Source organism: Saccopteryx leptura, chromosome 2, assembly GCF_036850995.1.
Source record: "Saccopteryx leptura isolate mSacLep1 chromosome 2, mSacLep1_pri_phased_curated, whole genome shotgun sequence".
Lineage (NCBI taxonomy): Eukaryota > Metazoa > Chordata > Mammalia > Chiroptera > Emballonuridae > Saccopteryx > Saccopteryx leptura.
The window spans coordinates 198,085,180-198,157,268 of NC_089504.1; positions in this window are offsets into that span (position 1 = coordinate 198,085,180).

Below are 72,089 nucleotides of genomic sequence, written 5' to 3' on the forward strand. Positions count from 1 at the left end.
GTGTGAGTGTAAGAGGGTGGTCCCTGCTGGAGTTGTTGGGTCTAGGCGAGTGTACCTAGACCCAACTTTTTGAAAAGCCTGGGATAGGTGTTCCAGAAATTCCCCAGGGTTCTCTTGGGGTCTTTGAATGATTTCCTTAATTTTGTTATAATTAACAGCCTTATTGGCAATTTTGCTGAAGGCCCGTTGTAGGTAATCAATCATTTGATCTCTGAGTTTTTGATCAATATGATTGAGCTGGTAATTCCATTTGGGATCGTCCGAGGAAATAGCTAGATGACCCATGGGGAGGTTGTTGTTTCTACTGTTTGCCTCATCTGCTATTTGTTGGGCAGTGGTCCATATTCTGTCCTTGTCACTGGCTGACAGAGAGGAGGTGAGAATAATACTTAAATCGTGCCAGGTTAAGTCATAGGAGTGGGTAAGGTATTTGAATTCTTTCATGTAAGTGTCTCGGTCTGAGGAGAATGACCCTAGGTGATGCTTAATTTGGGCAAGGTCAGAGAGAGAGAAAGGGATAGTGATCCTAACAATTCTCTCAGCTCCTGCAACTTTCCGGAGAGGGTACATGCTGGCTGGGGTGGCTTACATGGGCATATGTGAGGGGGAGAAATTGGAGGAGAGAAATTAGGAGAAGGAGGTAATGGAGTGTTTAAGGTGATTGTGATTGATAGGAAGGTGAAGCAGTAGAAGAAGGAGATGGAGGAGCAGGTGGGGAAGGGATAGCAGAGTGGTCTTGAGGGTCAAAAGTATCAGATGGAGGGTCAGAGAGAGGAGAGTGGGTAGAATATGAGATAGAAGTTCTGGCCAGCAGAACTTGATAGGTAGAGCATGAAGAGCAAAGAGAAGGTCTAGACCAGAGATAGAAGAAGGCCTGCACGTAAGGGATTTCTGTTGCCTTTCCCATCCAGTGGCAGAAGTTGTCAAGATCTCTTAGGATATTGTAATCGAATGTCCCGTTTTCTGGCCAATGGGAGTCATTGTCTCATCTGTACTGAGGCCACGCTGTGTTACAGAAGAAAATGAGTTTTTTTGGCTTAAGGACAGAGAAGCCTAACTTAGTGAGGTTTTTTATGAGACATCCCAGAGGGGTCTGGTCAATAGGCTTAGACTCTGAAGAGCCCATAGTGGAGACAGGTGAGCAAGAGGGGGCATCCCCACCTTTTATCACTGTCCCAAGAGGAGAGAATCTTCGTGTGGGGGAGTCGTCCGTGATAGAGGTCGTCACTACCTGTCAGGGAGCTCCGAAGACGAGAAGTCCAAGAGAGTGGAGAGGTTTGGCTAGGCACCTATTCTTCTGTGCAGTCCACTGAGACTGAGAGTCAAACCCCTCAAAATGTGAGGCATGTCATAGAAAACCATCCGACCAGAAAGGGGTGTTTTTAGAGAGAAATTTAGAGGCCAACCGGGGAAGAGGAAGGAAGAAAATCCTTACTTTCCTGGTCCAGCAGGGGTTCAGGACAGGGTTAGACTGCCGGCCAATCAACCTACAATTACACATCCAAACAGAATCAGGGAGTAAGCCTGGGACAAGCTGCTGCTGCCCATTGCTTCCCTGGTTGTAAGTTTGTATGGCAAAGAGGGATCGTCCAGGCAGTTAGTACCCTGTCCCGGGTTTCAACACCAGATGTTGGAATCCATGGGAGTCAGAAAGACCAGAGTAACAGGCTTTATTGAAAGGAAGAAAGGAACCCTGCCAGGCACTCCTCCAGGAGAAGTGCACCAAAACAGACTCTGAGGCAAACATTTATTAAGGTAGGGAGAGCTTTGAGCAAGTGTGCACTGAGTCAGCAATTCTGGTGTGCTCCCTTCTGCAGTCCTACGATTTTGGCTTCCTGGAATACTTCTCTTCAGGGCAGCTGACCAGCTTCCTAGAACTTTTCTGCTTCAGGGGTGATAGTAAGTAAGCAAGGGTGGGGTCAGATAGACAAGCGGAACAGCAAAAGGGCAGCTTGGAAGTTTTGGTAAATTTATGTATCCATCAGTGTTCTTAGGTGTTGGGGAAATAACAGTAAAGTTACTAAGGTCAGGGGCAACAAATTAAGGAAAACAGTAGGTGGGCTAGTTTAGATAGGGTATGTTTATAATAGATCTTCTCTAATCAGGGCTAAGTAGGAAAGAGCCTGTTGATGTAAATAGAAAGTCTGAAATGATTTTTACTTAATGACCTACTGTTTCTCTTAACTTAGGATAATATGGTAAACATCCTTTGCCTACTGGCTATTCTATGGGCCTGTTTTAAGAAATAGATATGGGGGCTTCCACCTTATATAGTAGTTGGATTAAATAGTTATTGAATGGATAAAATTACCTGATAACAAATTTTTTTTCCTGTTAAGTAAGTGGGTAATCTTTCTGAATTATATTGTTATATTACATTTTGTTATTTATTCGAACAGACATTATTATTTCAACCAATTTTTATTGAGCACATAATACATGCTAGCTAGTGGGGGAAAAAGATTGTTCTTGCACTGAAGGAGTTCACATTTATTTTTAAGGAATACCTTTCTTCCGAGATCATGGAAAGGAGGATTTAGCCTTTTATATAAATTTATCACAAGGTCTGTGATCTGCCCTCTTAAACTTGTTTCTGCACGAGGCATGATCCAATCACCATTTATCCACCTAATAAGTATCAACTCATTTTTCATGTTTATGATCAAAAGATTCTCTGGTCTATTTGGCTTCTAAAACTTAAAAGTCTCCTGTAATATTTTATGACAATACTTCCATACCATGGTTGCTTACCTGACTTGATCCTCATTAGACCTTTTAGTCTTTGTCTTTCAGGAGCCTAGAGCCTCCTTATACAATGTCTTACACATGGTTTCAACCACCATTTATATTCTGAGAATGCTCAAAGCTATGTGTACAGCTCAAAATGTCTGTTGACTTTTAGATTCATACAGTCTGCTACACACATAGAATTTCCAAATCTGATATCATTTATTATATACTCAACTGTTTTTTCCTGTGGAAATTCACAGTCTGGGTGAAAGGTATGACCTTGTACCTAGTTTTTCAAAACAGAAACCAGGAATCTCCTGTGACTCCTCTTTCTCTTCTTCCTTATGCATGAAGTCAGAGTTCCTTTGCCTTACTTTCTTTCCATTCTGCCTACTCTTCTATATTACCCTGACACTGCCCTAGCTCAGGCCAGCTGGATTTCTGTTAGGAGAATTCTAAATTAGAGTTGCCTATCTCTAGTCTAGCCCCTTCTTACCTATTTCCCAAAGAGATAACAGTAGTTTACTTTATAAAACTAAAGTTACTTCTCTTACCTCTTTTAAAAAACACTCCAATCCTGCTTGGTAGCTCTGTTGATTGTGGGTTCAATCCCTGGTAAAGGCACATACAAGAATCACCAATGATGGCATGAATAAGTGGAACAACAAATTGTTATTTCTCTCTCTCTCTCTCTCTCTCTCTCTCTCTAAAATTTAATTAAAAAATCAAAAATAAAAGTCTTAACTTTAAAAATTAAACAAATAAACAAATAAAATTCCAAATACTCTTATAATATTAAGGATAAAGTTCAAGTTCATTCTCATAACACAAAGATTTATTCATTATTCATCCCATTCTATCAGAGTCTAACTTCTAGATATGCCCAAAGTAGCAAGTACTATTAACACCTCTACCTCCCTTCCCATCCTAGGGCCTTACTATTGTAGTGAGACTGACTTCCAAACTGACTGAGGTCTTTCTCCTCTTGCTTCTCAACCAACAGCATCAAAAGTTGATGCATAAGTAAATACTTGAACTTTCGTATACCCTCCAGTTATTTAACTCTGATGCATTATCAATGCTCAGAGCATCCCAGGGTAGCTGATTTCCATTTGCCCACTGCGGTTACAGGCTTGATAAAGTAGATTTTGTGGCTGCCTTCTTTCCCAGATTATTTTCCCACTGTCCTCCCCGTGTTTTCTGGGAGCACCTTATGTATGCTCTGAATATTTGTTTCTTTAACTGACTTTGAGGTAGCCAAATAAGACACCCATCATGTATCCTTTATTTCAGCCAAAAAAAAATTGCATTTTTAAATGCTTTATAGGCAATAACATTTATCTTGACAGGACTACTCTATTTGTGTCAAAACAAAACTAAATAATATTATAATTTTATGTGTACATTATTTATTGTTGGTTTAAGATTATTTGTTTTTTGCCCTGGCCATGTGGCTAAGTAGCTAGAGTGTTGCTCTGAAGAACTGAGGCTGCAGGTTTGATTCCCCAGTCAGGGCACATAAAGGAAGCAACCAATGAGTGTACCACTAAGTGGAAAAACTAAGTGAAATGACCAGTTGATGCTTCTCACTCTCTTTCTCTCCCTGTCTCCCTCTCTTTCTCTCAAATCAATGAAAAATAAATAAATAACAAACAAACAAATAAATAAAACATATATAGCACATACACATACAAGATTTGTTTTTCTTTACTTTTTGGTTTCTGTCTATTAAAAAAGTAAGTTTTGTTTGAGGAAAGAAACTATGTCTTATCTATTTTTGTGTATTCAGGACGTGTCATAGCTCATGCACCTCATAAACACACTATGTTTCTGCAATTCATGAGAAAAAAATTTTCTATAAGACATTTAATATAGTAGTGTTTTTATTATTATTATTATTATAATTATTATTACTCAGTTAGAAGAGAGGAGGCAGAAAGACAGACTCCTTCATGCACTCAACCTGGCTCCACCCAGCAAGCACACTAGGGAGTGATGCTCTGCCCATCTGAGGCATTGTTCTATTTCTTAGCAACCAAGCTCTCCTTATTGCCTAAGGCAAGGCCATGGAGCCATCCTGAGCACCTAGGGCCAACTTGCTTAAATTGAGCCAGGGTTGCAGGAGGGGGAGAAAGAGAGAAAGGGAGGGAGAGAGAGAAAGAAGCAAGAGGAGGTGGAGAAGCAATGGGCTTCTGTGTGCCCTGGCCAGAAATCAAACCCAGGACATCCATACACCAGGCCAACACTCTACCACTTAGCCAACTGGCCATGAGGAGCCACTGAGCCACTTCACCTGCAGGTGTTGTAAAGCACCAAAAGCTAAAGAATTAATATTAATATTTTGGGAGGCTTGAAGAACATTTTATTAATTTGGGTTAAGGTGTGCAGAGAAATTGTGAGAATAGTCTCTGCACTGTGTGATTGGCATAACCAGGATGGCCCTTGGCATTGTATTGTAAATGCAAAGGGGAGGAAAACATGGATTCCCAGACATTCCACCATGCCTGTGGGGAAAAGGGTGAATGGCTAGCCAGGTACAGAGAGAGAAAAGCCAAAATAAACTGTTCTCATAGCAATGAGCCATTTGCGGGCATTTGTCCCCATCAAAACTACCTCTCCTATGTAAATGCGTGTAGTTAACACATGTGACTCTGGACAGAGAGATAGCAGATGAACACTAGATAATATGGGAATGCCTTTTAATATGTAAAAAGATATCTTTCTGCCATTGTGTTGACTTGTAAATTTTGTTTTCTTCAAAATAATGTATGACTTGCAAATTGAACATGATCCTATCATGTTAAAGGACATATGACTATAACCAATAGTGGTAAGGGGCTCCTAATTGCAATTTTTGCTTCTGTACTTCCCACTTACAAAACTATAAAAACTAAGTAGAACAAAGGGCCAGCGCTTTCTCTTCCTCAGACAACTGTTGGAGTTTGCCGCCGCTTGGCCAAGCTAGACAATATAGCTTTGATGTGTAAACGATGGACCTTGTTCCTGTCTTCAATGTTTCGGGTCCCTCCGAATTAGGCTTAACTGCCAGGGTCATATAGTAGTGCTTTTAAGCATGAAAACTAGAAATAATTTTGCAGAGTGGTTCTTTATAAATTTTTTCAATGAATGCATTTTAGTTTAAGCCCTATGAACAAATCTGTGCCTTCTTCCCACCCCATTGCAATATCTTTCCATCCAGACATAATATGAAGTCAGTAATAAATTTTAATTCATAACACTAATCTCTAATGTGACATCCTGTCTGCCTCATTCACTAGCTTTTCAACAATAATCTGAAATAGTAAGCATGTAGTAATCAGGAAAACTTTACTGGCCTACTTCCAAGCCCTAGTCATTCTTTATGAGCCTTAACACTGTTATGTCACATCAACTTAGGCTCAGCCACATAAATGAAAATTTTAAAATACCTTGTTGGTCAAATAACTTTGTAAATATGATATATATGTTTACTCACTTATAGTTTGCATTGGGTGTGGGGAACAGGCTATAAACAGGCAAGGTCATTATAGCCTAAGACTTAGTTTTAAGACTAAGCCTTTCCCACCCTTTTAATACTAAGATCTTTTCAAAACTAAGCTTTTCCCCACACTCTTTACTGTTGCATGATGTGGGGTGGTGCACTCTCATGAAAAATCCTATTATGCCTCAGATAAGTGACTTTGTATTAGAGACTTTCTTATTTGTATATTGGATTAAAGGTTTTGATTTCTGCAGAGGAGACCATGCTGGAGGACAGCAGAGAAAGGCCACGTGGAGGAGAAGAGAAGCAGCCAAGATGGTGGAGTGCTGAAAAAGAAGCCAGTTTGTGCAGAGTTTGTGTAGAAAGAAGGAGATGGGGAACACAGGTGAATAAGGCTGGTGAGGTACAAACCTTTGATTCTAGGAATACTCAAATAAGTCAGTGGCTTTGGGAGCCCTGAGTAGAAAGGGAAGTGTTTTCCCACTGTGTGTATTTCTTGCCCACCGGGTGCAAGCTAGGATAAAAGGTGATGGCCCACCAGTTCTTGGATTCATTGTTTCATTACTGTCTGTCCGAATCTAATGCAAACCTGCATGGGCCAGGTGGCTGTGATGGTGGCTGTGGCTATGGGCTTTACATCTGATGTAGTCTGTGGCAGGATTCAGAATTCAGTATGGAGCTACCACTACCTTTGAGTGGTGGAGTAGAAGACTGGCTGATATTATGGTTCTCCATGTCTGTCCTTTTGGGGACCATAGGCTGGCTGACTTTTACAGCCATGCATGAGAAAACTGAGAGTTCTGTGGAAGAGGCTGCCTGGGACCTGCAAATTGAGCAGTGGAAGGAGCTGGAGCAAACGTGGAAGAAAGAGATGCCGGTCCTAGAGCTGGAGCAAGCACTGGAAGAGGCCGACCAGGTTTGTGAGATTCACTTAAAAATGGAGCAGCTACTGGAGGAGGAATCACAGGTTCGTGAGTTGCAGATTGCCCTGGACATTGTGGAGAGCCAGCAGCAGCAGGAGGCTGGGGCTGAGCCTGGGGCCGGAGCTGCAAGGCCTGTGAAGCAGAAGGTGGCAGCAGCCCAGGGCTCAAGCCCAGCAGTGGGAGCTGATGTTTTCAGTTCATCTTTGGAGGATGAGGAGAATCAGGCTGGAGTTGAGATCTTCAGTCTCCAGAAGGTGAGAGCCCAGCAGCAAGAAGTACTTAATATGTCCCTGGTAGGCCTGCGATTTTGGGATACAAGAGTGGATGCCATCATGCTCTCTGGAGCAGAGATGGAAATGCTGACTTCCATTGCCATGTGCTCCTCTTTGGGACAGTGTAAGACCTGGCAGGACAGCAGGGATGAGGGGGGTGGCTGAGGCCCCATGTGCTTGGACTGATTCCTGGACTATGACCAGAGTGAGCACTGGCTCCTTTGTTGAATGGACTTACGGATTTTGGACAACGTAAAATACCCTGATAGGGGTAGGGGGTAGCTTTGCTGGAGGCCCTCCTCTGCCCTGAGAAGCTTTTCCCATGGCTAGAAAGAAGGTCAAGGACATTTTGCACTTTTGGCAAAGTGATCAGAGACTGGTGAAATGTACCTTTGTAACTGTTGAAACTGTATGATTTGTCATGTATTTGTAATTTGTGTAATGTGCCTAATTTTCTTGCACAGGGATGCCGGTGGTGTAGATTGTGGGTAGTAAAGTGAGCACAGGGGTAAATTGTTGGGCAGATAAAATATATTATGCTCACTTTGTTAAAGATGGCTCTGCCCACTTGTAAGCCTGTCACCCAGGTGATGGTATTGGTTGCCCTTCTTGCTTGGAATGGGCGTGATTATATTAATGTGTGTTGGGGGAAGGTTGTGGACAGGCAGAATCCTTGTAGCCTGGGGCTTGGTTTTGGGACTAAGCCTTTCGGACCTTTTTTGATGTGGGGTAGTGCAATCTCTTGAGGAATCCAATTATGCCTCAGATAAGTGACTTTTGTATCAAAGACTTCCTTGTTTGTATATTGGATTAAAGGTTTTTGTTTCCACACTATAAAGTGGGCAGACCAGGAGCTTGCTCTCTCTCAGTTCCTGAGATTAGCATTAGAGAAAAGAGCAGAGAAGGCCATGTGGAGGAGGCCAGGAGAAGCAGCCAAGATGGTGGAGTGCTGAGGGAGAAGCTAGTTAGTGCAGAGTTTGTGCAGAGAGAAGGAGATGGGGAATAGAGGTAAATAAGACTGGTGAGCTAGAAACCTTTGATTCTAGGAAAGTTGGATAAGTCAGTAGCTTTGTGAGCACTGAATGAGGGGGTTTTGGAGCCCAGTGTGTGTTTCTACTTGCCTGGTGGGTGCAAGTTAGGATTAAAGGTAATGGCTCACCAGTTCTTGGCTTCATTGTTTCATTACCATCTGTCCAAATCTAATGCAAACCTGCATGGGCCAGGTGGCTATGATGGTGGCTGTGGCTACTGGCTTTACACTATACAACCTTTCACTATAGGAAGATCCACCATTTACAAAGAGGCTGTATTCACAAGTCTGTTTTCACATCAGTGTCTGCAATTTGGAGAATATTTTCACAATTTCCTAAAATAGCCCACTGAATTCTTTTGTAAACTTCATTTAAAAGTAGCTGAATGATAATGCTAATAGTTCTATTCAAAGTCATGAATTCTGCATCATGGATGTCTGGTATAAAAACCTGGGAGGAGTGACAAGGTTGTCAGAAAGGAACGCACATCCTAAGTGCCTGAATAGAACAGTGTAGCAAAGCCTCTGGTCTTCACAAATGCTGTGCAGTTCACATAGGTCACAGAGATGACTTTGCGTTTAAGTCACATATGCCTTTGCAGACCTTGTGGCAGGATGAAGAAAGAGCGTTGCTTTACTTATTTCTAGACAATCCTGCCACCTTTTTCTGAAAAGGACCAGACTGTCAATATTTTAGGCTTTTCAGCCCATACAGTCTCTGTCACAAACAGTCAAATCTGCTGTTGTAGTGAAAGTAGCCATCAATGATATATAAACAAAGGAGCATGGCTGTGCTACAATAAAACTTTATTAACAAATACTTCCATTTGAATTTTATATAATTTTATATGTCCCAAGTATTATTCTTTGTTCATTCCCCCTCCCCCCCAACCATGTAGAAAATTTATAGCTACTCTGGAAAATAACAGACAGAAGGCTGTATTTGGTCCATTGGCCATAGATTGTCAACCCTGCTTTAAAACTACCTGTGTCTAACTGAACATTTGCTAAAATATTTTTCTGCCTCCCATCCCATCTTCCTCATGTGCCTCATATTCCCATTTGCCCCATAAATCCCCTTTATAGCCTCCTTTGTGTCCCTACGCCAGTGTCCCAGGCTCTGATGTGTCTATCTTTTCCTCCCTGTCTTTCCCAGTTCCTGGGGACAGTTTTGCAGCAGTTCTTAAGAAAAATTAGGAGTGATGTCAAAGAAATGGCGTCATGAGTAGCGCATCCGACAGATCTCCCCAAAATCTCAACAAATTTATCAACTAGAAACAGAAAAATTTATCCTCAGAGCATTCCAGAGTTTTACACACACTGAAAGCGAAGAGACGGGTCGGAGCTGAGGGTGTGGAAGAAGCTAACTACCGCACGGACATTCATTCAAGCTGAGGAGGGAGTACGCCTGTAGTGAGTCAACCCACGCGTGCAACTGCCCGCCCACACTAAGGGAGGAGCAGCCTGAGCGCTGCGAGCAGCCGCTGGCATGCCATGAGAAACCACGCGCGCGCCCTGTGCCGCGGTCCAGTCACAGAGCGAGCTCCCTTGCACCACAAGCATCCCCAGCGGCCTGCGCACTGTGAGTGAGAGTCCCCAGCCACTGGCGTGCCCAGAGCACCCCATTCACTCGCCCACACGCCCAGAGCACCCCACTTGCCCGCACACCCAGAGTGCCCCATTTTCCTGCACGCCCAGTGCACCCCAGCCACCAGCGGCAAGGCAAGCGGGAAGGACGCCAAAACTATCTTCCCTACTCCGGAGATTCTCTCCGTGGGCGGGGCACCTCACCCAGCCATTCAAGCTAACAATCAAGCGTTGGGGGAGGGGTGCGCGGGCAGCTTGAAATACTTTCTGGAGCACAGCTGCACATCCAATCACTGAAATTAGCTTAACCCACGAAATCTGCGCACCCACGGGGCTCTAATTGATAAGATCTCTCTCAGTACAGCGATCCAAGACAAGAAGCGTGATATTTTTTAGTGCCTCTCGCTAAAGGGGCGGGGGCAACTTCTGATTGACAGAGCCTTCATATTCAGGGATATACGCTAACAAGAGGGACTTGGCAGATGTTAAGATCTATACAGCAAGCAGTGACTAGTGCCTCTTCTTCCCAGCCAAAACAGGCTACAAAGTGTGGAAAGCCTGGGTTGAGTGGTCCAACTGAATGCTAGGCACTGAACAGTCACCTTGACAACAATTGAGTCCCAGCCCCGCCTGATTATGCTGTAGGCTCTGACTGCCAGAGCCTTACCCAGAGCCTTGCACTGAGTGGGGATAGAGTGGGGATTTCCCAGCTCTTTGAGCCTCTTACTCCCCAGGCAGAAGCAGTAGCAGCCTCATAGCTGGATCACCAGGCTGCTAATTCAGGAAGGGGAGACTAGGAGAGAGACTCCGGGAAAGCAAACTCTCTCATTGTTGGACCCTGCAAACACCAACAAGCCTTGACTACCAATGAGACTAAAGCCAATTATATGACATTGTCATAGAATCCCATTAACTGCAAATCCCTACCTAAGCGTGACACAGCGGCAGAGCCTGGGGTACAGAGTCACTGACCAGGAAGAGGGAGAGAAAAGAAAAAGGAAGAAGTTAACCTCTCAAAATCAAGAAAAATCCACAGACTTTATAACTTGTTCCACTATTTTTTCATTGTTGTTTGTTTCTTCTATCTTATTGCCTTTATTATTATTACTTCTATTTCTTCCACCTCGGTTCTTTTATTCTCTGCCCATCTTATGCTTCCCTTTTCTTGAACTACATTACCCATGAGTGTTACATTTTATTTCTTTTCTTCATCCTTACTCTCCTTTAAGATTACACTCCAAAACCCTTAACTCTCACTCTCTCCCTTTTAGTTTTGTTTTTTCTTTTCCTTTTTTCCTTCCTTCATTTTTCTCTTTTTGTTATTTTTTCCTTTCTATTCGTTTCTTCTTTTCTCCTTTTACTTTTCCTCCCATTCAATCCTCAATCACGAACAAATTATTTAATTTGGGACTCAAGTTTTTTGAAGTTTTTTTTTTTTTGCTATTGTTTTTGGATTTCTTTTGTTTGATTGTTTTTGTGACATTTTGGGTACTTTTTACTTTGCTTTTTAACTCATTAGCATTCCTCCCAACCCAACGTCTCCATTGTATTTAGTCTTTGCTACACTTAATACAACAGATTTTTACTTATTATTTTTATTGTTTTTTCTTCTTTAATTATTATTTTTTCTCCTTTTTTCTGTTTCCATCTTATCCCTCCCATATCTCTTAGTTGACCATCACTTACAATCAAATCATTTTATACTTGTCTAAGATTTTCTCCTTTTTTTTGCATTTAGTAGGTTCCGACTCCCTTTTTTGCCCCTTGAACTCTTCACCCCAAATCAGGCCGTCCGTTATAGGCAGATTTTGTTCCATTTTGCATAATATAATTCACAGGTCATCATGATATTTTCCTAAGGAGGGGAGAGGAGGGGAAGAGAAGAAAGAAAAAAGGGGGAAATAATAAATTATTACTGTTTTTTTTTGTGTGGGGTGTTTTTCTTTTTTCCTTTTTTTTTTTACTTTTTATTCTTTATTAATTCTAATTAGTGCTATCAAGAAGATCACCCTCAGATGCCAATAAGAAAAAGGAAATCGAATATTATAGATACAAAAGATAGAGAGGTAAGACAAATAGATGTGGAAAAACCTATTAAGAAAAGAGTTAACATATTGGAAACCTTGGAGCTAAATGACAGAGAATTTAAAATAGAAATCTTAAAAATACTCAGAGATATACAAGAAAACACAGAAAGGCAATTTAGGGGGCTCAGAAAACAACTCAACAATCACAAAGAATATATTACCAAGGAAATCGAAACTATAAAAACAAATCAAACAGAAATGAAACACTCAATTCACGAGCTGAAAAACGAGGTAACAAGCTTAGCTAATAGAACAGCCCAGATAGAAGATTAGTGAAATAGAAGACAAGCAACTTGAGGCACAACAGAGAGAAGAAGAAAGAGACTCAAAAATAATAAAAAACAAGAAAACCCTACAGGAATTGTCTGACTCCATCAGAAAGAATAACATAAGAATAATAAGTATATCAGGGGGAGAAGAGAAAGAAAATGGAATAGAGAATATACTCAAACAAATAATAGACGAGAACTTCCCAAGCCTGTGGAAAGAACTAAAGCCTCAAATTCAAGAAGCAAACAGAACACCGAGTTTTCTTAACCCCAACAAACCCACTCCAAGGCACATCATAATGAAGATAACACAAACCAATGACAAAGAAAAAATTCTCAAGGCAGCCAGGGAAAAGAAGAGTACAACATATAAAGGAAGGCCTATTAGATTATCAACAGATTTCTCAGCAGAAACTCTACAAGCTAGAAGAGAGTGGACCCCAATATTTAAAGCCCTGAAAGAGAGGAACTTTCAGCCAAGAATACTATACCCATCAAAGCTATACTTCAAGTATGAAGGAGATATAAAAACATTCACAAATACAGAAAAGATGAGAGAATTTACCATCAGAAAGCCCTTACTCCAGGAAATACTAAAGGGGGTTTTCCAACCAGAGTCATAGAACAAAAGAAAACAACACCACAAGTAATAGCTCCACCAAGAACACAATAAAACCAAACTTAAACTGTGACAACAAAAGAAAAAAAAGGGGGGGAGAGGATGGAGATTAACGGTAGCAAAGGATGATGAAGTGCAGAAATACTCATAAGATAGGGTACTACAATGAATATGGTAGGTACCCTTTTCATTACTTAATGGTAACCACCCTTGAAAAAAACCACCACAAAAAAACTTGAATTAAAAAAGGTAGCAACAGAGGACAGAAGTATGGAATACAAACAAACAAAAACAAATGATAGAAAAACAAAAGAGGAGAATCAAACAAGATACAAAACTAACAAAAAGCAATTTATAAAATGGCAATAGGGAACCCACAAGTGTCAATAATTACACTTAATGTAAATGGATTAAACTTACCAATAAAAAGACACAGAGTAGCAGAATGGATTAAAACAGAAAACCCAACTTTATGCTGCCTACAAGAAACAAATCTAAGCACAAGGATAAAAACAAATTCATAGTGAAATGCTGGAAAACAATACTCCAAGCAAACAACACCCCAAAAAAAGCAGGTGTAGCAATACACATATCTAATAATGCTGACTACAAGACAGAAAAAGTACTCAGAGACAAAAATGGTCATTTCATAATGAGTAAGGGGACACTGAATCAAGAAGACATAACAATCCTTAATATATATGCACCAAACCAAGGAGCACCAAAATATATAAGACAGCTATTTATTGACCTTAAAAAAAAACTGACAAAAATACAGTCATACTTGGAAACCTCAATACACTGCTGATGGCTCTAGATCGGTCATCCAAACAGAATCAATAAAGATATATTGGCCTTAAACAAAATACTAGAACACCTGGATATGATAGACATCTACAGGACACTTCATCCCAGAGCGACAGAGTATACATTTTTCTCTAGTGTACATGGAACATTCTCAAGAATTGAGCATATGTTGGTCCACAAAGACAATATCAGCAAATTTAGAAAAATTGAAATTGTACCAAGCATATTCTCTGATCATAAAGCCTTGAAACTAGAATTTAACTGCAAAAAAGAGGGGGATAAACCCACAAAAATGTGGAAACTAAACAACATACTGCTAAAAAATGAATGGGTCAAAGAAGAAATAAGCGCAGAGATCAAAAGATATATACAGACAAATGAAAATGACAATACGACATATCAAAATCTCTGGGATGCAGCAAAAGCAGTAATAAGAGGAAAGTTCATATCACTTCAGGCCTATATGAACAAACAAGAGAGAGCCGAAGTAAACCACTTAACTTCACACCTTAAGGAACTAGAAAAAGAAGAACAAAGACAACCCAAAACCAGCCGAAGAAAGGAGATAATAAAAATCAGAGCAGAAATAAACGAAATAGAGAACAGAAAAACTATAGAAAAAATCAATAAAACAAAGAGCTGGTTCTTTGAAAAGATCAACAAAATTGCAAGACTCACCAAGGAAAAAAGGCACAGGACTCAAATAAATAAAATCCAAAATGAAAGAGAAATCACCACAGACATCATAGATATACAAAGAATTATTGTAGAATACTATGAAAAACTATATGCCACCAAATACAACAATCTAGAAAAAATGGATAAATTCCTAGAACAATACAACCTTCCTAGATTGAGTCATGAAGAAGCAGAAAGCCTAAACAGACCAATCAGCAGGGAGGAAATAGAAAAACCTATTAAAAACCTCCCCAAAAATAAAAGTCCAGGCCCAGACGGTTATACTAGTGAATTCTATCAAACATTCAAAGAAGACTTGGTTCCTATTCTACTCAAAGTCTTCCAAAAATTTGAAGAAGAAGTAATACTTCCAAACACATTTTATGAGGCCAACATAACCCTCATACCAAAACCAGTCAAGGACTGCACAAAAAAAGAAAACTACACACCAATATCTCTAATGAATACAGATGCTAAAATACTAAACAAAATACTAGCAAATCGAATACAACAACATATTAAAAAAATAATACATCATGATCAAGTGGGATTCATCCCAGAATCTCAAGGATGGTTCAACATACGTAAAACGGTTAACGTAATACACCATATCAACAAAACAAAGAACAAAAACCACATGATCTTACCAATAGATGCAGAAAAGGCTTTTGATAAAATACAACACAATTTTATGTTTAAGACTCTCAACAACATGAGTATAAAAGGAAAATATCTCAACATGATAAAGGTCATATATGATAAACCATCAGTCAACATCATTTTAAATGGCATAAAACTGAGGACTTTCTAACTTAAATCAGGAACAAGACAGGGTTATCCACTCTCTCCACTCTTATTTAACGTGGTGCTAGAAGTTCTGGCCAGAGCAATCAGACAAGACAAAGAAATAAAAGGCATCCATATCGGAAAAGAGAAAGTAAAGGTATCACTTTTTGCAGATGATATGATTCTATACATCGAAAATCCCAAAGAATCCACAAAAAGATTACTAGAAACAATAAGCCAATACAGTAAGGTCGCAGGATACAAAATTAACATACAAATGTGTATAGCCTTTCTATATGCCAACAATGAAATATTAGAAAACGAACTCAAAAAAATAATCCCCTTCACGATTGCAACAACAACAACAAAGAATACCTAGGAATAAACATAACAAAGAATGTAAAGAACCCATATAACAAAAACTACAAGGCATTGTTAAGAGAAATAGAAAAAGACACAATGAGATGGAAAAATATTCCTTTTTCTTGGATAGGAAGAATAAATATAATTAAAATGGCCATATTACCCAAAGCAATATATAAATTTAATGCAATTCCCATCAAAATTCCTATGCTATTTTTTAAAGAAATGGAACAAAAAATCATAAGATTTATATGGAACTATAAAAAACCTTGAATAGCCAAAGCAATCCTAAGGAAAAAGAATAAAGCTGGGGGCATTACAATACCTGACTTTAAACTATATTATAGGGCCACGATAATCAAAACAGCATGGTATTGGCCTAAAAATAGACATTCAGACCAATGGAACAGAATAGAAAACTCAGAAATAAAACCACATATATATGGTCAAATAATCTTTGATAAAGGGGCCAGCAACACACAATGGAGAAAAGAAAGCCTCTTCAACAAATGGTGTTGGGAAAACTGGAAAGCCATATGCAAAAGAATGAAACTTGACTACAGCTTGTCCCCGTGTACTAAAATTAATTCAAAATGGATCAAAGACCTAAATATAAGACCTGAAACAATAAAGTACATAGAAGAAGACATAGGTACTAAACTCATGGACCTGGGTTTTAAAGAACATTTTATGAACTTGACTCCAATGGCAAGAGAAGTGAAGGCAAAGATAAATGAATGGGACTACATCAGAATAAAAAGTTTTTGCTCAGCAAGAGAAACTGATATCAAAATAAACAGACAGCCAACTAAATGGGAACTGATATTTTCAAACAACAGCTCAGATAAGGGCCTAATATCCAAAATTTACAAAGAACTCATAAAACTCAACAACAAACAAACAAACAATCCATTAAAAAAATGGGAAGAGGACATGAACAGACACTTCTCCCAGGAAGAAATACAAATGGCCAACAGATACATGAAAAGATGCTGAGCTTCATTAGTTATTAGAGAAATGCAAATCAAAACTACAATGAGATACCACCTCACTCCTGTTAGATTAGCTATTATCAACAAGACGGGTAATAGCAAATGTTGGAGAGGCTGCGGAGAAAAGGGAACTCTCATCCACTGTTGGTGGGACTGTAAAGTAGTACAACCATTATGGAGGAAAGTATGGTGGTTCCTCAAAAAACTGCAAATAGAACTACCTTATGACCCAGCAATCCCTCTACTGGGTATATACCCCAAAACCTCAGAATCATTGATACGTAAAGACACATGTAGCCCCATGTTCATTGCAGCATTGTTCACAGTGGTCAAGACATGGAAACAACCAAAAAGCCCTTCAATAGATGTCTGGATAAAGAAGATGTGGCACATATACACTATGGAATACTACTCAGCCATAAGAAATGATGACATCAGATCATTTACAGCAAAATGGTGGGATCTTGATAACATTATACAAAGTGAAATAAATAAATCAGAAAAAAACAAGAACTACATGATTCCATACATTGTTGGAACATAAAAATGAGACTAAGAGACATAGGCAAAAGTGTGGTGGTTACCAGGGGTGGGGGGGAGGGAGGACACAGGAGGGAAGGAGGGAGAGAGTTAGGGGGAGGGATTGGGGCACAGAGAAAACTAGATAGAGGGTGACGGAGGACAATCTGACTCTGGGCGAGGGGTATGCAACATAATTTAATGACAAGATAACCTAGACAAGTTTTCTTTGAATATATGTACCCTGATTTATTAATGTCATCTCATTAACATTAATAAAAATTTATTTAAAGAAAGAAAAGAAAAAGAAAAATTAAGTGTGATTGACTAAGAAGTTCTGTTGCCAGAATTAATTATTTGAAAATACAACTACATCCTGTATGTTTCATCCTAATTCCACTGTTTTTATATCTTCTCTTTGACTAAAAGGAACCATTTAGGCTTTTAAACTTAGCTTGTTTTGTCCTTTGCAATCTGGCTGTCATCCACCCATCTTGTTTGCTATCAGTTTTGGGATTCCCCACCTGCACCCCACACCATATGGCCAGACCATGTATTTCCTCATTGCCAAGCAGAGCCCTTTCCTGCCGTTTTGCTCTTGTGTAGACCATTCTCTCTACGTGGAACACCCTGAGCCTTTTTTTCTGGTTGTTGACCTTCCAAGGTCCAGCTCCAATGTCACATTCAAAGCCTTTGCTGATATTTTGAGAGATCACTTAAAAAATTCATAACATTTTAATTAAAACATGCAACACATTGTTGTGTAACTATCTGTTGATGCAACTTTTCTTCTTACCAGACTGTGGTTCAGGTGGACAGGGACTGTGTTTTTCTCATTTTCATAAGTTGCTTCCTCTTTTATCTGCAGGTTCTAGCAGTCAGTAATAGAGCATATTTCTTATAAAAGGTATTCAATTTATTCTCCCAGAGGTGTTTTGCATTTAGAAGCATAAATTTGTTCATTGACATGAATTTATAATTGGCAGAGTTTCAGGCTATAGTGAATGAAGTGAATGAATTTGAGCAGAAAAATACAAATGGATATGGTTTTAGAGTGATGGCCCAGCCTCAGAACCAGACAACTGCCTCCTATTTGTTGTCAAAGAGAGCTTCTCCAAGGGGTCCCAAAGTTTCACAGCTCTTGTTTCTTTCTGGACCCTGTAGATTCACTATCACACTCAACATTCCCATGGCCACCACAGGTATGGCTTAGGTCTGAAGAGGGGGAAGTGTGGGCCAGAAAAACTGCCACCTGAACTATAGGTTAGTTGTATGTTGTTTGAAAGCTAGTGACTGAGAGATAGTCCCTGATTCCACATTAGGGGAGCAGAGAAAGGTTTAAATAGGAGTAACACACTGAATTAAATTTCACCTCAAATTAAACAATCTCATAAAATGTGAGAAAGAGACAAAATAAATAGCTTTTAGTCTAAAATAAATGCCAATGATTCAGCAAAGGTACTGTCAGGAGGATAAAAATTTTAAAATTCTCAAAAATAAGCTAATAACTAAGAAAACTTCTTCACCTTGAAGAAAACCATCAACAAATGAGAAAAAAACTTACTGAATGGGAGAAGATATTGGCAAATGTTATACTTGATAAAGGGTTCATATCCAGCACTGGCCAAGTGGTTCAGTGGTAGATCACTGGCCTGGCGTGTGGAAGTTCTAGGTTTGATTCCTGGTCAGGACACACAAGAGAAGGGACCATCTACTTTTCCACCTACCTCTCCTTCTTCCCCTTCTCTCCCTCTCTCTCTGCCTCTCTCCTCCCTCAGCCATAGCTTCAGTGGTTTGAGCAATTTGGCCCTGGGCACTGAGAATGGTTCCATGGCTTCACCTCAGGTGCTGAAATAGCTCTACTCTGAGCAATGGAGCAGTGGCCCCAGATGGGCAGAGCATCACCCCCTAGTAGGCTTGCCAGGTGGATCCTGGTTGAGATGCATGCTAGAGTCTGTCTCTCCATCTTCCCCCTTCTCACATATTAAAAAAAAGGTTTATATCCAAACCTTCATACAACTCAACATGAAAACAAACAAATAAACAAAAAACAAATAAATCTCATCCAATTAAAAAATGAAAAAGCTTTTTTTCAAAGAAGACATAGAGATGGTCAATGGGCATATCAAAATATGCTCACATACAAACCAACAGAGAATTTTTATAAGAATTTCTTTGACCCAAATAGAAGATATGTTTGAAAGCAAGATCTCAAAAGACTGTTTCTTTTATACATTTGGAATTAAGGAGGATGATTCAGAAAGATGACATGGAGATGGGATAAAGCAAAGCAGGCATTGGATTATAGGATAGTTAACAAGAATATGTGCTTTCTTGAAGGTGGTTATTTCAGAAGTGAATTAACCTAAAGCATTGGTTCTCAAAGTGTGTGCCAGGGCTCACTGGTGCACCCTAGAAGATTTCCAGGTGCTCCCTATGGTGTGCCAGAGAAATATGTGCTTGTTGGGGACCAAAAAACCACAAGGTTTTTGGAGTTTATATTTTTGGGGAGCAGAGGTGTGAGGAATTGACTATAAGATGACAGTCATCCTAACCCACCACCTCACTTGCCTGATTAGGTTGCAAAAGGCTGTTAAGCTGTGGTGCTGGATTGATTACACTACCCCCCATGTTCCCTGGAAAGACTAGATGCAAGTTTCTTCTATCCTTTGGTGTAAAGTAAAGATGATATGTATGGTGGGGGTTTTCTGCACTTGGTAAAATTCTTGGGTTGCCTTAGAAACATGATCAGAGACCATTGATGTGCTAATGTTCTCACTTTGCCAGCAGCAATTACAGGGCTCTCTCGACCCTGTATTTTCTTAATTCTGCATATTTTCTTAATTCCACACTATTTCCACTCAGGACCTGGAATTACTAGCTGCACTGGTGTGTGGCATATTCCCAGATATAAAAATAAATATAGTTACTCTATTATACCATTTTATTACAGAAATACTGCTCTTTTTTGTTAACACATCATTATTATATTTATTATTAACACATTATTATATTATTTTTAGATAAATACACCCAAATAAAATGGATAGATTTCTCAAAAAGAAGCATGATATTGAAGAATTCAATTCTGAAAGTGAGCAAAAGTTAAGTGTAAATAAAATAGAACTTGAAGGCTGACGAGCAGAATTTAATTTATAACATTTTCCATCACTTAACACTGAACAGTACGATTAGATTATGTAAAGCCAGTAGCCGCGGTCACCATCACAGCCACCTGATCAATGCAGGTTTGCATTTGATTCGGATAGATGGTAATGAAACAACGGATCCAAGAACTGGTGGGCCATTACTTTTAATCCTAGCTTGCACCTGGCGGTCAAGAAATACACACAGTGTGAAAACACTTCCCTTTCCATTCAGGGCTCCCAAAGCCACTGACTTATTTGAGTATTTCTAGAATCAAAGGTTTCTACCTCACTAGCCTTATTCACCTCTGTTCCCCATCTTCTCTCTGCACAAACTCTGCACAAACTGGCTTGTCTTTCATCTCTCCACCATCATGGCTACTTCTCCTCTCCTTCACGTGGGCTTCCTCTCCTCTCTAATGCTAATCTCAGGAACCAAGAGAGAGCAAGCTTCGGGTCTGCCCCCATTTTATAGTGTAGAAATCAAAACCTTTAATCCAATATAAAAAGAAGGAAGTCTCTTGTACAAAGTCACTTAGGGTGGGAAAGGCTTAGACTTAAAACTTAGCCTTAGGCTATAATGACCCTGCCTTCTTACAGCCTGTCCCCCACACCCAGTGCAAACTATAAGCTAGCAAACCTATATACCATATTTACAAGCCTATTTGACCAACAGATTAGAAACCCATTTATGGAAGCTTCAAGTGATTTTTGTTTAACATTAACAGAGAAGAAGAACTGGCAGCTATATCCACTGATGATGGATTGATGATTAAACATAAGGAATTTGTCTCAAAGCCTTTTGGATTTCTATAAAAGAAGAATATGTGGCAATATCTAAAAAAGCTTTGAACACTTTACTACAATTTTCAACATCCTTTTCATGTGAAGTAGGATTTTTTACTCTCAACACAATTAAGGGTAAAAATAGAGGAATTCTTCAATGTATTGATGAGGAAATGAGAGTTTGCTTTTCAAATATATGTCTAAACATTGGAGAACTTGTGAGGACACATGAGGCTCATATTTCTCATAAACACAAGAATGAAAAAACTTAAAACATTCGTGCCAGGACCTGCTGAATTTACTAAATTTTACTAAGAATGTATCTACATATATAAAAAGAACTTTTTCATCATCTTTTTATTGTTTAACCCCTCTTTTCTATGAATTCTAAAAAGCATAACTCAAAAAATGTAACATAAAAATGTTTGTTAATGTCAGAATAAATTTAATTTTGTCTTATTTATTTTGTTTAATTACCATAAAAACATGCTTGGACTTTATATTTTTTCTTTAATATTTGACTTAATTATTATAACATATTTCTCAGAAATTTGCATATAGTGTGCCTACGATTATTTGTAGGATTTTAAATGTGCCTGACTTCAAAATTTTGAGAACCACTGACCTAAAGTAACAATGGGCAGAGCTTTCTTAAGAAAAAGAGAAGCCTTTCTTTTAAAACTTCTATACCTCAGGAGTGAGTACCCACCATGAACTGACCAGTTAGGAACTTACGGTTAGATCATCCTGTGAAATTACTTTCCATAACCCCTCTTTTCATCCACAATACAATAGAATACTACTTATCCATAAAAAAATGAAATCTTGCCACTTATGACAACATGGATAAAATTAGAGGTCATTATGCCAAGTGAAATAAGCCAGATAATGAAAGACCAATACTGCATACTTTTACTTTTATGTAGAATCTAAACAAACAAACTAACTAACTAACTAACAAGATAAAACAGAAACAAACTTCTAGATACAGAAAACAAACTGATGTTGGCAGAGGGGAGGCATGTTGGTGAAAGGTAGAAACCACAGGGTAAAACAAAAACAAGGCTAGTGTGTTCCAAAAGAAAATTTTATTTTAAAAATTCCTGGGTGCAAACTCTGAGACCAGCAAAGAGTGTCAGCCCCGAGGGAGGAAAGGGGCAGGGCCAAATGGCCTTGGGTAAAGGCAGCTGCAAGATCCTTCTTCTGTCTGTAGTTGGGAGTGGCACCACTGTTACTCAAAATTGTCTGCACCTTGATCCAATTGTCCCTTATTAGTATCCAGCTGCAAGGGAGGTCTGAGGTAGATTACTGAATAGGCAAGTCCTTCTTCCTCCTTCAGGCCTCCCTGCATTGTTTTTAAGGAAAATGGTGGCTGAGTAGCCATTTTATCAGTTGGAAGATGAGTGAAAAAAGGAAAAGAGAATAAGAAATCCAAATCTCCAGTTATATTAAAAAATAACAATATTATGGGGATGTGATATGCAACATAAGAAAAATAGCCTGTATCTCATAATAATGTATGGTAATAGATGGTTACTAAACTTGTGATGATCACAATGTAGGGATGTTCATGTTGAAGCACTATGTTGCACACTTGAAACTATAATATTGTATATCAAGTATACTTTAATAAAAGAATTCTTTGATTTCTTTTTGAAAACTTCTCAACCCATTAGACACATTTAATCTGATAGTTAATGAAAAAAGAAAAGTAAAACTGAAAACAATAGAAGAAAATCTCAGATATTTTAGAATGGTTATTCACTTTTAAACAATAATTTATTAATTTACATATTAATATATTTCTGATTAGCTAAGCAGTTTTACTTTGATTACTATAAGGATTTTGACAAAAATCTTTGAATTTAAGAAATAGAGAGAGTGACGTCAGAGAAATGGCTCTGTGAGGAGTGCTCTCGATACCTCTCTCCAAAATTTCAACAAGTTTGACAACTAGAGACAGAAAAATAATCCCAGGAGTATCTATAAGAACCACACACTGAACAAAGGTACGGTTGGGTGAAAAGGTGGCAAAATATTTCCTGAAGGAAATAAGACAAAGAATGGAACACTCTGCCTTCCTCACTGACATGAACAAGGGCTGCTTTCACTTGGAACTGAGAGAAAGTGAGGGCTGGGGACATGGTAAGAGCTGGGCTGGGGCAGAGACATCTAAACCGAAAAAAAATGTGCCCACAGTGGCTCATCCCATGTGAACTAATGTTGGCAGCAGACCCCAGCAGAGGCAGGGTGAGTGGTTGCCTTCATTACTCCCTATAGTCTGGTCGGTGAGCGCGGACAATGTGCGAGTGGTTCCTCCTAGGGCTCTGGGCGTGGGCACCCATATTCCTGGACAGAGGGGCAGGGTCAGAGACTGTCAGCTAACAAGCCCCAACTACCCTCTGCATGGGCTGTGACCAGAGTCTCGGTGTAATCCCTGCTCCATGAACAACAGCGCAGGGGAAATACATGAAAGCTGACTTCCCTATGCCCGGACCTTTCTGGGCAGGCAGGGCACCTTTGCCAGCCATACAGGCTAATAAACCACATTCCTGGGGAAGAAAAATATGGAAGTGGTAGGGGGAGGGGCATGCAGGCAGCTTGTAGTCTCTGGAGCAGATTCATGGATCCAATTGCTGAAATTAGCTTAACCCACAGTCTGCTCACTGTTCAGCTGGCTTACACCATCAGCAGCTCTGGCTGACAAGGTCTTCTTTTTTGGTCAATGATCTAAGAGAAGAGCTGTGATATTTTTTAGGGCCTCTTGCTCTGCTCGCATTAGCTGGGGCAACTTCATGCCAGCTGATACAGGGTGAAAAACACATTCCTATGGAACAACCTCAGAGAACACTGCAGAAGTTGGGCAGGCTAGGCTGTAGTCTTTTTTTTTTTTTTCATTTTTCTTTTTTCTGAAGCTGGAAACAGAGAGAGACAGTCAGACAGACTCCCGCATGCGCCCAACCGGAATCCACCCGGCACGCCCACCAGGGGCGACGCTCTGCCCACCAGGGGGTGATGCTCTGCCCATCCTGGGCATCACCATGTTGCGACCAGAGCCACTCTAGCACCTGAGGCAGAGCCCACAGAGCCATCCCCAGCGCCCGGGCCATCTTTGCTCCAATGGAGCCTTGGCTGCGGGAGGGGAAGAGAGAGACAGAGAGGAAAGTGTGGCGGAGGGGTGGAGAAGCAAATGGGTGCTTCTCCTGTGTGCCCTGGCCGGGAATCGAACCCGGGTCCTTCACACGCTAGGCCGACGCTCTACCGCTGAGCCAACCGGCCAGGGCCAAATATGAAGGAGAAATGAAAATATTCACAGATACAGAAAAGATGAGGGAATTTATCATCAGAAAACCCCCACTTCAAGAAATACTAAATGGGGTTTTCCAGTCAGAACAAAACAAAACAAAAAAACCACAGATAAAACTTCAAAAAGAACAAAATAAAATAAAATTTAAACTGTGATAAGAAAAACAAAAAAGGGGAGAGGACAAATATTAACAGTAGCCAAGGAGGATGGAATGCAGAAGCACTCATGAGAAAGTGTACTAAAATGAACATGATATGTACTCTTTCCATTATTTAAAGGTAACCACCTCTGAAAAAACCACCACAGAAGTACATGACTTAAAAAAAGAAGTAACAGAGAAAAGAAGTATGGATTAGAATGAAACAAAAACAAATGATATAAAAACAAAGGAAAAGAATTAAACGATACAAAACTAACAGAAAACAATATATAAAATGACAATAGGAAACCCTCAAGTGTCAATAATTATACTAAATGTAAATGGATTGAACTCACCAATAAAAAGACACAGAGTAGCAGAATGGATTTAAAAAGAAAATCCAACTGAATGCTGCCTACAAGAAACTCATCTAAGCAACAAGAATAAAAACAAATTCAAAGTGAAAGGCTGGAAAATAATATTTCAAGCAAAAACCATCCAAAAAAAGCAGGTGTAGCAATACTCATATCTAATAATGCTGACTAAAAGACAGCAAAAGAACCCAGAAACAAAAATGGTCATTCCATAATGATTAAGGGAACACTGAATCAAGAAGACATAACAATCCTTAATATATATGCACCAAACCAAGGAGCACCAAAATATATAAGACAGCTATGGACTGACCTAAAAACAAAAATTGACAAAAATACAATCATACTTGGAGACCACAATACACCGCTGACGGCTCTACATTGTTCATCCAAACCGAAAATTAATAAAGAAATATTGGCCTTAAATGAAACACTAGAACAATTGGATATGATAGACATCTACTGGACATTTCATCCCAAAGTGCCAGAGTATACATTTTTCTCTAGTGTACATGGAACATTCTCAAGAATTGACCATATGTTGGGCCACAAAAATAACATCAGCAAATTCAGTAAAATTGAAATTATACCAAGTATATTTTCTGATCATAAAGCCTTGTAACTAGAATTCAACCGCAAAAAAGAGGTAAGAAATCCCACAAAAATGTGGAAACTAAACAAACATACTTTTAAAAAATGAGTGGGTCAAAGAAAAAATAAGTGCAGAGATCAAAAGATACATACAGACAAATGAAAATAACAATACGACATATCAGAATCTCTGGGATGCAGCAAAAGCAGTAATACGAGGGAATTTTATATCACTTCAGGCCTACATGAACAAATAAGAGAGAGCCCAAGTAAACCACTTAATTTCACATCTTAAGGAACTAGAAAAAGAAGAATAAAGACAACTCAAATCCAGCAGAAGAAAGGAAATAATAGAAATCATTTACAATAACATGGATGGACCTTGATAACATTATATGGAGTAAAATAAGTACATTAGAAAAAACTAAGAACTATATGATTCCATACAAAGATGAGATATAAAACCAAGACTCAGAGAATGGACAAGAATGCGATGGTAACGAGTGGGGGGGGGGAGGAAGGAAAGGTAGGGGCTTGGGGGAGGAGAGGGGCACAAAGAAAACCAGATAGAAGGTGATGGAAGACAATTTGACTTTGGATGAGGGGTATGCAATATAATCAAATGTCAAAATAATCTGGACATGTTTTCTCTGAACATATGTACCCTGATTTATCAATGTCACCCCATTAAAATTAATAAAAAATATTTCCATTTAAAAAAAAACAAAAAATCAGAACAGAAATAAACAAAAATAAAAAAAATTAATAAAACAAGCAGCTGGTTCTTTGAAAAGATCAACAACATTACAAACCCTTGGCAAGACTCACCAAGAAAAAATGGAGAGAGGACTCCTATAAACAAAATCCAAAATGAAAGAGTAAATTACCACAGATATCACAGATATACAAAGAATTATTATAGAATATTATGAAAAACTATATGCCATCAAATTCAACAATCTAGAAGAAACTGATAAATTCTTAGAACAATACAATCTTCCTAGACTGAGTCATGAAGAAGCAGAAACCCTAAACTGCAAATCCCTACCTAAGCGTGACACAGGGGCAGAACCTGGGGTACAGAGTCACTGACCAGGAAGAGGGAGAGAAAAGAAAAAGGAAGAAGTTAACCTCTCAAAATCAATAAAAATCCACAGACTTTATAACTTGTTCCACTAATTCTTTGTTGTTGTTGTTTCTTCCTTCTTTCTTATTACCTTTATTATTATTTGTATTTCCTCCACCTCGGTCCTTTTATTCTCTGCCCATCTTATGCTACCCTTTTCTTGAACTACACTACCCATGAGTATTACATTTTATTTCGTTTCTTCATCCTTACTCTCCTTTAGGGTTACACTCCAAAACCCTTAACTCTCACTCTCTCCCCTTTTGTTTTTTTTTCATTTTTTTTTGTTTTCGTTTTTTTCCTTTCCTTTTTTTCTTCCTTCATTTCTCTCTTTTTCTTATTTTTTCCTTTCTATTCATTTCTTCTTTTCTCCTTTTACTTTTCCTCCCATTCAATCCTCAATCACGAACAAATTATTTAATTTGGGACTCAAGTTTTTTTGTTTTTTTTTCCTGCTTTTGTTCTTGGTTTTCCGTTATTTGTTTGTTTTTGTGACATTTTGGGTACTTTTGACATTGCTTTTTAACTCACTAGCATTCCTCCCAACCCACAGTCTCCATTGTATTTAGTCTTTGCTCCACTTATTACAACAGATTTTTACTTATTATTTTTATTTTTATTTTTTTCATCTTTAAATATTATTATTTTTTCTCTCCTTTTTTCTGTTTCCTTCTTATCCCTCTCATTATATCTCTTAGTCGACCATCACTTACAAGCAAATCATTTTATGCTTGTCTAAGATTTTCTTTTTTTTTTTTTTTTTTTTTTTTGCATTTAGTAGGTTCCGACTCCCTTTTTTGCCCTTTGAACTCTTCACCCCAAATCAGGGCCTCCGTTATAGGTAATTTTTGTTCCATTTAGCATAATATAATTCACAGGTCACCACGATATTTCCCTAAGGAGGTGAGAGAAGGGGAAGATAAGAAAGAAAAAAGGGGAAAATAATAAATTATTACTATTTTTGTGTGTGGAGTGTTTTCCTTTTTTTTTTTTTTTCTTTTTATTCTTTATTAATTTTAATTAACACTATCAACAAGACCACCTTCAGATTCCAATAAGAAAAAGGAAATCAAATATTATGGATACAAAAGATAGAGAGGTAACACAAATAGATGTGGAAAATTCTATGGAGAAAAGATTTAACATATTGGAAGCCTTGGAGCCAAATGACAGAGAATTTAAAATAGAAATCTTAAAAATACTCAGAGATATACAAGAAAACACAGAAAGGCAATTTAGGGAGATCAGAAAACAACTCAATGATCACAAAGAATATATTACCAAGGAAATTGAAATTATAAAAACAAATCAAACAGAAATGAAAAACTCAATTCACGAGCTGAAAAACGAGGTAACAAGCTTAGCTAATAGAACAGCCCAGATAGAAGATAGGATTAGTGAAATAGAAGACAAGCAACTTGAGGCACAACAGAGAGAAGAAGAAACTGACTCAAAAATAATAAAAAACGAGAAAGCCCTACAGAAATTGTCTGACTCCATCAGAAAGAATAACATAAGAATAATAGGTATATCAGAGGGAGAAGAGAGAGAAAATGGAATGGAGAATATACTCAAACAAATAATAGATGAGAACTTCCCAAGCCTGAGGAAAGAACTAAAGCCTCAAATTCAAGAAGCAAACAGAACACTGAGTTTTCTTAACCCCAACAAACACACTCCAAGGCACATCATAATGAAGATGACACAAACCAATGACAAAGAAAAAATTCTCAAGGCAGCCAGGGAAAAGAAGAATACAACATATAAAGGTAGGCCTATTAGATTATCATCAGATTTCTCAGCAGAAACTCTACAAGCTAGAAGAGAGTGGACCCCAATATTTCAAGCCCTGAAAGAGAGGGACTTTCAGCCAAGAATACTATACCCATCAAAGCTATTCTTCAAGTACGAAGGAGATATAAAAACATTCACAAATACAGAAAAGATGAGAGAATTTATCATCAGAAAGCCCCTACTCCAGGAAATACTAAAGGGGGTTTTCCAACCAGATTCAAAGAACAAAAGAAAACAAAACCACAAGTAACAGCTCGACCAAGAAAACAATAAAACCAAACTTAAACTGTGACAACAAAAGAAAAAAAAAGGGGAGAAAAGATGAAGATTAACAGTAGCAAAGGACGATGAAGTGCAGAAATACTCATAAGAAAGGGTACTACAGTGAATATGGTAGGAACCCTTTTCATTACTTAATGGTAACCACCCTTGAAAAAAACCACCACAAAAATACTTGACTTAAAAAAGGTAGCAACAGAGGAAAGAAGTATGGAATACAAACAAACAAAAACAAATGATAGAAAAACAAAAGAGAAGAATCAAACAAGATACAAAACTAACAGAAAGCAATTTATAAAATGGCAATAGGAAACCCACAAGTGTCAATAATTACACTAAATGTAAATGGATTAAACTTACCAATAAAAAGACACAGAGTAGCAGAATGGATTAAAAAAGAAAATCCAACTGTATGCTGCCTACAAGAAACTCATCTAAGCAACAAGGATAAAAACAAATTCAAAATGAAAGGCTGGAAAACAATACTCCAAGCTAACAATACCCAAAAAAAAGCAGGTGTAGCAATACTCATATCTGATAATGCTGACTACAAGACAGAAAAAGTACTCAGAGACAAAAATGGTCATTTCATAATCATTAAGGGGACACTGAATCAAGAAGACATAACAATCCTTAATATATATGCACCAAACCAAGGAGCACCAAAATATATAAGACAGCTACTTATTGACCTTAAAACAAAAACTAACAAAAATACAATCATACTTGGAGACCTCAATACACCGCTGACGGTTCTAGATCAGTCATTCAAACAGAGAATCAATAAAGATATAGCGGCCTTAAATGAAATACTAGAACACTTGGATATGATAGACATTTACAGGACATTTCATCCCAAAGCGACAGAGTATACATTTTTCTCTAGTGTACATGGAACATTCTCAAGAATTGAGCATATGTTGGTCCACAAAGACAATATCAGCAAATTTAGAAAAATTGAAATTGTACCAAGCATATTCTCTGATCATAAAGCCTTGAAACTAGAATTTAACTGCAAAAAAGAGGGGGATAAACCCACAAAAATGTGGAAACTAAACAACATACTGCTAAAAAATGAATGGGTCAAAGAAGAAATAAGCGCAGAGATCAAAAGATATATACAGACAAATGAAAATGACAATACGACATATCAGAATCTCTGGGATGCAGCAAAAGCAGTAATAAGAGGAAAGTTCATATCACTTCAGGCCTATATGAACAAACAAGAGAGAGCCGAAGTAAACCACTTAACTTCACACCTTAAGGAACTAGAAAAAGAAGAACAAAGACAACCCAAAACCAGCTGAAGAAAGGAGATAATAAAAATCAGAGCAGAAATAAACGAAATAGAGAACAGAAAAACTATAGAAAAAATCAATAAAACAAAGAGCTGGTTCTTTGAAAAGATCAACAAAATTGCAAGACTCACCAAGGAAAAAAAGCACAGGACTCAAATAAATAAAATCCAAAATGAAAGAGAAATCACCACAGACATCATAGATATACAAAGAATTATTGTAGAATACTATGAAAAACTATATGCCACCAAATACAACATTCTAGAAGAAATGGATAAATTTCTAGAACAATACAACCTTCCTAAACTGAGTTATGAAGAAGCAGAAAGCCTAAACAGACCAATCAGCAGGGAGGAAATAGAAAAAACTATTAAAAACCTCCCCAAAAATAAAAGTTCAGGCCCAGTTGGTTATACTAGTGAATTCTATCAAACATTCAAAGAAGACTTGGTTCCTATTCTACTCAAAGTCTTCCAAAAAATTGAAGAAGAAGCAATACTTCCAAACACATTTTATGAGGCCAACATAACCCTCATACCAAAACCTGGCAAGGATGGCACAAAAAAAGAAAACTACACACCAATATCTCTAATAAATACAGATGCTAAAATACTAAACAAAATACTGGCAAATCGAATACAACAACATATTAAAAAAATAATACATCATGATCAAGTGGGATTCATCCCAGAATCTCAAGGATGGTTCAACATACGTAAAACGGTTAACGTAATACACCATATCAACAAAACAAAGAAGAAAAACCACATGATCTTATCAATAGACGCAGAAAAGGCTTTCAATAAAATACAACACAATTTTATGTTTAAGACTCTCAACAAAATGGGTATAGAAGGAAAATATCTCAACATGATAAAGGCCATATATGATAAACCATCAGCCAACATCATATTAAATGGCATAAAACTGAGGACTTTCCACCTTAAATCAGGAACACGACTGGGTTGTCCACTCTCTCCACTCTTATTTAACATGGTGCTAGAAGTTCTGGCCAGAGCAATCAGACAAGACAAAGAAATAAAAGGCATCCATATCGGAAAAGAAGAAGTAAAGGTATCACTTTTTGCTGATGATATGATCCTATACATCGAAAACCCAAAGGACTCCACAAAAAGATTACTAGAAACAATAAACCAATACAGTAAGGTCGCAGGATACAAAATTAACATACAAAAGTCCATAGCCTTTCTATATGCCAACAATGAAATATTAGAAAATGAATTCAAAAAATAATCCCCTTCACGATTGCAACAAAAAAAATAAAATACCTAGGAATAAACATAACAAAGAATGTAAACGACCTATATAAAAAAAACTACAAGGCATTGCTAAGAGAAATAGAAAAAGACACAATGAGATGGAAAAATATTCCTTGTTCTTGGATAGGAAGAATAAATATAATTAAAATGGCCATATTACCCAAAGTAATATATAAATTTAATGCAATTCCCATCAAAATTCCTATGGCATTTTTTAAAGAAATGGAACAAAAAATCATAAGATTTATATAGAACTATAAAAAACAGCAAATAGCCAAAGCAATCCAAAGGAAATCTGCATGGTATTGGCAGAAAAATAGACATTCAGACCAATGGAATAGAATAGAAAGCCCAGAAATAAAACCACATATATATGGTCAAATAATCTTTGATAAAGGGGCCAACAACACAAAATGGAGAAAAGAAAGCCTCTTCAACAAATGGTGTTGGATAAATGGAAAGCCACATGCAAAAGAATGAAACTCGACTACAGCCTGTCCCCGTGTACTAAAATTAATTCAAAATGGATCAAAGACCTAAATATAAGACCTGAAACAATAAAGTACATAGAAGAAGACATAGGTACTAAACTCATGGACCTGGGTTTCAAAGAACATTTTATGAACTTGACTCCAATGGCAAGAGAAGTGAAGGCAAAGATAAATGAATGGGACTATATCAGAATAAAAAGTTTTTGCTCAGCAAGAGAAACTGATATCAAAATAAACAGACAGCCAACTAAATGGGAACTGATATTTTCAAACAACAGCTCAGATAAGGGCCTAATATCCAAAATTTACAAAGAACTCATAAAACTCAACAACAAACAAACAAACAATCCAATAAAAAAATGGGAAGAGGACATGAACAGACACTTCTCCCAGGAAGAAATAGAAATGGCCAACAGATATATGAAAAGATGCTCAGCTTCATTAGTTATTAGAGAAATGCAAATCAAAACTACAATGAGATACCACCTCACCCCTGTTAGATTAGCTATTATCAACAAGACGGGTAATAGCAAATGTTGGAGAGGCTGTGGAGAAAAAGGAACCCTCATACACTGTTGGTGGGAATGTAAAGTAGTACAACCATTATGGAGGAAAGTATGGTGGGTTCTCAAAAAACTGCAAATAGAACTACCTTATGACCCAGCAATCCCTCTACTGGGCATATACCCCAAAACCTCAGAATCATTGATACATAAAGACACATGTAGCCCCATGTTCATTGCAGCACTGTTCACAGTGGCCAAGACATGGAAACAACCAAAAAGCCCTTCAATAGAAGACTGGATAAAGAAGATGTGGCACATATACACTATGGAATACTACTCAGCCATAAGAAATGATGACCTCGGATCATTTACAGTAAAATGGTGGGATCTTGATAACATTATACGAAGTGAAATAAGTAAATCAGAAAAAAAACAAGAACTACATGATTCCATACATTGGTGGAACATAAAAACGAGACTAAGAGACATGGACAAGAGAGCGGTGGTTACCAGGGGTGGGGGGATGGAGGACGCAGGAGGGAAGGAGGGAGAGAGTTAGGGGGAGGGGGAGGAGCACAGAGAAAACTAGATAGAGGGTGACGGAGGACAATCTGACTCTGGGTGAGGGGTATGCAACATAATTTAATGACAAGATAACCTAGACATGTTTTCTTTGAATATATGTACCCTGAATTATTAATGTCATTCCATTAACATTAATAAAAATTTATAAAAAAAAAAGATGCTCATCTTTATTAGCTATTAGAGAAATGCAAATCAGAACTACAATGAGATACCACCTCACACCTGTTAGATTAGGTATTATCAACAAGACAGGTAATAACAAGTGTTGGAGAGGCTGTGGGGAAAAAGGAACACTCATCCACTATTGGTGGGAATGTAAAGTAATACAACCATTATGGAAGAAAGTATGGTGGTTCCTCAAAAAACTAAAATTAGAACTATCATATAACCCAGCAATCCCTCTACTGGGTTTATACCCCCAAAACTCAAAAACATTGGTACGTAAAGACACATGCAGCTCGATGTTCATTGCAGAATTGCTCCCAGTGGCCAAGACATGGAGACTACCAAAAAGCCCTTCAATAGGTGACTGGATAAAGAAGATGTGGTACATATATACTATGGAATACTACTCAGCCATAAGAAATGATGGCATTGGATCATTTACAACAATATGGATGGATCTTGATAACATTATACAGAGTGAAATAAGTAAATCAGAAAAAACTAAGAACTGCATGATTTCATACATAAGTGTGACATAAAAACGAGACTAAGAGACATGGACAATAGTGTGGTCATTATGGGGGGGATGAAGGAGACAGAGGGAGAGGGGAGAGGAGAGGAGCACAAAGAAAACCAGATAAAAGGTGACAGAAGACAGTTTGACTCTGGGCGATGGGTATGCAACATATTTAAATGTCAAAGTAACCTAGAGATGTTTTCTCTGAACATATATACCCTAATTTATTAATGTCACCCCATTAAAATTAATAATAAATAAACAAATAAAAGAAATAGAGAAATGAGCCTGATCAGGTGGTGGCACAGTGGATCGAACATCGGACTGGGATGTGGAGGACCTGAGTTCGAGAACCTTAGGTCGCCAACTTAGGTCAGGTTTGAGCAAAGCTCACCAGCTTGATCCTAAGGTCACTGGCTCTAGTACAGGATCACTCAGTCTGCTGTAGCCTCCCGGTCAAGGCACATATGAGAAAGTAATCAATGAACAACTAAGTATCCACATCAAAGAATTGATGCTTTTCATCTCTCTCATTTCCTGTCTGTCCCTATCTGTTCCTCTCTCTTTTTCTGTCTCTGCCACACACAAAAAAAAAAAAAAAAAAAAAAAAAAAAAAAAAAAAAAAAGAAAAAGAAAAAAGAGAAATGATTATATATGAATTATAACAACTTTCTAAATATGATTTATTTTAATTTACTAAACAGGAGATTTTAGATTCATTTCAACTTTTCAGTGCAAGGGTTATACATTAATTTTAATTGGGTTTAATTGGGTTCATAAGCTGAAGTTGTGATGCTTTTAAGATGTCAAAAAAACAGCCAGAAGTGGTCCTTGCTTTTTTTTTTTCTTTCTTTCTTTTCTTTTCCTTTTTTTTTTTTTTTTGAGACAGAGAGAGAGATAGATAGGGACAGACAGACAGGAACGGAGAGAGATGCGGAGCATCAATCATTAGTTTTTCATTGCGGCACCTTAGTTGTTCATTGATTGCTTTCTCATATGTGTCTTGACTGCAGGCCTTCAGCAGACTGAGTAACCCTTGCTCAAGCCAGCGACCTTGGGTCCAAGCTGGTGAGCTTTGCTCAAACCAGATGAGCCCGCGCTCAAGTTGACGACTTCGGGGTCTCAAACTGGTCCTCCGCATTCCAGTCCGATGCTCTATCCACTGCGCCACCGCCTGGTCATGTGTCCTTGCTTTTGTGAAACACACTAATTTCTCCTCTGCATTATTTATACTCTAGTCTTCTGTATTTGGATATCATTTCTGTATTATTCAGTTCTCAATACTTTGCATTATGTGTGGTTCCCAATAAATGTTGGCTGAGTATTAATAAAGGAAAGAGACTAAGAATTTTAAGATGCTGGGGAGAAAAACAGATACTAAATGTAGGTGTTTACCACTGAACTAAAATTGAAGGACTCATTGACTGCCAATATGCAAAGTTCTTATTTGGGGATAAAGGTGAATTCAATAGTACAGGCAAGAAGCATTATGTTTGGAAAGAACCCAGTTGAATTTGTATTTCCTGGGACCCCTTCAGATATCATAATGGATTTATTAGTGAGATTAATTTGATGTCCCAAGCTGAAGGGACTTGGATATGGTGAAAAAAAGGACAGCAGGACAATAGTTTAGGGGAGTGAATAACAGGCGAGAGGAAAATTTGAGGAAAAAAATTGCTGGAAATAATTTCTCACTGGGTAATTTGCCTAATTTAGGGTAAAATCATTCTAAATCTTTGGGTCTTTGAAACATGAAAATAAAACCATTTTTTTCCCCTAAATGAAAATAAATGCTAGTAAAATAAGAAAAGGTTTTTTTTGAAAATACTTCTTGTGATTTCAGATCCCTTTTAAAGCTTGAGGGACAAAAACCTGAAATAAATTTTGAGTAGTTTAACTTTAGGATGTCAGGTTAACTTTAGATTCTGCCTTCAGTCTCCTTTGAGCTGACTTCTCAAATTTAAAATCTACTTTTTTCCATGTTGGGTTACAAACTGTGTTAACACATACTATTTTAAAAGTATCTAGAGCCTAAATGAAATTAGAACTGTAATGGGAGTTAAGACATTATCAGAAACATTTGAATGGCTTTTCTTCAGCAGACATGCCACATAGTTTAAATAAATTCCTGCAGCAGGTATTGCACAATCTTTTGGATTAAGTGCCCTACAATTCAGTTAAGTATTCTATGATAATATATGGTATGTATTTAAATAAATAAAAGCAGTGAAGGTAGATTTCAGCAGTGGCTGACATGGTCCACTTTTGAATTCTTGGCAACTAAAAATTGCACAATAAGTATCTTTAGGCCCAAGTTACAAATTCAAAGGTTTTTTTTTTTCAATGAAGGTGGAAAACAGGCACCTGGGTTTATCTTCTATCAGAGGACACAGTTGCTATCTTCAGGGGTAGTGCAGTCAATGGAGATTAAGAGAAAGGCAAGCAGTTAGATAAAGAAGAATTTATCAGAACAGGATTCTTACCATTGGACATTCAATCTAGCTTTTAAAAATCCAAAATGAACCAGCTTAATCTGCCTTTCACAGGATTACTAAGTGGTCTGTTGAGAGCACTGGTCAACATTCTGTAGCTCAATATCACAAGGAAAACTTTGAAATTAATTCATTAAAACAATAAAATTTTATTTGATCAGTAGCTCCTTTGTTTCCTCTTTAAATAAATTCTTATTCCTGGCTTTTATTTATTTTTCTAGTGGTTGTTTCTCTTGTAGTATAACTCTACATTCTGTTTTGAAAAGGGACACTCATTTTTGGTCACAATTTTTAAAAAAGAGTGAATATATAATATAAACAATATTATTTTAAAACTTTCGGTCCTCTATACCTGAAAACAGATGACTTAATCTATTTCCTGACTTTTTCTTTTTCTTAACAATGTACCTATATAATTTTGATAATTCATATAATTGTGTCATCATTTTTTTACATTATTTTATATCTAGAATTCATATTTTAATTTTTAAGTTACTTTGTGATCCAGAACAATAATATAATAAAGTTTGTTTAAGATAGTTCTGATTGCAGGTTTAGTTTCTACAAAAATTAATGAGAAGAACTAATAATAAAGATAATTCTGTATATGTTATATTATTAAAGAGTCTGTATAATCTGACATTATTATAGGAAATACTATTTTATTCTGTGTAAGAAAGAAACACAGAAGCACAAGATATGATACAGTTATGCTATTATTGTTTTAATATTCTTGATGTCCATGGTAATTAACTCAGATTATAATTTTTTTTTTAATAACATGAAAGGAGGGGAGATAGAGGGACAGACTCTCGCATATGCCCCTTCTGGAATCAACCTGGAAACCCCTGTTTGGGGCTGATGCTAGAATCAATAGAGCTATCCTCAGTGCCTGGGGCCATACTCAAACCAATTGAGCCACTGGCTGTGAGAGGTAAAGAGAAAGAGAGAAGGAGAGGGAGAGAGAGAAGCAGATGGTCACTTCTCTCGAGTACCCTGACCAGGATCAAACCTGGAACATCCATACACCAGGTTGACACTCTATCCACTGAGCCACTGGCCAGGGACAAATTGTAATTTTTTAAAGTGAAAGAGACAGAGAGACAGAGATAGAGACAGGGACAGACAGACAAGAAGGGAGAGAGATGAGAAGCATCAATTATTTGTTGCAGCACCTCAGTTGTTCATGGATTGCTTTCTCATATGTGCTTCGACTGGGGGGCTGCAGCTGATCTAGTGACTCCTTGCTCAAGCCAGCAACTTGTGCTCAAGCAGTGACCATGGGCAACCTTTGGGCTCAAGCCAGCGACCTTGGGGTAATATCTATGATCCCACGCTCAAGTCAGCTATTCTGCGCTCAAGCTGGTGAGTCTGTGCTCAAGCTGGATGAGCTCGTGCTCTTCAGCGTTTTAGAACCTGGGTCCTTAGCTTCCCAGGCTGATGCTCTACCCACTGTGCCACTGCCAGGTTATGCAGATTATAATTTTTAAGAGTATAAAAGGAAAACATAGGAAGATATAACTCATTGCATATACTTTTTAAAGATTTTATTTATTGATTTCAGAGAGAGAAGGAGTGAGATTATAATTGCTTCACTTTTTTTGTTCAACAATTATTTGTTGTATGTGTCGGAGCAAGCCCAGTGTTTCAAATCTGGGTCCTCAGTGTTGCAGGTTGATGCTCTATCCACTGCGCCACCACAGGACAGGCTCATTGCGGACCTTTAATTTGTTAATAACTCTAAGTAGGCCACTGGAGACAAATTATAATGGGCCTTCACCTCATCTCTTTTAAAAAATCATGTTTGGCAGGCTGCTCTGACCCTTATACTTGTTGCCAACTTTTTTTTTTTTTTCCTTAATGACAACTACTTATTCTGAAACAGTGTTTGCTCGCTCTGCATCTAAGTCAGGTGGCTGGCATCTTCTAGTTATCACTATGAGGTCGTATATATTTACTAGGTTGAAAGGATTGTCTCTATAAAAACTATTTATTTACATTTGTTGTATGGCAGGAAGGAATATAGAGACATTTTATGGCAACTAATAGAGTGAGTATTCTGAAGTCTTCATTTTTAAATCTCCTCTGACTATCCCCTAGGAATGATTCCTCCAGGGACTTGGGTGTGCTACTTCCTCATTCCTATGCATAAAGAATAGCAGATAGTGAAATAGCCCGTTCTACAGGTTAAGTGCTATTCTAGGAGCTTTACTTAAATTAATTATTTAATACTCCTGACAACACAGAGGCAACTGTTCTATGAATAGTGAGAAAAATAAGGTATAGAGAGGTTAAGTAACTTGCTCAAGGTTCCTGCTGATTGTGGTGTGGCCAGGAATCCCACTATTGCTCTGGATCCCTTGTTTTCTCCACAGGCTTTCCCCTCTCATGTCCAACGTGTTATAGGCCAGGCCAGGACATGGTAATAAACAACACATCGGGCTGTCTTTCAGTCTTAAGTAAAAGAAAGAGTATAAATAAAAGATTAACATCATCTTGAAATGGAAACATGTACAACAAATTGGGGAGAGAAATTTGTCCTAAGTGGTGATTTATTCTAGAGTCAGTACTTGTGCTTTTCTCTTGCATTAATTAAAGTTTATACTAGCACCACCTGGAATCTTATTACATCAGCTTCAAAACTTTCTCTGAAGTTATGTCTTCATGGGAATATTATGATTGCCTTATATCAATACTTGGAAATTTGCATATTATGAAACTATGTAGTTTTGCAATTCCCTAAGCCATGTTCAAAATCCCTTTGAGAAAGGAGATCAATATCTTTAAGATCACTTCAAAAGCAGCCATCTGTCAAATATTTGGGTATAATAGACTATAGGTCAGTTATTTACAGTGGGGGTGGGGCAGATGAGGAGAGAGAGGAATCTGGAGTGAGAGATTCCAATGAGGCCAATGGAGGCTGCAAAAACGTTCTATCTAACTAAGAGATTCCAGGAACAGAGGAGCCTGCAATATTGTGAAGTGAAAAGAGCATGGAATTCAGAGCCAGGGGGCCTAGATGTGATGTGAATACTGGTGCTTCAAATGCTGACAAGTGTGAGTCATTTAACCTCTCAAATTTCTGAATTTCTTTAAGGTTTTTAGGATTAAATAAGAAAACAGATATAAATATGCTATTACTTGCTAAATATATTTGAGTTAATTAAAAAAAAAAGATGGACAATGGACACTAAATTAGACAGACAATATGAGACTGAATCTCTGATGTGGCCCAATACTGATGTCTTAGCTTGTGGTCAAGTGCTATATCTAGTGTTGAGGAAATGTTGAAATTTTATATCTCAAGAATAATTGTGAGCACTTATCAGACCTCTAGCCACTTGGCTTGGGTTTAGGCAGAAAGCCTCAGTTTTAAATGTATTGATATGATAGGCAAAATTTAGGTTAATAAAATAAGTAGAAACAAGGCCAGTGCCAAGATCCTGAGCAATATTATTAACTGAGAGAACAGCATGGAGTCCTTGTATCTGTGTCTCAATATTTGGGCTATTGTGCTTTTCAATCCTTTTGATTATAATTAGGTAGAGTTGAGTCTGCAAATAGGGCTCTGACCATGGGTTTCAAAGGCTGCCAACTCTGGGAACCTGATCACAGTCTCCCAAACTAATGGACCACACATGATTCTTGGGTTACAAAAATGGAGAGTTTCAAGAGGGTAGAAAATGAGGATTCAAAGGTGACATTGTAGTTTTCAGCCCAAGTGCCTGCAGCCACAGATGTCTCGTTTACCAAAGTTACAATGTGGGGGCCAAAGATGAGAAAGAGAGAAGATGGGAGAAAAGAGTCATATTATGGCATGGCAAGATCCTGGTTGAGTAGTCAAGAGATCATGATAATATTCTAGATCTAGAACTCAGAAGGATAATTGGGACCAAGACGAGACTTTGAGAAATAGTTCACAGACATTTGCTTCCAAGTCTTTGGAAATAAACAAGGCCAATGAGAAGATCCTGGGGCTGCCATCACAGAGTATGGCACAAGCTGAGGCATAAACAACAGAAAATTATTATTTCACAGTTGTAGAAACTGGAAGTCTAAAACCAAGGTATCAACATAGTTGGTTCTTTCTGAAGAGCATTCAGGGATAGCCTGTTATATTCCTCTCTTCTAGCTTTTAGTAGCTTCAAGTGTTCTTTGTACAATGTGTTCATGTCTGTGTCTGTGTTCAAATTTCTGCCTTTTATAAGGACACAGTCAAATTATACTAAAATCTACTCAAATAACCTCATCTTAATATGATCATTTGCAAAGCCCTTATTTTCAAACAAGATCACACTCACAGGTACTGGAAAAAAAGACATAACAACAGAGAAGAAAGATGGTTCCTGGAGAACATAGAATAAGCAAAGAGGAAAGCTGAAGTGAGAACTTTGAAGTTGTGAGCATGAAGAAAGACACAAAAGACTGAGGAAGGAGATATAACCATCTCAAGGAAGTAGGAGAAGAACAGAGAAGTGTAGTAGCCAAGGGAAGAAGAGTTTTTTAAAGAAAAGGTCATGATTTGAAATAATAGAGAAGAAGTTAGGCAGTAGAATGAGAAGTGAGAAAAGATAACTGGATTTGGTAATGAGTAGGCTACTGCTGGCCATTAGAAAAGGTATCTATGAGATGGTATTTCTGTAACAAACCCCATGGGCTTTGTCTTAGTCTGTTCAGGCTGCTATAGTGAAGTACCATAGACTAAGGGGCTTGTAAACTAGTAAAATTTATTTCTCAAGTTCTGGAGGCTGACAGTTTGAGATCAGCCTTATTGATTGGGTAAGAGCCCTCTTTCAGGTTATATATTGCTGAATTCTCATTATATTCTCACTTGGAGGAGAGATGAGAGGAGATGTAAACTCTCATAACTTTTATAAGGGCATCAATCCCACTCATAAGAACTTCACCCTCATTATCTCATCTAATCTTGAAATTCCCAAAGGCCCCAACTTTCAATGCCAGCACATTGGCAAGCAGAGTTTCAGCATATGAATTTAAGGCACACACAAATATTTAGTCCATAACAGATGCAAATCTAAGCTTAGTCATTACAATGGTATGTTGGTACATTATTAAGCCCTCTATGTCTCAGTAGTCTTATCTGTAAATGGGGATAATAATAATAGTACCTGACTCATAAAGTTTTTTGAAAATTAAATAAGTTGTGCTTAAAATGGTATCATGTTACTCTTGTTTATCAAAAGATCCTATAACAGTGAAAGAACAACCCATGGGATGAAAGATAATATTTGTAAATTACATATCTGATAAGGGACTGATATACAGAGTATAAAAGGAACTACAACTCCCTGAATTGATTAAATAACTTCATTAAATGACTCAGTTAAGAAATGGACAAAGAGTGTCAATAAACATTTCTTCAAAGAAGACATATGAATGGCCAATAAGCACATGAAAAGATATTCAAAATCACTATATCAAAACTATAGTCAGATTTATTATTACAGTCATATTAATGTATATACTTTATATCCATTAAATGTGGCTCTTATCAAAAAGGAAAAATAACAAGTTGATGAACATGTAGAGAAACCTGAATCCTTGCATATTGCTGGTGGATGTGTATTGTGGGCAGCTGTTATAGAAAAAGGTATGACAAATATCCCCCAAAATAAAAATAGAATTACTATATGATCTAGCTATTTCACTTCTGGGTATTTACTCAAAAGAAGTGAAAGCAAGAACTTGAACAGATATTGGCACACCCACATTCATAGCAGCATTGTTTACAATAGCCAAAAAGTGGAAGAAGTGAAAGCAACCCAAGTGTCCATCAACAAATGAATGAATATACAAAATATTGTATATACATCCAATGAAATATTATTCAGTCTGTAAAAAGAAGGTAATTCTGACACATGCTATAACATGAATAAACCTTGAAAACATTATGCTAAATGAAATTATCCAGACATAGAAGGACAAATATTCTATGATTCCACTTCTGTAAGGTACTCAGATTAGTCAAATTCATTGAGATGGAAAGTAGATTAATGGCTGCCAAGAGCTAGATTTGACGATGGGTGAATGGGGAAGATAGGGAATTATTGTTTATTGGGTAGAGTTTCAGTTGGAGATAACAAAGTTCTGCAGATGGATATAGTGATGATTGCACAGCAATATGAATATACTTAATGTCACAGAACTGTACACTTTGAAGTGATTAAAATGCTTCACTTCATGTTATGTATATTTTACCACAATAAAAATATTCTGAACTAAAAATAAGTGTCATATAATTATTATTACCTTATGTAAGGAAGATTACAGAGGGTTTAAGGAATAAATGGGAGACAAGGAAATGGAAGAAGTATTGAGTGAAATCTACCACTCAGCAGTGTTTTGGGAAGGAATGTAAGACAATCGTGTAAAAAGGCAAGGACAGATGAGAAACTTCTTTCAAGTACAGATAGGATAGGGCTTGCTTATAGATGGATGAAAGGGCCCAGTTTAGAAGGAAAAATTAAGGCCATGAAAGACAGGAATGAAGAGATGCAATTAGATTTCAAAAGCTGGAATGAGAGCAAGAAGGGAGGGGTTGGTAAAAGGGAGGAGTTGGTTATACAGATATATTAGACTCCTACATTCTCTTAACTTTTAAAGAATCTGAAAGATTGTTTTTGAAACTTCCAAATCTTGTCCTTTTATTTCATGGGGAGCAAGTATTAAAATACACTTTACAACCCTCCAAACATCATTTAACCCATTTGTCATTTCCTGAAAGAGAGAGGACACAAACCTTGTTTCATGCTAAGGTTATCTTGTACCAAGGGAATTTTTTTCTTCTAGTAGAAGGTATACTCACAGTTTTAACTGCAATAACTTTGGATCATGACTTGCCTTCAGTAGAGAATAAATCTATTGATTTATTTAAGCTCAGCAGGTAGCTTCATTAATATTGACTTTGAGAATAACTGGAGTATATTTTAGTGATTAATTGCATCTAAATGAATAACATTAAAGGTTCTAAATCTCCAAGATCAAATATGTTCCAAGTTATATGCAAATTCATGTTAGATTTAGAAACATTCCTGGTCTAAACCAGAAATGTAATAACAGTTATGATATGTAACTACACCCAAAAGTAAAGCCTTTCTTTGCAAGGTTTATTCTGAAACTAAATCTAAAAAATTAACCAAATGAGAAAAATAAATGAAATCCCTAGGGCTTTGTTCATTTGTGTACTAACATCATTTTGCTAAAATATCTTTTACTTGGTGAATTAAGATATTTTCATCCTCTTAGTCAACTCAAGTAAAATAAGTACAGTTCCACCTTTCACCTATTTCAGTCTTATGTTTATTTAACTGTGTCGTGAAGGTTAAATCCTCCAATTAATTTCAGAACCCTTCATAGTTGTTGAAATATGGTAAAACAATGTTAAGCTTTTTTGTTTTTGATATAAAGGGCCATTATATATACAAATGTTAATTCAGGCAAAACAAATTTTACTGGTGCATTCACAATTTAAAAGACCACTTTACACTGATGGGTTTGAAAAATTAATTTCCACACAATTTATCATTTCATGCTTCTTTCATTTAGTAGGATAATAAATTATTTACTCTTGCTCTATGTTCTTAGGATTAAGATCCTGGATAATCTTCTCAGATTTAAAGTCCTAGTTAGGTGTGAAAAAAATTCAGGTTTCCAGATCAGGTTAGTAATTAGGTTTATGTATTTTTTATATCATATTGAAGTAATTTGAATTATAGAGTCTAAAAATATTAGGTCTTAATCTCAGGAATATTTTCCTTATTTGGAAAAAGGGTCTTTGTAGGTATGATTATGTTAAAATTTTTGAAATAGGGAGATTACCCTAATGTACTTATATGCATCCTAAATGCCATCACATGTATCTTTATAGAAGAAATGCAGATGACAAATACACAGAGGAGAAAAACATATGAAGACAGAGGCAGATTGGAGTGAAGGGGCCTGTTGGGCAGATAAAATGTATTATGCTCACTTTGTTAAAGATGGTACTGCCCACGTGAGGCCGTTGCCCAGGTGATATTAATGTGTGTTGAGAATCCTTGTAGCCTGGGGCTTGGTTTTGGGATTAAGCCTTTCCCACCCATTTTGATGTGGGGTGGTACAATCCAATCATGCCTCAGAGAAGTGACTTTGTATTAGAGACTTCCCTATTTTGTATATTGGATTAGAGATTGTGAAGCTACAATATAAAATGGGGGCAGAACGAGAGTTTGCCCTCTTGGTTCCTGGGATGATTAGAGGAGAGTGCAGAGCAGAGAGCAGAAGGAGGCCACGTGGAGTAGGCCAGGAGGAGCAGCCAAGATGGTGGAGTACTGAGTGAGATGCCAGTTTGTGTAGAGTTTGTATCTGGGATAAGGAAGGAGATGGGGAACTGAGGAGAATAAGACTGGTGAGCTAGAAACCTTTGATTCTAGGAAACTCGGATAAGTCAGTGGCTTTGTGAGCACTGAATGTGAGTGGGTTTTGGAGCCCAGAGTGTATGTTTTTACTTGCCTGCCGGTGCAAGCTAGAATTAAAGACTATGGCCCACCAGTTTGTGGCTCCGTTGTTTCCTTACCGACTGTCCGAATCCAATGCGAACCTGCATGGGCCAGGCTGCTGTGATAGTGGCTCTGGCCCTGGCTTCTGGATTTACAGGGCCACAAGCCAAAGAGTGCCTGCAGCTGCCAGACCTGGTAAGGACAAGAATTTCCCCCTAGAGCCTCTGGAAGGAGGACAACCCTGCTGATAACATTGATTTTGGACCGTGCCCTTGGCTTTGGAATTCTGCCCTCCAGAATGATAAGAAATACATTTTTGCTGTTTTAAGCCACCTAGCTGTGGTAATTTGTTTCACAGGCACAGGAATCTAAACCTAAAGCACAGGGACAAATGTCCACACAAGCACTTTAATGTTGCAGGTAGTTCTGAAGCTTTCACAAAAGCTCAGTCAATGAGCTGAACTCTAAGAATTCCATGGTTAGGGAGATATAGAGAACTAGTAAAGGAATGCTGCTTACATGATGACTCAATAGAAATGGTTTCAATTGCATTAAATACTTCATTAGCTGAAATAATGTTTTTTTTGTAAGGCTAAAAAGAAATTTTATAAATTATAGAGAAATAAACACCAATTGAGTATTTTAATATTTCTTCCCATTAATTACTTTAAAAATAATTTTTCAAATGATAAAAATAGCATAATCATGTTAAATAACCTTTGCAAAATCAAAGGAACAAACGTCTTTATAAAATCCTCCATTCACTTTTTTAGCATCACTTACATACAGTTTCTATTTAGAATGGTAGTAACCATTCAGCAGTTACACTTTCGTATACTGATTTTTTTTATTTAATACATATTCAACTTTTACTATTGTTACTCAGTCTTTAAACCAGTTATTTTAAAAGATAGCTCAAGTCTTCAAGCCATTTATTTTAAAAGATAGCTTAAATTGCTATCTAGTGGATACTATAACTTAAGAAATAGCTTGTCAGAAATATTCAGACTACATTTTTATTTTCAAAGGAATTATAGATGTGATATTTAAAGATTTTTAAAATTTAATCTTAAAGAAACTGAGATTTATAGACTAGACTTTCTTAATCTTAGCATTATTGACATTTTGGGCTGAATAATTCTTTGTTGTTTGGGGTTGTCTTGCACATTATAGAATGTTTAGCAATATATCTTGGTTTCTACCCCACCTGAGGCCAGTAGCTTCACTCTCACAACTGAAAATATTTCCAGACATTGCCAAATGTCACCAAGTAGGCAAAATAGCCCTTTGTTAATAATCACTACCATAAAAAGTTAAGTTCAAATTCAATCATGGGACAATTCAATATTAAAATCCAAGTTTGGATATTTCTATTCCACCTTCAATGGTTTTACTTTGCCATTTCTATGGAAACTTGAACTAATGGTGGGAAGATAGTTGCTTCATCTCTTAGTATCACATTTACATTCCTCTCAAGATGATGGAAGATTGTCAAATAATGAGGCAAAAACCCTCCTCCTAAAGAGGTTGTCATTTTCTTGAGATGCCCTCCCCAGTGACTCTTTCTACATGTTACTGGTCAAAGGAGTATCACATGGACAGTTCTAGTTATGAAAAAAAGCTAGGAATTCCAATTCTTAGCTTTAACAGCCTCTATAATAGAGTCAGGGAGAAGGGTATTGTGGATGGCTTTCTAGCCCATCAAAAATATTTGCCAGATTCCCATCTTAGTTCAGCCACTTCTTTGTGCTAGATAGAATTTTGGAATTCAGAAGCTGCTAAAAATATTTAGTCATATTTATATGAAGTCTTAGTGTGCTGTGATTTATTACCTAGAATGTGCTTCATGAAATCTTTTCCAGCTGATTGATTTTGTGACCTCTTAATCTATTTTCTCTGAATCAGGAAAGTATAAGTAGTGTCATTGAAAAGACCCAATTAATTTTAGCTAGAAAGGTCACCACTTCAAACCAACAGTGCATTTACCAGTTGTAATAAGTATACCTATCAATTCATATCATCTACAGGCCAAGATTTGGAAGACTCCTATGGGTTTCATTTCCTATCCAACAATATTTGAGCACTGACTAAAATGTTAGGTACTAGCTGCATCTTACAATGAAGAGGACATGTACACATCATACATACAATAGGGACACAATGCAAGTAGCAGCACGATTCATTAACAAGATAGAATAGTTTGTTTCCTTATCTACCAGGTAGCTCAGAAATTTTGTTTAATTATGCAGTTTTCCATTTCTATTTAAGGAAACATATTCCGACCCAAGTGTTTTGGTTGAATTGTGTCTCCCAAAAAGATAAATTGAAGTCTTATTCTTGGGGATCTGTGGCCTTATTTTAAAATACTATAGTGTATTGGCAGATATAATCAAGTGAAGATAAGGTCATGAGAGTGGGCCCTAATTCATTGTGGCTGTGTCCTTATAAGAGGAGACACAAAGACAACCAAGGAGAACACCCTGTGACTATTCAGCCAAGGATAGGAATGAAAACAATGAGCCAAGAAACACCAAGGACCATCAGTGACCCCAGAAACTAAGAGAACAGCATGGCACAGACTTTCCGCGGAGACTGCAGAGAGAGCATGGCCCTGCAAAAACCTTGACTTCAAACTTCCAGCCTACAGAACTTTGAGCAAATAAATTTCTGTTGCTCAGACCTCCTCAGTTTGTGGTATTTGATCGTGTAGCCCGAGGAATTGTATACATTAAGTATGGAAAAATAGTAACTACTTGCTGATTGAAAAATCAGGAGGATGACGTCAGAGTAATGGTGCAGTAGGAAGCGATACCGATACATCTCCCCCAAAACTCAACAAGATCTTCAACCAGAAACAGAAAAACCTATCCTTGGAACCTCTAGATGTTTCACAATACACCCGAAGGTATGGTCGAGTAAAAAATTGACTAAATATATAGTCAAACCCCAAAGTAAATAGGGAGTAAGAAATGCTCCGCCTTCCTCACTAACCTAAACAGGGCTGCTTTCACTAGGAACTGAGAATATAGAAAATAAGGTGGGCAAAGGGGTGAATAGATCCAGGCCGTGGCACAAACAGCAAAACCAGGCTGTGGCACGGAGATCCAAGCTGAGGAATAACTGTGCCTGTGGCAACCCAGGCAATACAAGCTAACACTCATGCCAAACCCAAAGAAAGACAAGCGGGGCAACCATTTTCCCTGATCTCCTGGTTGGTGCGCGCAGATAGTGGGCGAGAGATTCCTTCAAAAGCCCTGGGAGTGGGCACCCATGTTATCCAACAGAGAGGCAGAGTCAGGGGCCTTTGTGTGGGCTGAAAGCGTAATCTATGGGCCACCCTAGCACCCTGAAAAAGCCATGAACGGGGAGGGAGTGAGAGCCAATTCCAACGCTGGAACTTTTCCGTACAGGTGGGGGTATCACTCAGAGGGTGATGCGGCCAGCCTGATATCCTAGTCGGTGCACACAGAGAGTGGGCAAGAGATTCCTCCCAGCACCTCAGGAGTGGGCGCCCGTGTTACCCCACAGAGGGGCAGAGACAGAGGCCTTTATGTGGGCCAAAAGCAGAATCTCGGGCTGCCCCAGCGCCCTGAAAAAGCCACGCACGGGGAGGGAGCGAGAGCCAATTCCAACGCTGGAACTTTTCCATGCGGGTGGGGATTTCACTCAGAGGGTGAGACTGCTGGCCTGATATCCTGGTCTGTGCGAGCAGATAGTGAGAGAGAGATTAATCCGAGTGCATCGGCAGTGCGCGCCTGTGTTACCCCACAGAGGGGCAGAGTCAGGGGCCTTTGTGTGGGCCAAAGCGGAATCTCCAGGCTGCCCCAGCACCCTGAAAAAGCTGCGCATGGGGAGGGAGCAAGAGCCAATTCCAGCACTGGAACTTTTCCGTGCGGGCGGAGGTTTCACTCAGAGTGTGAGACTTCTGGCCTGATATCCTGGTCTGTGCACGCAGATAGTGAGCGCGAGATTCTTCCAAGCGCCCTGGGAGAGGGCGCCCGCCTGTGTTACTGGACAGAGTGGCAGAGCCAAAGGTCTTTGCGTGGGCAGAAGCCCCGCCTGATTATGCTAGCAGCTCTGACTGACTGAGCCTTACCCAGAGCCCTGTGCTGAGTGGGAATAGAGTGGGGAGTTGCCAGCTCTTTGAGCCTCTTACTATCCAGGCAGAGGCAGCAGCAACCCCATAGCTGGATTATCAGGCTACTAATTGAGGAAGGAAAGACTAGGAGAGAGGCTCCAGGACCATGGACTCTCTCACTGTCAGAGCCTATAAATGCTAATAAGCCTTGACGCCAACAAGATTGAAGCACAATACATGACATCACCATAGAGACTTATCAACTGCAAAGATCTACCTGAGCATGCCAAAGGGGCAGAACCTGGGGTACAGAGTCACTGACCAGGAAGAGGGAGAGAAAAGAAAAAGCAAGAGGATAACCTCTCAAAATCAAGAATAATCCGCAGACTTTATAACCTATCCCATTTTATTATATTTGTTTGTTTGTTTCTCTTATCTTCATTCTATTTTTTTTCCCTCCTCCAATTTGGTCATTTAACTCTCTGCCAGTCTTACTCTCTCCTCTCTTTGAACTACACTACCCATAAGTGTTACATCTCCCATTATCTTTTCTTTCCTCTTCCTTTCTCTCTATGAGGGTTGCACTCCAAAAGCCTTAACTCTCTCTCTCTCCTCTTTTTTCTTTTTTCTTCTTTTAGTGGTTCCCTCTTTTTTTCTCTCTCTCTCTTTCTTTTCTCTGGTTATATTAGTTTCTTCCTTTCTCCTTTACATCTCCTCTCATTCAAACCTCAATAACGAACAAGTTATCTTATCTGGGACTCAAACTTATGTTTGTGGCATTTTGGGGTTTTTTTACTTCACCTTTTTAACTCACTAGCAGTGCTCCCATCCCTGACTCTCCATTTTATCTAGTTCTTGTTCCACTATATACAATAGTAACTTTTTAATTTGTCCCCCCATTTTTCTGTTTCTCTCTTATTCCTCTCATAATAACTTTCAGTCAACCAACACTTAAAAGCAAATCATTTTATTCTTGACCCAAATTTTTTTCTAATTTTCTTTTTGTGGGTCCATACCCTCCCTTTTTTGCCCCTTTATTACTTCTCCCCAATTCAGGCCCTCCATTACAGGCATTGTTTGTTCTATTTAGTACAATATATAAACAGTTCATGACAAGATTTTCTCAAGAAAGAGGGAAGAGGATAGGAGAAGAAAAAAGGAGGGGGGAATAATTTCCTTTTTTTATTTTTATTTTATTTTATTTTCCTTTAATTATTAAGTTTTTTAAAAAACAACTCTTTTCAATTTTTTATTTTTATTTTAACTTTTTATTCTTTATTAAATATCATTAATACTATCATCAAAACCACCCTCAGATGCCATTAAGTAAGAGAAAATTGAATATCATGGATACAAAAGAAAGAGAGGTAACACAGATAGATGAGCACAAGTCTATGGAGAAAAAATTTAATATATTGGAAACCTTGGAGTTAAACGACAGAGAATTTAAAATAGAAATCCTAAAAATACTCAGAGATATACAAGAAAACACAGAAAGGCAATTTAAGGAGCTCAGAAAACAACTCAATGAACACAAAGAATATATTTCCAAGGAAATTGAAACTATAAAAACAAATCTAACAGAAATGAAAAACTCAATTCAAGAGCTGAAAAACGAGGTAACAAGCTTAGCTAATAGAATAGGCCAGAGAGAATGTAGGAATAATGCAATAGAAGACAAGCAACTTGAGGCACAACAGAGAGAAGAAGAAAGAGACTCAAAAATTAAAAAAAATGAGATAGCCTTACAGGAATTATCTGACTCCATCAAAAAGAATAACATAAGAATAATAGGTATATCAGAGGGAGAAGAGAGAGAAAATGGAATGGAGAACATACTCAAAGAAATAATAGATGAGAACTTCCCAAGCCTGTGGAAAGAAATAAGGCCTCAAATTCAAGAAGCAAACAGAATTCCGAGTTTTCTTAACCCCAACAAACCTACTCCAAGGCACATCATAATGAAATTGGCACAAACCAACAGCAAAGAAAAAATTCTCAAGGCAGCCAGGGAAAAGAAGAATACAACATATAAAGGAAGGCCCATTAGATTATCATCAGATTTCTGAACAGAAACTCTACAAGCTAGAAGAGAATGGACCCCAATATTTAAAGTCCTGAAAGAGAGGAACTTTCAGCCACGAATACTATACCCATCAAAGCTATCCTTCAAATATGAAGGAGAAATAAAAACATTCACATATACAGAAAAGATAGGGGAATTTATCATCAGAAAACCCCCACTCCAGGAATTAATAAAGGGATTTCTCCAATCAGATACAAAGAACAAAAAAACAACAAAAACAAAGCCACAAGTAAAAGCTTCAAGAAGAACACAATAAAACCAAATTTTAACTGTGAAAACAACAAAAAGAAAGGGGGGGAGGAGAGGATGGAGATTATCAGTAGCAAAGGACGATGGAGTGCAAAAGTACTCACAAAATAGTGCACTACAATGAAAGGGTAGGAACCCTTTTCATTACTTAAAGGTAACCACCATTGAAAAAACCATCACAGAAGCACATGAGATAAAAAAGATAGCAACAGAGGAAAGATGTATGGAACACAACCAAATAAAAACAAGATAGAAAAACGAAGAGAAGGATCAAACAAGACACAAAACTAACAGAAAGCAATCTATAAAATAGCAATAGGGAACTCACAAGTGTCAATAATTACACTAAATGTAAACGGATTAAGCTCACCAATAAAAAGACACAGAGTAGCAGAATGGATTAAAAAAGAAAATCCAACTGTATGCTGCCTACAGGAAACTCATCTAAGTAACAAGGATAAAAACAAATTCAAAGTGAAAGGCTGGAAAACAATACTCCAAGCAAATAACATCCAAAAAAAAGCAGGTGTAGCAATACTCATATCTGACAATGCTGACTAAAAGACAGCAAAAGTACTCAGAGACAAAAATGGCCATTTCATAATGGCTAAGGGGACACTGAATCAAGAAGACATAACAATTCTTAATATATATGCACCAAACCAAGGAGCACCAAAATATATAAGACAGCTACTTATTGACCTTAAAACAAAAACTGACAAAAATACAATCATACTTGGAGACCTCAATACACCGCTGACGGTTCTAGATCGGTCATCCAAACAGAGAATCAACAAAGATATAGTGGCCTTAAACAAAACACTAGAGCACCTGGATATGATAGACATCTACAGGACATTTCATCCCAAAGTGACTGAATATACATTTTTCTCCAGTGTACATGGATCATTCTCAAGAATTGACCATATGTTGGGCCACAAAAACAACATCAGCAAATTTAGAAAAATTGAAGTTGTACCAGGTATATTTCTAATCATAAAGCCTTGAAACTAGAATTCAACTGCAAAAAAGAGAAAAAAAAACCCTCAAAAATGTGGAAACTAAACAACATACTTTAAAAAAATGAATGGGTCAAAGAAGAAATAAGTGCAGAGATCAAAAGATATATACAGACAAATGAAAATGACAATACGACTTATCAGAATCTATGGGATGCATCAAAAGCAGTTATAAGAGGGAAGTTCATATCACTTCAGGCATATATGAACAAACAAGAGAGAGCCCAAGTGAACCACTTAACTTCACACCTTAAAAAACTTGAAAAAGAGGAACAAAGACAACCCAAAACCAGTGGAAGAAAGGAGATAATAAAAATCAGAGTAGAAATAAATGAAATAGAGAACAGAAAAACTATAGAAAAATTAATAGAACAAGGAGCTGGTTCTTTGAAAAGATCAATAAAATTGACAAACCTTTGGCAAGCCTTGCCAAGGAAAAAATAGAAAGAGCTCATATAAACAAAATCCAAAATGAAAGAGGAGAAATTACCACGGACACCATAGATATACAAAGAATTATTGTAGAATACTATGAAAAACTTTATGCCACTAAATTGAACAACCTATAAGAAATGGATAAATTCCTGGAACAATACAACCTTCCTAGACTGAGTCAAGAAGAAGCAGAAAGCCTAAACAGACCTATTAGTAGAGAAGAAATAGAAAAAACCATTAAAAACCTCCCCAAAAATAAAAGTCCAGGCCCAGATGGGTATACTAGCAAATTTTATCAAACATTCAAAGAAGACTTGGTTCCTATTTTACTCAAAGTTTTCCAAAAAATTGAAGAAAAAGCAATACTTCCGAACACATTTTATAAGGCCAACATAACCCTCATACCAAAACCAGTCAAGGACTGCACAAAAAAAGAAAACTACATACCAATATCTCTAATGAATACAGATGCTGAAATACTAAACAAAATACTAGCAAATCGAATACAACAACATATTGAAAAAATAATACATCATGATCAAGTGGGATTTATCCCAGAATCTCAAGGATGGTTCAACATACGTGAAACGGTTAACGTAATACACCATATCAACAAAGAACAAAAACCAGATGATCTTATCAATAGACACAGAAAAGGCTTTTGATAAAATACAACACAATTTTATGTTTAAGACTCTCAACAAAATGGGTATAGAAGGAAAATATCTCAACATGATAAAGGCCATATATGATTAACCATCAGCTAACATCATATTAAATGGCACAAAACTGAAGGTTTTCCCCCTTAAATCAGGAACAAGACAGGGTTGTCCACTCTCTCCACTCTTATTTAATGTGGTACTAGAGGTTCTAGCCAGAGCAATCAGACAAGACAGAGAAATAAAAGGCATCCAAATCGGAAAGGAAGAAGTAAAGGTGTCACTTTTTGCAGATGATATAATCCTATACATCGAAAATCCCAAAGAATCCACAAAAAGACTATTAGAAACAATAAGCCAATACAGTAAGGTCGCAGGATACAAAATTAACATACAGAAGTCAATAGCCTTTCTATATGCCAACAATGAAACATTTGAGAATGAACTCAAAAGAATAATCCCCTTCACGATTGCAACAAAAAAAATAAAATACCTAGGAATAAACATAACAAAGAATGTAAAGGACTTATATAATGAAAACTATAAGCCATTGTCAAGGGAAATCGAAAAAGATATAATGAGATGGAAGAATATTCCTTGTTCTTGGTTAGGAAGAATAAATATAATCAAGATGGTCATATTACCCAAAGAATTATACAAATTTAATGTAATTCCCATCAAAATTCCAATGACATTTTTTAAAGAAATGGAGCAAAAAATTATCAGATTTATATGGAACTATAAAAAATCCCGAATAGCCAAAGCAATCCTAAAGAAAAATAATGAAGCTGGGAGCATTACAATACCTGACTTCAAACTATATTATAGGGTCACGACAATCAATACAGCATGGTATTGGCAGAAAAATAGACACTCAGACCAATGGAACAGAACAGAAAACCCAGAAATAAAACCACATATATATATAGTCAAATAATTTTTGATAAAGGGGCCAACAACACACAATGGAGAAAAGAAAACCTCTTCAATAAATGGTGCTGGGAAAACTGGAAAGCCACATGCAAAAGAATGAAACTGGACTACAGTTTGTCCCCCTGTACTAAAATTAACTCAAAATAGATCAAAGATCTAAACATAAGACCTGAAACAATTAAGTACATAGAAGAAGACATAGGTACTAAACTCATGGACCTGGGTTTTAAAGAGCATTTTATGAATTTGACTCCAAAGGCAAGAGAAGTGAAGGCAAAAATTAATGAATGGGACTACATCAGACTAAGAAGTTTTTGCTCAGCAAGAGAAACTGATAACAAAATAAACAGACAGCCAACTAAACGGGAAATGATATTTTCAAACAACAGCTCAGATAAGGGCTTAATATCCAAAATATACAAAGAACTCATAAAACTCAACAACAAACAAACAAACAATCCAAAAAAAACTGGGAAGAGGACATGAACAGACACTTCTCCCAGGAAGAAATACAGATGGCCAACAGATATGTGAAAAGATGCTCATCTTCTTTAGTTATTAGAGAAATGCAAATCAAAACTGCAATGAGATACCACCTCACACCTGTTAGATTAGCTATTATTAAGAAGACAGGTAATTGCAAATGTTGGAGAGGCTGTGGAGAAAAAGGAACCCTCATCCACTGTTGGTGGGAATGTAAAGTAGTACAACCATTATGGAAGAAAGTATGGTGGTTCCTCAAAAAAGTGAAAATAGAACTACCTTATGACCCAGCAATCCCTCTACTGGGTATATACCCCCAAAACTCAGAAACATTGATACGTAAAGACACATGCAGCACCATGTTCATTGCAGCATTGTTCACAGTGGCCAGGACATAGAAACAACCAAAAACTCGTCAATATATGACTGGATAAAGAAGATGTAGCACATATACACAATGGAATACTACTGAGCCATAAGAAATTATGACATTGGATCATTTACAGCAAAATGGTGGGATCTTGATAACATTATACGAAGTGAAATTAGTAAATCAGAAAAAAACAGTAACTGCATTATTTTATACGGAGGTGGGACATAAAAGGGAGACTAAGAGACATTGATAAGAGTGTGGTGGTTATGGGAGGAGGGGGGAGAGGGAGAGGGAAAGGGGGAGGGGGAAGGGCACAAAGAAAACTAGATAGAAGGTGACAAAGGACAATCTGACTTTGGGTGATGGGTATGCAACATAATTGAATGGCATGATAACCTAGACATGTTATCTTTGAATATATGTATTCTGATTTATTGATGTCGCCCCATTAAAAAAATAAAATTATAAAAAAATAAAAAAAATTAATAAAAGAAAGAAAAATCAGAAGTACCTTCTATTAGGCTCTTCAAGAAATAATTTTAGTCAAGTCCTCTATTCTTTAAATACATTCTCTTTCTTTCTATTTGAGTTTTCCAGTGGTAATTTTCTTTTCTTTGCTTTTATCAAATGACAAGACTCCTATCTAGGAGAGTTCCTTCTCTGACCTTTCAAATGCTACCCAAACTTCAAAGCTTAGCTTAATTCTACCAACCACTAATTTTCCAGAATTCATAAACATGTTGTATAACCTATTCATCATTCTACTAAGTATTTTCTTGTTTATTAACTTTTCATGTGAGGCCTATTCTATTTTTCTAGAATGGACATGATCGACTCTTAAATGTGTGAGCCATGATATGTAACTTTCTACAGGGCCAGCACATTTTAGAAAAACACTGACACTGTTGAGATTATTTAATAACATGCACTGAATACCTGCAGTGACAATGGCATCAGTCATCCGGTAATGATTCCTGGCTCCCTAGCTGCTGTCCATGTTTCTAGAAACTGATGATTCATTGTGAGTTGAAATTATAGTTCTCCGGAGGCTAAAAAGACAAATGCTAGGTTAAAAAATTATAATTCTTTTCTCTGGAATATATTTCAGAGCCTTTATTTAATATCTTCTTGTGAATTGTAAAATATTAACAGAGAACAAAGCATTTACCAAAAAAAATTTTTTCATGACTTATCTTGAAGAACTAGAAACAACTATTTTTGGAAATGCTAGATCAAATGTCTAGTGTTCCAAAGTGTGATTTTTACTTTGATAAGAAATTCTAGAAGACCAAAAAGATTTTATGCCCTAAGAAAGTGATGCTCTCTTGGTGGAATTTCAGGCACTGAGAAAGTCAGGAAAGTTCCAAATAGAAGGAGAGTATTTTGGCATGGTCTGATATATCTTGCCTGATAACGCTGACCCTTCTAGTGACCTCGTGGAAGTTCAGAGTAAGAGCTCCCGTTTTGCAGCATGCTGCTGTGAGCTGGTTCAAACTCAATTGTTCTATTATTCACAGCTTTCATGTTATAACTTGTTCCTCCTCTTCCCCGCTTCAGAGCTAAGCTCCTTTCCTTTGGAACTTCTTATTGAATCTGGAAGAACAGTTTGAGAAACTGCATGGCTTCTCCATTCTCAGAGATGACATTCTTAGTTTTAGTCAAAAGTCAGGACACTCCAAGGTTATCAAATCAACAGTATCCATTGAGCAACCAAAATGTGCAAAGTCCTATGCTTTGTGTTTGTCTAAGAGGCCATAGTTTTCCCTGTCCCTCGCGGGCAATCTAGGTTAAGGAAACAGACTAATCTTTTTTGTCCAATTATTTAATATTTAACCAAATGTCATAGTCCTATTTTGAATGCAAATAGAAAACAAAGTAAGATCTGTGTTAAGGTCTCCACTAAAATTATATTAAGTCATACATATTACTATGTCATGAGCTGTCCCTATAGCTTTCTGCTACAGAAGACTATGATATAGTCTGTTATTGAAAACTTCCTTCAAAGGTTTGGGACATTCTGTGGAACATATACCCGGAACTATTAGGCTGTGATCATTAATTTTTAATACATTAACCATAGTCATAAAATGTTAGAAAATATGTCTGGTATATTTGTTTTAGATAAGCAATAGTAAATAAATTTTATGGATGCTTTTCTGGTAAGAATATATTATTTCCCATCCCAACTTCTCTTTTGAAGACAATGTTATTAATTGTCTTCATATAATTCCTTTTTCCCATGGCTCAATAATGTTATATAGACATTATTTCACCAATATTGACTTGTAACTTTTTCCAGATACAGAGAAGATCCAATTATCAATATTTAATGATAAAGAGAAGGGAAATAATCAAGATTTCTTTCTATATATTTATTACAGCCAAACTTATTAACTGGCCTTGGCAAAGGAAATGTTATCTTCTCTGCTTTATTTCCTATTGGGTAGTATGTTGATTATTGAGTTGAGACTGGGCTCATCACCCTGTGGTGTCTTATTTTTAAAATTTTATTTATTTATTTATTTATTTATTTATTTATTTATTTATTTATTTATTTATTTATTTATCTTTATTGATTCCAGACAGAGAAACCTTGGCCTATCCAGAAGACTCTCTAACCAACTGAGCTCCCCAGCCAGAGTGTGGTGTCTTACTTTTTCTTTTACTTTGGGTATCTTGGCCTGAGTGTGTCTTGGGGAGGGAAGAACTGTGAAGTGGAAGTTAATGTACAGGCAGCTGGAGTGAGGCCAGAGGACAAGGAGAAGACAATATTGTATTTGCTCCCTACCAGCCCTGGAAACCAGGTCTGAGGCCTATGAGGAAAAGAAACCAAGGGAACTGTTTCAACCCAAGGACTAGTGAAAAACAAGGAGGCAGGCCCATTACCTGAGAGCCCCGGATGGAAAAGGAATAATACGTATGTTTACTATAGGTCTTGGTTTGCCTTGGATAGGCCCAGTTTAGTTTCCTGTCTTGGGCATAAATGTTAGTTAAAGTCCCCTTTTACTTTCAAAGCTGTTGAAGTTAAGAAAATAAGTTACATATTTACCCTGCATATAGATGAAGCAGAAAGTCATCTCTTGGCGAAGAAGATAGACCCTGTGCATCACTGAAGTCTGAAAATTAAGGTAAAGCAGAGGTCTTCTGGCCCCACACTGAGGGCCTTGTTGGTGGTGGTCAGTGTCCTCCAAAGGGTGTTGTAAGTGGTGGGCCTCTCTAAGAGGCTGCATTGATGAAGAAATTGATTTGTTTGGGACATTTGGGTAGTTGCCCTGCAGACTATCTCACCTATCTCACATGCTAGGGTGACACTTCAGTTATGAGGGAATTCTATGTGACTTCACCTGACTTCCAGGCTGGTGAGGCAAGAGGAACTTAATGCGTGGACTGGAGTAATTATATGTGGAAAACGAGAACACTCACAAATTCTAAGAATTTATCTGTTGAATGGATTCAGCAACTTTTTGGAATGAGTGAGATTCAATTACAGTGAATCTTAAATAATTTTTCCAAGTTAAATGGATCTAAAAAAATGCCAAATCCTTTATCAAATAGGAGATATTAGACATTTATCAGTCTGAATCTTAGTCTTTTGAAATCCTGTGACTCCTATGTTAGGCAGTTACTCAAAGATTCTGTGTTGACAAAATGAGCACAATGACTCAAGTTGCTTTCAAGTGTGAAGCCAGTTTGAAAATAACTAGAGAGCATTTTTGACTGATTAGCTTGTGCTCTCACATTAATATGGTCATGTCTGTCTGATTTATCTTTATTGTGTTATATAACTCCAAACTTTCCCAACATAGGAATAAAAATAGAGAGTACTGCTTTAGTAGTCAAGCATATTTGTTCTAGGGATGGTTTCATATTTTGCTGATTTGTTCTCAGAGAACTACTTTAAATTGACTTGTGCTTCATCATAAAAAGGGTTAAAGATAAATTATTATCTTCATTTTTGGTTTTGGTGTTTTAACCTTTGGATTAAAATGGGTCTTTGGCCTGACCTGTGGTGGAGGTCATCTGTTCGAAGCCCTGGGCTTGCCCGGTCAAGGCACATAAAAGAAGCAACTACTATGAGTTGATGCTTCCCACTCCTCCCCCACCTTCTGTTTGTCTCTCTCCCCTCTCTCTAAAAATCAATAAATAAAATCTTAAAAAAATAAAATAAAAAGAATCCATCACTGAATGTATGAATAAATGGAATAACAAATAAAATTTTTAAAAAGGGCCTTTGAATTAATGTCCTGAATAACTTAATTTGTAAAAAAAACTGAACTTATCTCAAAAAACTGATATACTACCCCAAGGTAAATAATCAATTCTTTTTTCTCCCCCTGCCCTCTACTTCTTTACTGGCATGTTTTCTTATAATACATTAATAAAATATATTTTTTCTGTCTTTCTACATTTTTTTTTGGGGGGGGGGGATATAGTATTCCCTTATCTAAAGTAAGACACTGAGTTCTTTTAAGCATATTATGCTCACAACACAGAAACAAATACAGACAGATAACCATGAATGTGCTTTGCATCAATGTACTTCAACTTTATATTGTATTTTTTTTCTTGTGGTGTTAACTTTGAATACTCTGAATTACTCTATATTTGAATAATCTGCCATTTTATCTTCCTAGTGTTTTAGTATGTTTGTTTTTAATATGTGAGTGTTATATATGTATATTATTTTATATTTAGTAATGTCTCAAGTGGAAGACAAAATTTTTATTATTAATTTTTCCATTGTAATCTGAACATTTTTTAATTTAATTTTTCTATTGATTTGAGACAGAGACAGAGAAAAAAGCAGCAACTTGTTCTACTTAGTCATTCTATTTAGTTTCATGCTCATTGACTACTTCTTGTATGTGCCCTGACCAGAAATGGTACCTGTGACCTTGGCATGCTGGCTGATGCTGTATCCACTGAGCCACCTGACCAGGGCTGAAGATTTTTTAAAATAAAAAAAGCAAATCAGTGAAAATAGTTGCTTAGTATTGACTAAAATATCAGGGTGTAGAAATAATCTGACTGTTGCATCTTTTAAAAACAATAATTATCCAATTATAAAAGAAATACAGCCCTGGCTGGTTCACTCAGTGGTAGAGCATCGGCCTGGTGTGCGAGAGTCCCAGGTTCGATTCCCAGCCAGGGCACACAGGAGAAGCACCCATCTGCTTCTCCAACCCTCCCCCTCTTCTCTTTGTCTCTCTCTTCCCCTCCCACAGCCAAGGCTCCATTGGAGCAAAGTTGGGCCAGGTGCTGAGGATGGCTCTGTGGCATCTGCCTCAGGTGCTAGAATGGCTCTGGTTGAGACAGAGCAACGCCCCAGATGGGCAGAGCATCAGCCCCTGGTGGGCATGCTGGGTGGATCCCGGTCGGGCACATGCGGGAGTCTGTCTGGCTGCCTCCCCATTTCCAGCTTCAGAAAAATACAAAAAAAAAAAAAAAAAAAAAAGGAATACATACCTCAGGGTTTTGGCTTTTCTTACTTAACGTAAAGTAATTTATTCAGCTATGCTATTTAACACATTCCATTTTTGCCTTTTCCAGGTCCTTCCTCAGTGAAACAGCTTCCTTTCTCTGAAATTGTCAACTCTCTCTTGACTGTCTCCTTCCCTTCTACTTACAAACACCATCAATGTTGCTTTTTTCATTAAAACAAACAAAAACAATCACCATTACTTTGGCCACAGTCCTGCAACTTCCTTCACTACTAAATATCTTGCAAAATCTACCCTAGCCTACTTTGCTTCAATAACTTCCCTCTTCCTATATCACTGGCTCAGGTCTCAACTTTCTTTACTGTCTCAAAAGTCTCCAGCAGCAGTTAGTTCTCTAACTTCTCTGGGCACTTGATGATTTAATCACACTCTTCCTTTCTTGAACTCTGTGGTTCTGTCTTGACTATTACAGTGTGGTCCTGTTCATGATCACTGGACCACATTGAGTCATCACCACTGCCCCCAAGGTAATAACATATGTTCATCCAAATGCTAACTACTTATTTTGGAAAAATAGTAATTTAATTATGTAAACATTTAACATCAGGATATAATAAAAATGACATAGGGTTTTCTGCTTTTGAAATATTCATGACCAAAGTTCTCAATAGTTAAAGTCAGCAAGGCTTCTAGCTTTGCAGCTAGCTGGTACCTTGGGCCCATGTCCCTAAATGGACCACAGACCAGAACTTTCAGTGATTTAGTGGCAGAGCTGGCACAAAATTACAGGGAGGTGGTGTAACTTTAGTCATCCTCTGAACATTCTTATCTGTTATTAGGAAGAGAGAAATTAAGATTAAAATGAAGCCTCTCTGAATGATGTCAGCAGAGTAATATGTCATGTGCCCTCTTAGAAATAGTTTCAAATTGATTTAAAGGTTAAGAGCTACTTATCCTGATCCTCTGCACATTGTCTAGGTTGGCAACCCCTGTATTCACACACTTAGATGTGCATCAGGACTTATTCAGCAGTCTATCCTCTCTCCCTTCTCTTCTTATGTGGTTGCTTACACTGCTTTACATCATATTTATTTAATGAGCACTTATTAAATGCTGACTATATGTGAGGTACTGTTCTAGTTACTGAACATATAAAGATTAATAAGACACAACCTTTGTCTTAGCATGTAGTCCATTTGAGAAGATTTACATACAATAACATATTCATAAAATACTTGAAGTGACACTTTTGTCTGCACAGTAAGTGTACCTTTGAAAAACAACTATTTCATCACTCCATGTTTTCTACATGGAACTCAAACGTTGGTCCAAGGGAAAGAACAAGAGCCAAATAATCCCACTCATGGCTATTTATAAAGTTTGATATATGAATACCAGGAGAGACAAGATCTTTCCTCTTTTTGAATTACAAATTTGGGACTATTCCCGTATAAGAAAGGGCTAGCCTGAGAATGAGAACAACAGACAGAGGGAACTAGAAGTAATAGAAAGAGATCAGGTCATCATGACACCATTGGATTACTTATATCCAGACATTCTGACTCTTGCTTCTGTGAACCTTGAAGAGTTCTGACTTAAACAATAACATCATGAGTGCACTAAGAGGTCGCAGGTGGGCATTCTTGGACTCACAGACACCAAGGCCCACCCTAGAAGGATAAGGCTAGGCTTGATGGAGTCAGCTAAGTTTTCCTGAAAACAGTTCAGTAGCATTCTTTGGATAGAATCTGAGGCTCCCAAAATGTAATGTCCAGAAGCACAAACACCCCAAAATATGTTGCTACACACTTGAAAACTACACTTATTTTGATCATAAACTGAGGTGAAAAACATGATCAGTGACGAGTTTGAAAAGTTTACTTCATCAGAAATAGTGTAACTTGAAGATTTATGTATCACAGAATAGTTTACTAAGTATCTAAAATACAGATTTGTTCTGGGTTCTTCAGAACCAAACAAATCTCTGTAGTCTAAAACATGGCAGGACTTACCAGTTTGCTCTGTGCTCCCCATAGCTCCCTTCACTTGCCTTCTGAAAACTCGGCACAGTCAAAATTACTCATTTCCCAAGAAAATGCACTTTCTAAGGGTAGGAATGGTAGCTGTCCATCTTGGGTGTCATTGTATCTCATGTATGTGGCTCCAGGCCTGATATATTGTGGGTGTTCAACACATTTGCTGTATGGAATTGTCTTAACAGTGGGAACACAGCACAGTGGTAGATCTGCAGTGGGGAATCTCTTTGTAATGGTGAGGTAGACTGTAGAAAGAGAGGATAAAACTAGGAAAAGTAAGAGGGAATATTCCTGGTAGCAGAGAGGATGGATGGCATTCTGCGGGACTGATTTGGACACACCGTCCTACTTTTTCTGCTCTACACAGTATGTGCTGTATGTAAGGCCCACTCAGGGGAAGGGTTTAGGTACCCCATGGAGTTATAGAGTAAGTCTTTCTAGAGGCCAAAGTAATTGTGTCTCATAGAGTTACTAAGGCCTGGGTTGAGAATAAACTCTCCCTAGAGAAAGGAACAATTATGAATGAAGTCACCCTAAATATTCAGTGTCATGAAGGCTACCTACCAATTTCTCTCTTCTCTCTCATCTATCTATCTATCATCTATCATCTATTATCTATCATCTATCATCTATCATCTATCTATCTATATCTTATTATAATACAATGATAAGAGAATTGCCAGATATTTCAGCCTATGTAAAATTACCTAGATGTCAATTTAAGTGGGAAAGTACCTGTAAAAATTTACTTATTTACATATACAAAATAATGCACACACACAAACTTTGCTATTTCAAATTTGAAAAAATGTGATCCCTGGATGTTTATTAATTTTTTAATATAGAAATGCAAACATATATAAACAGGCAGAGAATGAATGCCCACATTCAACAATTATCAACTCATTGTCAATTTTCTTTCATTTATACCCACACTCACTCCTCCTCACTCAAAAAATGTAACCACAATAATTGTATAAGGCCAGGGGTTGCCGCCGTTGTAGCCACGCAGGTTGACATTGGATTCAGGCAGACAGTAAAGGAATTGTGGACAATTCCATACAGCAAATGTGTTGAACACCCACAATATATCAGGCCTGGAGCCACATACATGAGATACAATGACACCCAAGATGGACAGCTACCATTCCTACCCTTAGAAAGTGCATTTTCTTGGGAAATGAGTAATTTTGACTGTGCCGAGTTTTCAGAAGAAAACTTAGACTTCTTATAATTTATCATAAATATGTCTTTATGTATATTTAAAGATAAACTTTTAAAAAATGTAACCACAATAATTGTATAAGGCCAGGGGTTGCCGCCGTTGTAGCCAAGCAGGTTGACATTGGATTCAGGCAGACAGTAAAGGAATTGTGGAGACAGGAAATGGTGGGCCATTCTGTTTATTCAAGTCTCATAAAAGCAGATGAGCAAACAGGCTGGGAAGACTACTTCCCTTTCTCCCTCCGGACTTACCCCAATGCACGAGCAAAACAGCACTCCCCGCCAAACAAGCTGGGCCTAAATCAGGGCTCCCCAAGTCCCTCAGCGCGCGCTCTCTTTCTCTCTCTCTCTTTCTCTCTCCACTCTCTGGAAAACAGCCTGGGAGAAAAAATATTTCTCCACCAAACAAAGGCCCCTCCCAAGCAAGAAGGCGATCTGCAATGAACAATCTGCAGCCTTCCATAGACTATACACACAAGGCATTGTCTCAATACAAGAGAGCAAACTTAAAAAACATTTGTTAACTCAACAAATTGTCTCTTTTTTTTTTGCAAATTACTTCTATTACTTGTAGTTATATTCAGTAACTAGAATTTGTTAACGAAGTTAACTTTCCACTTAGAATGGTTGAGTCTGATTTGACTTGTTTTCATAAAGAGATGACGTTTGAAATTGGTAATATGTGGCCCTGGCCGGTTGGCTCAGTGGGAGAGCATCAGCCTGGAGTGCGGGAGTCCCGGCTTCGATTCTCGGCAGGGCACACAGGAGAAGTGCCCATCTGCTTCTCCACCCCTCCTCCTCTCCTTCCTCTCTGTCTCTCTCTTCCCCTCCCGCAGCTGAGGCTCCATTGGAGCAAAGTTTGCCTGGGCGCATAAGATGGCTCTGTGGCCTCTGCCTCAGGCGCTAGAATGGCTCTGATTGTGGCAGAGCGATGCCCCAGATGGGTAGAGCATCGCCCCCTGGTGGGCATGCTGGGTGGATCCCGGTTGGGCGCATGTGGGAGTCTGTCTGACTGCCTCCCCATTTCCAAATTAAGAAAAATACACACACAAAAAAAATTGGTAATATATTACATCATTAAAAAATAAATTTCTTTTTATTTTTCTCTCTTTTTTTTCTAGCGCGTGTGAGAGAGACAGACAGACAGTGACAGAGAGATGAGAAACATCAACTCGTTGTTGCAGCACCTTAGTTGCTCATTGACTGCTTTCTCACATATACCTTGTTGAGGGCAAAGGCGCTCCAGCTGAGTCAGTGACCCCTTGCTCAAGCCAGCAACCTTGGGTTCAAGCCAGTGACCTTGAGTTCAAGCCAGAGACCTTTGGGCTCAAGCCAGTGACCATGGGTTTATGTCTGTGATCGCATGCTTAAGCTGGAGACCCTACACTCAAGCTGATGAGCCCACTTTCAAGCCAGATGAGCCCATGATCAAGCTGGCAACCTTGGGGTTTCAAACCTGGGTGCTCAGTGTCTCAGGTGAACATTCTATCTACTGTGCCACTGCCTGGTCAGACCAAATTCATTTCTTAGAATAGATTAAATAAGACTTCTAGGGTCTCATTAACAGGGTTAGTTAGTTCAAGATATTCTTATCACTTATTAACAGGAAAAAGTGATACCCTGTGTGTTTTAAGTATGAAGGGGGGAAGATTCATATCAGCAATGTCATCTTGATAACATTCATCCAGTTTATAACTTTTGAAGCTTTTTGTACTTTGCAGCTTAAAATACTTTTAAAATAGTTTTTCATCCTTTTCAACAATTCTGTAAATTGGTTATTGTTGGAGTCAACTTCTTTTTTTTTTTTTTTTTTTTTTTTTTTACAGAGCCAGAGAGAGGGATAGACAGGGACAGACAGACAGGAACAGAGAGATGAGAAGCATCAATCATCAGTTTTTCGTTGCGCATTGCGACACCTTAGTTGTTCATTGATTGCTTTCTCATATGTGCCTTGACCGCGGGTCATCAGCAGACCGAGAGTAACCCCTTGCTTGAGCCAGAGACCTTAGGTCCAAGCTGGTGAGCTTTTTGGTCAAACCAGATGAGTCTGCGCTCAAGCTGGCAACCTCAGGGTCTCGAACCTGGGTCCTTCCGCATCCCAGTCCGATGCTCTATCCACTGCGCCACCGCCTGGTCAGGCTCAACTTCATTTTAAAAGAAGAGCAACCACAGCTCAGAGAGGTAAAGTAACCTGCAAAGTTCAAGTCAGTCTCCAAAAACCCTGGGTCCATTTCATTTAATCACACTTTTTCTATGAATTCTTTCATTATTGCTCTGCTGAAAAGATATCCATACTTTGAATGATCAAACTTTCAGACCCCAAGGTAGAAAGGAAAGATAAAAATAAGAATGTGTCTCACATGCTTAATCTGACCAGGCTACTGATGCTCAATGCTTTCTTTTTTCTTTTTCCATCATTCACAGAAATGATTATGACACAGCTTACAGTGCTAGGCTGGTATATTGTCAGGGTCAGAAGGTTAAATCAAATAAGTACCTTTCCCTCTCTGCAAAAGAGTTTTTTCTTCTCTGAGAGGGATTTCTCATCCAACATAAAATGCTCTTCCTTCAGCCTTGACTAAAGTAATGTTCTTAGGGATCTATAGGATATATGATTTTCTGAATTACAACTAAAATAAACTTAATTAAAGTAAATTAAAAAATTGTAATCTTTCCTGCTATTTCTTATTTTTCTTTTCTTTATTGATAAAGCTATCTTCACCATTTCTTTTTCTTAATGACAGATTTGTGTAGAATTACTATGGATGACTATAAGGCTTGATTCATATTCAAATCCAGAATGAATTAGTAGAACACTCAGAAACAATACAAATTGAGATTATAACAGTTCTCAAAGGCAATAGTACTTAAATAAATAGTTGAAACATGGTTGTTTTATGGAGAAGAAAAATAATTTATACTTTTTGAACATTGCAGAAGGAACAATTACACTGGCATCTTTAGAACATTTTGAAATTAATTGCTAAATAATTATTTTAATTTAGTGATCATTATCAATAGATGTTTTGTCTGTCTGCTCTTGGGAATAGCATTACTAGTACCATTCCTTATTTAATTGTATCTGTGAATGTTTTTATTTCTTCTTCATATTTGAAGGATAGCTTTGATGGGTATAGTGTTCATGGCTGAAAGTTTCTCTCTTTCAGGACTTTAAATATTGGGGTCCACTCTATTTTAGCTTGTAGAGTTTCTGTTGAGAAATTGGATGATAATCTAATGGGCTTTCCTTTATATGTTGTATTCTTCTTTTCCCTGGCTGCCTTGAGAATTTTTTCATTGCCATTGGTTTGTGTGAATTTCATTATGATGTGCCTTGGAGTAGGTTTGTTGGGGTTAAGAAAACTCGGAGTTCTGTTTCCTTCTTGAATTTGAAGCTTTAGTTCTTTCCACAAGCTTGGGAAGTTCTCATCTATTATTTGTTTGAGTATGTTCTCCATTCCATTTTCTCTCTCTTCTCCCTCTGATATACCTATTATTCTTATGTTATTCTTTTTGATGGAGTCAGATAATTCCTGTAGGGCTATCTCATTTTTTTTAAATTTTTGAGTCTCTTTCTTCTTCTCTCTGTTGTGCCTCAAGTTGCTTGTCTTCTATTTCACTAATCCTACCTTCTCTCTGACCTGTTCTATTAGCAAAGCTTGTTACCTCATTTTTCAGCTCGTGAATTGAGTTTTTCGTCTCTGTTTGATTTGTTTTTATAGTTTCAATTTCCTTGGAAATATATTCTTTGTGTTCATTGAGTTGTTTTCTGAGCTCCCTAAATTGCCTTTCTTTGTTTCCTTGTATATCTCTGAGTATTTTTAGGATTTCTATTTTAAATTCTCTGTCTTTTAACTCCAAGGTTTTCAATATATTAAATTTTTTCTCCATAGATTTTTCCTCATCTATCTGTGTTGCCTCTCTTTCTTTTGTATCCATGATATTCTATTTTCTCTTCCTTAATGGCATCTGAGGGTGGTTTTGTTGATAGTATTAATGATATTTAATAAAGAATAAAAAGTTAAAAAAATAAAAAATGAAAGAGTTGTTTTTTTAAAAAAAATTAATAATGAAATAAAGTAAAATAAAATAAAATAAAAATTCAAAAAAGAAAATTATTTCCCCTCCTCCTTTTTTACTCTCATCTCCTCTCCCCTCTTTCTTGAGAAAATCTTGTAGTGAACAGTGAATTATATTGTACTAAATAGAACAAACAATGCCTGTAATGGAGGGCCTGAATTGGGGAGAAGTAATAAAGGGGCAAAAAAAAAAAAAAAAAAAAAAAAAAGAAAAAAAGAAACAAAAGGGGGTATGGATCCACAAAAAGCAAATAAGAAAAAAATTTGGGTCAAGAATAAAATGAATTTGCTTTTAGGTGTTGGTTGACTAAGAGTTATGATGAGAGGAATAAGAGGGAAACAGGAAAATGGGAGGACAAATTAAAAAATTACTATTGTATTTAGTGGTACAAGAACTAGATAAAATGGAGAGCCAGGAATGGGAGCACTGCTAGAGAGTTAAAAAGGTGAAGTAAAAACCCCCCAAAATGCCACAAACATAAGTTTGAGTCCCAGATAAGATAGTTTGTTCGTTATTGAGGTTTGAATGAGAAGAGACATAAAGGAGAAAGGAAGAAACTAATATAGAGGGAGAAAAGAAAGAGAGAGAGAGAAAAAAAGAGGGAACCACTAAAAGAAGAAAAAAGAAAAAAGAGGAGAGAGAGAGAGAGAGAGTTAAGGCTTTTGGAGTGCAACCCTCATAGAGAGAAAGGAAGAGGAAAGAAAAGATAATGGGAGATGTAACACTTATGGGTAGTGTAGTTCAAAGAGAAGAGAGAGTAAGACTGGCAGAGAGTTAAATGACCAAATTGGAGGAGGGAAAAAAAATAGAATGAAGATAAGAGAAACAAACAAATATAATAAAATGGGATAGGTTATAAAGTCTGCGGATTATTCTTGATTTTGAGAGTTTATCTTCTTGCTTTTTCTTTTCTCTCCCTCTTCCTGGTTGGTGACTCTGTACCCCGGGTTCAGCCCCTTTGGCATGCTCAGGTAGAGCTTTGCAGTTGATAAGTCTCTATGGCGATGTCATGTATTGTGCTTCAGTCTCGTTGGCAGTCGAGGCTCATTAGCATTTATAGGCTCTGACAGTGAGAGAGTCCGTGTTCCTGGAGCCTCTCTCCTAGTCTTTCCTTCCTCAATTAGTAGCCTGATAATCCAGCTATGGGGTTGCTGCTGCCTCTGCCTGGATAGTAAGAGGCTCAAAGAGCTGGCAACTCCCCACTCTATTCCCACTCAGCACAGGGCTCTGGGTAAGGCTCAGTCAGTCAGAGCTGCTAGTATAATCAGGTGGGGCTTCCGCCCACTCAAAGACCTCTGCCTCTGTCACTCTGTCCACTAACATGGTGGGTGCCCACTTCCGGGGTGCTTGGAGGAAAGTCTCACTCACTATCTATGCACAAACCAGGATATTAGGCCGGCAGTCTCACACTCTGAGTGAAATCCCCGCCCACATGGAGAAGTTCCAGCATTGGAATTGGCTCTCGTTCCCTCCCTGTACGTGGCTTTTTCAGGGCACTGGGGTGGCCTGGAGATTCTGCTTTTGGCCCACACAAAGGCCCCTGACTCTTCTCCTCTGTGGGATAACACAGGCACCCACTGCCGAGGCACTCGGAGGAATCTCTCACTCACTATCTGTGCGTGCAGACCAGGATATCAGGCCGGCCACCTCACACTTTGAGTGAAATCCCCTCCCGCACAGAAAAGTTTTAGCATTGGAATTGGCTCTCGCTCCCTCTCCATGAGCGGCTTTTTCAGGGTGCTGGGGCGGCCCGGAGATTCCACTTTTGGCCCACACAAAGGCCTCTGACTCTGCCTCTCTGTGGGGTAACACAGGTGCCCACTCCCAGGGCTTTCGAAGGAATCTCTCGCCCACTATCTGCGCACACCGACCAGGAGATTGGGGAAAATGGCTGCCCCACTTGTCTTTCTTTGTCTGGGTTTGGTGTGAATGTTATCTTGTATTGCCTGGGTTGCCACAGGCACAGTTTTTACTCGGCTTGGATCTCCGTGCCACAGCCTGGTTCGGCTGTTTGTGCCGTGGCCTGGATCTATTCACCCCCTTTGCCCGCCTTAGTTTCTATACTCTCAGTTCCCAGTGAAAGCAGTTAGTGAGGAAGGCAGAGCATTTCTTACTCCCTATTTCCTTCAGGGTTTGATTATATAGTTAGCCAATTTTTTGCTCGACCATACCTTTGGGTGTATTGCAAAACATCTGTGGGCTCCAAGGATAGGTTTTTCTGTTTCTGGTTGAAGATCTTGTTGAGTTTTGGGGGAGATGTATTGGTATCGCTTCCTACCACGCCATTACTTTGACATCATCCCCTCCTTATTTAATTGTAATGAGAGTCTCATCCTAATTGACTCCTTAGTAAGGTGACCAATCATCCTCCTTTAGGGAGGACAGTCCTTCTTTTGTAAGTTCTGTCCTCCCTCGAAAATTGTCCTCCTACATGACATCCTTTTTGATATTGGAAGACTAATCTGTAAATGTCTGTATTCGATCGATGCAGAGATCCATTGCATGTAATATGTGCTGTGACAGATTTGTATTTGGCAGTTCTTCAAGGATCAGTACAGTGTGGATTATGAGATGCATGCACTCCTCATGGGAGACCTTGATAATGCACATGATATACCGTGTGCGCAAATGGCTTTGTGTATTTCTTACTGAAACACGACATGGCACATATAACATTGTAGACTCACAATTATTTCTATCTCAGTGAATATTCAATCATAGGTAAGCACAATTCATGTTTTAGTAATTATCTATTTAATAATTTCCAAATATGTATAATTTTATAAGTATTTTCCTGAAATTTGAGTTTTAAAGTGGAAATTTAACCTCAAACCATATTTATTAATAATGCATTTTGATTAAATAGTTGCATAAAACAGACTTTTTAAATTATAAAATGATAAATACACCCAAATATCACTCTAAATTAGTGGTTTTGTTTGATATTTAGTTTTGTTAGTTTAGCTTTTAGAAAATTCACCTACCATGATGTAACATTTTCAGTTCCTAATGTGCTTGCATTGTTCATGTAGCTCTATATTTGATTTTAAATTTCATTTAAAGGTTGGAAAAATCAAAAAAGAAAAAATGCCATTTCAATTATAAATTGAAAAAGGAATTTTCATTCCTCATATCAAAGAAAGTTACCATTGTTTTCTGCAATATTTGCAGTGGAGAATTTTGTATTGCAGTTGGGTGCAGAGCAGCAATAATGAAACACTTGACCACCAACTAACATAAGCAATCAGTAGATGCATCAGCTTCCAGTTGTAAAGTAACAAGTTTTTTTAAAACTTCAAATTTTTTTGAAGATAAAAAACAGTTGGCTGCAATGGAGGAAACATTTGCATTTCATACCATAATTTATAAAGTTTTTGTAGTATGAATTGTACAACTAAAGTATTGAAAAAGTTTCACAATGCAAAATTTTCATGTGCCAGGACAAAATGCGAGGCTGTTTTGAAATCAGTATTTAAAAATTACTTTGACAATATACAGAGGACTTGGAAATTGCAGCATTTGTAACAATTTTTATCTGATGCATCAAATCATAATGAAATTAAATTGTATCCAATAATATTAAGATATTTTAATGTTACCAAGGGCATTCAAATAAAAATTTTAAATTTAGAATCCATTGAGGGCAAAACTTCTGAAATTTTGTCAAACCATTTATACAGAGTAATAAATGAAAACAATTTGAAATCCAAAGTTGTTGCACTAACAGCTGATAATACAAATACCAATTTTGGTGGGCAAAGATGCAAAAAGGTGAATAATGTATATGTAAAATTGCAAGAGTTACTCCAAAAGAAAATATTAGGAATAGGTTGTAATGCATATATTTTGTCAAATGCAATTAACACAGCACCATGTGCCATGCCAATTGATGTAGAAGTATAATAACTGCAATTTATTTGCATTTTAGTCATTTTACTATTTGTGTTGCTACTTTAAAACAATTTTGTGAAGAAGCAAATATTGAATACAAAAACTTTTAGGATATTCAAAAGTAAGATGGCTTGCTCTAACACCTACTATAGAGCATGTTCTACAATTATTTGAGCTTCTCCATTCATATTTTTTAAGTTTAGAGTAATGTCCTAAAATGTTGGAATTGTTCTTCAATAATAAAATATCTGAGATATTAATGTATTTTGTACACAATCAAGCATCTATTTTTCACAAAACAATTCAAAAGATTGAAGGTGAACACATTTCAGTTATGGAAATTAGTCTTATTTTGAATGACTTTATCCTTCAATATAAATCTTGTTGTGAAGAAAAATTTCTTCCTTTATTTTTTTTTTATTTATTTTTTTTGTATTTTTCTGAAGCTGGAAACGGGGAGGCAGTCAGACAGACTCCCGCATGCGCCCAACCGGGATCCACTCGGCACGCCCACCAGGGGGTGATGCTCTGCCCATCTGGGGCATTGCTCTATTGTGACCAGAGCCACTCTAGCGCCTGAGGCAG